The sequence below is a fragment of the Coffea eugenioides genome, chromosome 10, assembly GCF_003713205.1.
Source record: "Coffea eugenioides isolate CCC68of chromosome 10, Ceug_1.0, whole genome shotgun sequence".
NCBI lineage: Eukaryota > Viridiplantae > Streptophyta > Magnoliopsida > Gentianales > Rubiaceae > Coffea > Coffea eugenioides.
Genome location: NC_040044.1, coordinates 9544407 through 9615456, shown reverse-complemented (window position 1 = coordinate 9615456; position 71050 = coordinate 9544407). Strand labels below are relative to the sequence as shown.

General features: G+C 34.2%; 7 protein-coding genes and 1 pseudogene across 7 annotated transcripts; 5 read left to right on the top strand and 3 right to left on the bottom strand.

The window, feature by feature from the left end:
• The window catches only part of LOC113750375, a 1580-nt pseudogene extending 523 nt beyond the window's left edge, over nt 1-1057 (bottom strand).
• Nucleotides 1058-3564: 2507 nt separating this feature from the next.
• Nucleotides 3565-5282, top strand: LOC113750374 (putative 12-oxophytodienoate reductase 11). Its single transcript, XM_027294360.1, has 5 exons — nt 3565-3665; nt 3786-3926; nt 4036-4166; nt 4326-4499; nt 4690-5282. Exons 1-5 carry the CDS (start codon nt 3565-3567, stop codon nt 5280-5282), a joined length of 1140 nt encoding a protein of 379 aa, XP_027150161.1.
• A 470-nt stretch (nt 5283-5752) lies between these two features.
• Nucleotides 5753-10583, bottom strand: LOC113750893. Its single transcript, XM_027294834.1, has 4 exons — nt 10133-10583; nt 7850-8478; nt 7050-7565; nt 5753-6020 (listed from the first exon to the last, which is right to left on the bottom strand). Exons 1-4 carry the CDS (start codon nt 10419-10421, stop codon nt 5862-5864), a joined length of 1593 nt encoding a protein of 530 aa, XP_027150635.1. The 5' UTR covers nt 10422-10583; the 3' UTR covers nt 5753-5861.
• Nucleotides 10584-28502: 17919 nt separating this feature from the next.
• Nucleotides 28503-34703, top strand: LOC113748764 (agamous-like MADS-box protein AGL12). The gene is made up of 7 exons (XM_027292311.1): nt 28503-28684; nt 29141-29225; nt 30533-30594; nt 31661-31760; nt 31869-31910; nt 34423-34464; nt 34553-34703. Exons 1-7 carry the CDS (start codon nt 28503-28505, stop codon nt 34655-34657), a joined length of 618 nt encoding a protein of 205 aa, XP_027148112.1. The 3' UTR covers nt 34658-34703.
• A 4529-nt stretch (nt 34704-39232) lies between these two features.
• On the top strand, nt 39233-53387 carry LOC113749095 (suppressor of mec-8 and unc-52 protein homolog 1). Its single transcript, XM_027292751.1, has 16 exons — nt 39233-39374; nt 41699-41909; nt 42887-43039; nt 44282-44330; nt 44938-45021; nt 45760-45863; nt 46887-46973; nt 47046-47099; nt 48358-48453; nt 49327-49454; nt 49620-49746; nt 49839-49898; nt 50076-50183; nt 50924-51024; nt 52784-52835; nt 53021-53387. Exons 1-16 carry the CDS (start codon nt 39343-39345, stop codon nt 53117-53119), a joined length of 1545 nt encoding a protein of 514 aa, XP_027148552.1. The 5' UTR covers nt 39233-39342; the 3' UTR covers nt 53120-53387.
• Nucleotides 53388-57066: 3679 nt separating this feature from the next.
• LOC113749594 (GDSL esterase/lipase At1g71691-like) lies at nt 57067-59702 on the top strand. Its single transcript, XM_027293385.1, has 5 exons — nt 57067-57472; nt 58361-58482; nt 58609-58848; nt 58936-59185; nt 59325-59702. Exons 1-5 carry the CDS (start codon nt 57187-57189, stop codon nt 59543-59545), a joined length of 1119 nt encoding a protein of 372 aa, XP_027149186.1. The 5' UTR covers nt 57067-57186; the 3' UTR covers nt 59546-59702.
• Nucleotides 59703-61491: 1789 nt separating this feature from the next.
• Nucleotides 61492-64578, bottom strand: LOC113749618 (GDSL esterase/lipase At1g33811). Its single transcript, XM_027293419.1, has 5 exons — nt 64305-64578; nt 63789-63913; nt 63272-63520; nt 62377-62635; nt 61492-61992 (listed from the first exon to the last, which is right to left on the bottom strand). Exons 1-5 carry the CDS (start codon nt 64555-64557, stop codon nt 61769-61771), a joined length of 1110 nt encoding a protein of 369 aa, XP_027149220.1. The 5' UTR covers nt 64558-64578; the 3' UTR covers nt 61492-61768.
• Nucleotides 64579-70165: 5587 nt separating this feature from the next.
• LOC113750866 (putative defensin-like protein 244) lies at nt 70166-70801 on the top strand. Its single transcript, XM_027294799.1, has 2 exons — nt 70166-70290; nt 70474-70801. Exons 1-2 carry the CDS (start codon nt 70221-70223, stop codon nt 70674-70676), a joined length of 273 nt encoding a protein of 90 aa, XP_027150600.1. The 5' UTR covers nt 70166-70220; the 3' UTR covers nt 70677-70801.
• Nucleotides 70802-71050: the final 249 nt, after the last annotated feature.

Here is a 71050-nt window from a genome sequence, read left to right as displayed (position 1 = left end):
TCAGTTGGAGCACCATTTTTACCATAACCATCAATCATGGAAGTCCACGTAAACACATTCCTTTCAGGCATATGATCAAAAATTCTTCTTGCGTCCTCTGTTCTTCCACATTTTGAATACATATCAAGAAGAGCACTGCCCATTTTTATATCCATGAACAATTCAGTCTTTTTAAGTTGCCCTTGAACCTGCTGACCAACTTCAAATGCTGATATTACAGAACAAGCTCCAATAATGCTCGCAAAGGTTGAAATTGTGGGCCTAAATTCCAACCTTTTCATGGCAATGAAAACCTAAATAGCCTTCTTGGGAGTTCCAATCGATTTACTGTAATCCTCAATCATTGCATTGAAAACCACCACATCTTTTTCCACTATCTTGTTGAAGGCATCCTTAGCATCTTTGACAAGACCCTAGTTCATGTAACCAGTGATCATAGATGTGGCACAAACTATGCTCTTCTCCAACATCAAATCAAACACTCTCCTTGCATAATCCACTCTCCCACTCTTCACACACGAGTCGACTAAAGCCGTGCAAAGCACATCATCACCTTCAATTCCAAATTTGACTATCTGGGCATGTACCTCTTTGCCTACAGCCTTTGGCAGTGAGATTACACTTTGAAAACTAGATCCCTTCAATATCATCGAAAATGTAAAATCGTCAGGCATTTCACCTGAAAAGGTCAATTTTCTAAACAAATCAAAGGATTTCTCATCGAACCCATGTTTTATGTAACCTGATAGCACATAGTTAGAGGAACTAAATGTTGGTTGAGGCAATTCATCAAACATTTCTGCGCATACGCCAAGCAAGAAGTTTGGAGGTGAACCATGAGGATGTTGATGCAGATATTAAGATTGGGCTTGAACCCAGTTTTGATAATGTGGGAATGAATCTTTTGCCCGTGAGAAGGGTGGTCTGAGTTGATGTAGTATTCGAGGGCCGAGGAGACACTAGTGGAAGTTAACGGGTTCAAAAGGTAGTTATTTTCTGTTGGTGGGTAGTTAGTCGTTGATGGGATCAGGCGTTCGACTTTTGCACATTTTGACATCTTTTTAAGAAATTGCAGGATTGAGGCCTCATTGTTTGGCCTATTAATACATTTGTCTTTTTTTTGATGACACAGGGGTATCCGGACCTTCAACCCGACTAATCCTCCTTCGGCCTGGAAGAGGGCGCCCCAACTCACTCCGAGTATGATAACCAGGGGATTCGAACATTGGTCAATGCCTTAAAGAATGACTACATGACCGGCTGACCTACCCCACGGGCTATTAAGATATTTATCAATTAGGGGTATTTGGAATTGTATTTTTAACTTTTGTATTTCAATTAAAGTCTTTGTTTTGTATCTTTTTTTGCTAATTTGTCTTCTTCCATCTTTTCACAGAATGGCGTACTTGTGTTGTATGCTAACTTTTTCTTCTATTGAACTCGCTTGAGGTATGGATGCTCTGAAAGAAATGTGCATACGTTATTTTTATGAAGAAAAAATGCAAGTTTTGTCTTGGACCATTGTAGGGTTAGGGTTACCTATACTATTGTCATTAACGTTATATGTGTTGGGGTTTTTACTAGAATATATTATATGATACTTTTGCACTTTATTATATTATATTAGCATCTACATTTATATGTGTTGGGGTTGGTCCATATATTTTGTATTAAAGCATATATTATATGGCAAATTAATATTGATAATTGTAAACTTTTTATATCCTTTTTTTGGTAAATTCAAGTGTTTAAATTACGTACATATATATATATATGTATGTATGTAATTTAAATACTTTTAATTCAAAGGTAGATTTTTAAATTTAAGTGAAATCCAAAGTAGGGAAGCTCTGAAAACTCGAAGAACTATTGTTGGATGTTAATTCTTGCACTTGTCATTGCTGGATTTGTTTACTAATTATATATGATTGGGAATTTTTTTTTTTTTGGATAAATGAGTCACAGGGACAGCCTAAATCGAACCAAAACTTTCCCACATTTCATGATGCCTTCTAGATTAGTAATGTTCAAACCCCAAAAAAAAAAAATTGATTGTTACAAAATCTTCTAAAAAATACACACTTAGATAAAGTCCTTATAAATTAGAGAAGGTAAAAAAAAAATAGTTAATCTGTCTGATTCAGAAATCCCACCATAGACTTTTAGCTTTTATGAATTTAATAATGAAGTACTTTTGGAAAACCAATGTTGCATCTTAGTCAATATTCTCCAAAAAAAAAAAAATGAAAATCAAAGTGCCATCTGTGGCACAAGCAATGTTATGTTGTAGTCCTCATTGAATAGTTCCTCTCTGACCAAGTAAAATTGAAGTTTGGAAGAAAGGGGTGGAAAAAAGTAATAATAGAATAGAAAATCAAGTCCAAGAAAGCTGATTGGAGTCAATTTACTTTTTTGTAAGCTTTCAAATGCAATTGTAGATGTTAATATAATGATTGCCTGCTGTTAATATCAAAATCTTTAACAATCAAACTCTCATAGTCACAGGAAAAGGGCAAAAAAAAAATAAAAAATAAAGGAATCAATACTTCAAAAGAATATTTTAGGTAAACAGTCTAATCTAATTGTAGATATTGACATAAGAACTGTCTGCTATTAATATCAAAGCTATTAGGAGTCACTATCTCAAGTAGTCAAAGGAAAACGCCAAAAAAAAAAAAAAAGGGATTCAATACTTGAACGAAACTAGCAATTGTCCCAATTCAGTTGTCATTCCCATGCTGCTTTTATATTTGTAGGTATCATTCCCATGCCGCTTAACATAGATATATTGATTGAATGCGGAATGAGCTTTGCTGGTTTTGTTCCAGGATTCCCTGTATAAGAAAAATAATCCAAGAAATGTGTTGCTTCTTTGCTAACAACAACAAAATTCAACTTTGAAAGAAAGCAAAATTCCAGACGTGAGAATTTTATAATTGCCATCAAAATTCCCTCATATATTACCAACTTTATTCAATCTGTCAAACACGGGCATTTGTCAATAGATGTTAGTAGTTTCGAAAAGTAAAATTCAATAAAAAAAAAAAAATAAGTGTATATATGCAAGGTTGCAGGCGTGCTTTAGCTATACTAACACTACAGTCGAGTTGCTAAATTGAACTTTACTTCATTCTGTATATGTCCTCAAGTAGACACTTAAATGCATTTAGACCATTAGAGTAATTATAATTAGGATTAATATTTTATATACTGACAGTTCAAGAATTCTTTATAGGAGTAGTTTTATAAGAGAAGAATATTCTGGGCATGAGAACAGAGAATGTGTCATGAATCACTATAGACTTTTGTAGACAATTTTGTTAGAAGATTAATAATAATCAAGCTTCAAGCACAAATAATGCCACGTTTAGCGTGTAAAAAACTATCTTTTATTTATTCCCAAGTCAATTGGATCGACGAGATGGTTCTTGCCGCCAAGATAAAAATAAATTTGTTTGAAAGCTATAAATCCTTGCATTGCTGATACTTATTCCCATAGTTCTTCGAGTAATTGAGACTAAGAACAGTAGTAGAGACAGCAGAGATAGTGATTGATCATCAGGGATGGAGAAGAAGGTTGTTAATGGACAAAAGGAGCAACATCCTCAGCAACCAATCCCTTTACTGACTCCATACAAATTGGGACCTTTCCAGCTCTCCCATAGGTATTATCTGTCCACTCATTTTACTAGATTCTTGTTTTTCCTTTAGTCTCAAGTGAAATTAGTGATCATTCTTTGCTTGATTTTTGAAGATTTTTCTTATCGATGCCCATATTTTTACAGAATTGTCATGGCACCTATGACAAGGCAAAGATCTTACAACGATATTCCACAGCCACATGCTCTTTTGTACTATTCTCAGAGAGCCACCAAAGGGGGTCTGATAATATCAGAAGCCACTGGCAGTTCTGAGACATGGAGAGGGTAACTGTAGTAGCATATCTTATTTGATCTAGTCTTAATGGTGCATTTCTACCAGGAGGAATGCATAAGATTTGATCTGTATTTGTAACATGTTTGCTCATACTTGAAGCTATGTACACACGCCTGGTATATGGACAAAGGAACAAGTTGAGGCCTGGAAGCCTATAGTAGATGCAGTTCATGCCAAAGGTGGTATATTTTTCTGCCAGATTTGTCATACTGGGAGGGTGTCAAATTATGGTAATTTCTTCTCTCATTACCATTTTAAGTTGGATGGAAATAAATGGCCCCTTCTCTATTGTGGAATTCTACACTTATCTTTACCTATGAACTCTGTTTTGAGTTTGACTGTTTTTATGAACTCTGTTTTGAGTTTGAATGTTTTTACTGCTTTGTCAGGTTTTCAGCCAAATGGGCAGGCTCCAATTTCATCTACTGACAAGAAATTAGCTGCTCAAGTTCGAAATGGCGTTGTTGTTGCAGAATTTTCACCTCCAAGACGCTTAAGGACAGAAGAAATTCCTGATATTGTCAATGAGTTTAAGCTTGCTGCCCTTAATGCTATTGAAGCTGGTAAGGCTTGGTTGGAAAACTAAATCTACGGAAATTCCATTTTTTTGTGTAAAGTTATCTTGTTAAAAGGAAGCTAGAGAAGTCAAAACAAAAATAGAAACCTTGTTCATAGGGAATAATAATCTAGGATTCACCATACATAAGAGCATAGATTTGAGATGTTGCTGATGTTGTCAATTTTGTTTTGCAGGTTTTGATGGGGTTGAAATCCATGGAGCTCATGGTTACTTGATAGACCAGTTCTTGAAAGATTCAGTCAATGACAGAACAGACGAATATGGAGGTTCTCTGGAGAACCGTTGCAGATTTGCTCTGGAAATAATTGAAGCTGTGTCCAATGCAATTGGACCACAAAGACTTGGAATAAGGCTTTCCCCCTTTGCTAATTATCTAGGATCAGCAGATTCAAATCCAGAAGCTCTAGGCCTTTATATGGCTGAAGCCTTGAACAAGTATGGAATTCTGTACTGCCATGTGGTTGAGCCAAGGATGAAACTTATTGGAGAGAAATTTGAATGTTCCGATAGTCTTCTGCCAATGAGAAAGGCCTTCAAAGGTAATTTTATTTCTGCTGGTGGTTATGACAGGGAAGACGGCAACAATGCTGTGGCTGAAAATCGTACTGATCTTGTTGTATATGGGCGTCTGTTCCTGGCTAATCCTGATTTGCCTAAGAGATTTGAGTTGAATGCTCCTCTCAATCAGTATAAAAGAGAGACTTTCTACACATCTGATCCTGTGGTTGGCTACACTGATTATCCATTTCTTGAAAGCAATGCCTGATTCTGCCGGGGCGCATGCTATGGAAACTGCAGTGCAATCCAGGGCCACTACTGAAAAGCCCAAGACTCTTTGATTTTCATTTGAATTGCAGAAGTTTCATTCACGCACTGAAATAAATTGGTTGAATTTTGAGTTTGTAATCTGTGCTATGAGATGTTTCTGTTTGTCATCTCTCTCTCTCATCTACATTGTTTCTGTTTGAAAGCAATGCCTGATTCTGCCGGGGCGCATGCTATGGAAACTGCAGTGCAATCCAGGGCCACTACTGAAAAGCCCAAGACTCTTTGATTTTCATTTGAATTGCAGAAGTTTCATTCACGCACTGAAATAAATTGGTTGAATTTTGAGTTTGTAATCTGTGCTATGAGATGTTTCTGTTTGTCATCTCTCTCTCTCATCTACATTATTATCAATATTCAATACTAGAATACTCCATGGAATGGTTCATCTGATACTAAAATCAAATGAAATGGGAAGCAAAAATCAACATAGAGAATGTATTTCTAAGCAAAAGAGAAGAAAGCAGACTTGATGAATTTGTTTGTCAAGTGGAAAGTTAAGACTCATTCTTTGCTGCCATTACATTAATTGTCTGCCTCGAAATTCAGAATCATTAGGAATCCACACATCAAAATCACTAACAGTCCATTCAGCTGTCATTGCTTTGTTGCTAACATAAATTTCTGTGCCAACATTGAGAGAAGTCCAGACACGCTTTGCTGGTTTTGTTCCTGGATCCTGTGTAAGACAGATGATATAAGGCTATTATTTTCATTGGTAAAGAAATGATAATCCTAAGTCTTTATGCAAGAGCATCCCGTGGAACCGAAGGAAGTGACAGAGCTTCTTCTTGTGGATGTTAACTTTTAGACAAGCTGTTCTTACACGAGGGGCTCCAGCATAGAAGTAGCAAGGTCAAAACATTTTTCTAATCAAATACATGAGATGAATTTCACCGTAGGACTGAATGTAATCTTCATAGGATTGTCCTAATCAGGAAATTCTTTAAAGAGATTGTCAGCACAGGTTATTCTGTTATGAAAACGAAGTGTTTGAAGGAACTTCAGTTAGTAGAAGTGTTTGACAAGTTTTTGCATCTGCAAATTCCAACAGCCTCTTTTTATACTGCAGATTTCCCATAGAATTTGAAGCCACCATCTTCTTAATCTGCTTTTGAAGACTAGTACCATAATAGGTATATAATTTCCTAACAAAGAAATACTTGCCCTCTTGGTTCTCTTAGTCATGTTGAAGAGCTGGAAGAATTCACAGCAACAAGGGTTGAAGCACATGGAGCCGCAAAAACCCCCAAGCTTTCTTTGTAGTAAAAGGAGAATTGTTCTTTGCAGAAAGGCCTAATCAATATGGAGCCACAAAAACCCAAGTTTTCTTTGCAGTAAAAGGAGAATTGTTCTTTGCAGAAAAGCCTAATCACTGAAATCACTGAGTATACACTGTTTTTAGTAAGGGAAGCGTAAGTGAGGGGAAGAAGGAGCAAAGAGAAGGAAAAAATCTTTGGAGAGTGAAGTCATCTTCTGTACATTTGGAAGTCAACGAAATCAACAATATTTTTCACATTTCCAAAGAACAGCAATATCTTGATATAAAACTTTACCATTGATTTTCATACGGCACCTATGGATTTTCTGTTTTAACCAGATGATATTTTGGAGGCAGAAATTAGAGGTCAAATTGCTCTCTGTGGCCTTCTATGATTTTTTCTATTGAAATTGACCAGAAGAAGCTGATGAAGAAAATGAAGTTTACCTGATAGAAGTATAGCCGACTAGACAAGGAGCCGACATCGAGCTCCCAGGTCCTTGGATCCCCAATCCATCCCTCTCCTTGCTTTGCAGGATATCCATGCACAGCCCACTCAGGATGTGGTAGAATTTGAACTAATTCTTGTGCTTGTGGATTGCTATATGGGTCACAGATATCATATGGTTCCTCCAGATGCTCAGCATTTCCTGGAGCACAATATAGATGATAAGCTGAATATGGAAACCGAGAGGTATCATTTCTATAAACTTTTTCCCCTGTTGGACTAATGTGGTAAGGCGGGCAGGAAACAAGATTATTTGGACGGCACCAACTTGTAGTGGCTGGATTTATGATCATCTCACTGTATCTAGTCACATCAGTTATGACATCTCCATTGCAAGGAGCTCCACTATTCTTCCAACAGCTTCCAATATCCAGGAGGTAAAACTGGCTGTTAGGTCCGCCTCCTTGTTTAACTTCAAGTGTCAATTTCACCTTAAAATGGGGTGATTCTGGCAGCTGCAGCGAAAGTGCAAAAAAAAAAAAAAATTCAATTTTTAATCAGTGCCTTTCTCAAAATTGCAGTCAGGCAATTGTGTATGACATGATGTTCAATCAAATAACTTCTCCACAGGATGGTTCATCAAACTATTTGTGTCCAATATGATTGAAATAGTCGTATCAACAAGACTTTGAGATTCAGATTGAGTGAAGTGTAAGAAACCTCAGGCCATTCTGTCTCCTACTAGTGATAAGTAGCCAAGAGATATAAGCAAAAATAAACCACTAAAGAACTGACAGACCTTTCTCATTATGCCACGGCCATTGTAGTGATATCCTCCGTTAAACCCTTCTGTGGCATCAGCTCTAAGATACAACATAAGCCAAGGATACTTGGTAGATGTCGTCAACTTGTTTGACACAATCCAACTCCCACTGATTAAATTCTTCTGCCATGAAACTGCGAAAAAAGATTTTGATCCTACTTCTGAACTCAAGTGGGTATCAAGGTCGTAAGTTCCATAAAAACCACCTATTAAAGATGCTTGGTCCCCTGAAAAATCTACTCTCGAACTATTATGGTAAACAAGTGGTTGATTCATACATCCTTTACCAAAACAAGGAAAAGTTCTTCCAGTCACTATTTTACTAACTTTTCTTCCATTTTCAGGACAAAGTGTTGTATTCTTATCAAAATTGCCATTCTTCAGCATAATCATCCAAAAGTACCATGGCTCAGCAGTATCATGCACCTCACAGAGAGAACCGAGATACAATTCCTTTTCCACTGCATAAAGATCAGGATCGCTGTATGCCTTGAACTCAGTATCAGGAAATTGATCGCCAGTCCCTAATTTGTTGTCTGATTCATTCACCTTTTGTATCACTTGACACTTGCTCATCTTATCAAGAAGTAGACTACTGGGCATATCTTAGCCATTTTACCACCAAAAAAAAAATGATCAGGACAATATATGACTTTTTGCATCCAAGAGAGAGCGGATTCTTTTGAGATTGTACTTTTAACAAAATGTTTTATGACATAATGCATCTTCCCAAATATCAATTCTAGTTAAATTATGTTTCAAAAGCAGAAGATTGATACAATGGAGACTTGAGGCAAAGTACAATACTGAAAAGCTGACTAGTCTGGCTAAGCATATATATCCCAAAGTGTTTTTGAACTTGCTCCTTCACTATCTGCCAGAAGCAAAAGGAGAAGAACAAACAAATAGTTCAAGAACTGCAACTCTACATAATGGCCAGATTTCGGACTAAATATTCCCTTTGGAGGAGAAACCATAACTGTCTTCATGCCAATGGCAAAAGAAAAGGAACAACTCCTCAAGCATGTGAACAACATTGGACCAAGACAACACCAAAGTATTTTTCCAGTCTCCAGTAGCAAGATCATATAACAGATTACATATGACTATAAAAACTTAAAATATCATTACTAATGCCGGTTAAGTACCATAACCATAAACATTTTTGGCATATTGACGAGGTAAATAACACTTTTGATCTGCAAAGTTGGGACATTTTAGATCTACTCAATCAACATAATCTAACAAATTAAAGCCTAGATGTCAAACACTGAACTTATTAGACCAACCTTAGCTGGCCCAAAAAATAAAAAAAGCTCCCAGTGCAAAAATACATACATACATACATACAGACATATATATATATATATATATATATATAAAGCTGAGCAGTTAATTGGCATTTTATCTTGCTTAGGTGTGATAAAGCTGGACAATGGACCAGATTCAGGGATCTGCTCTAGGTGTCAATCAGTAGCTCCCTAGCTAGTTAACATAATAATGAAGATGATAAATTCGATTTGAAAAAGTGCAAAAAGAAGGTACTATTTAATCATAAACAACTAAAGCAACGGCTTTTCCTAATTGTTCAACTATGCAATCTTGATGTGGTCGATTCTCGAACAACTAATAATATTCTGTAAGTTGATGATAACTTATAATAATCAAGAAAACTTTGCAATCTCTTTGATTCCAAATTTGATAATGCTAATAAGTAACACCCATGATTCTATTGAGATTAGCCTCATACATGAGTATGGTATCTTTTAACAAGGAATCCAAAACAATTTGGGCCCCACTATGTAAGTCTGAAACAATCTGACACATACAATTGGAGGTGTTCTTGTACAAGAATAGTTTTAAAAAAAGGCGTTGATCAATTGTACACTTGCTCCCCTAAATCTAGTCTTTACATTTACACTACCTTAGGTTTGATCTTATTTACACCTAAATATTAGTTCCACTTCACACACTAATTCTTGCAAATAACAAGTTGAGATGACAGTAACGAGAGTCGAACTCTAATGGTTGCAAATGACATTAACTAGAGTCATTAACTGAAACATTACCACTTGAGGCAACTTTTGGTCAGACTAAACAGGGTAAGACTAACTTTAGCATAAATATCATAAATAATGTGGGGCATGATGAAAAGAAAGCATAGCAATATTTAGTACTAGTATGAGTGTGACTAATTCTAAGAGAGTAAAGTTTAAGGTCGTACATAGTTCAAGATAGGAAAAGAAAGTACAGTGAAACCTGCAGGGACAGGAAATTGGGTGCACTGAAGGTCAGCACAGTCGGCCAACCTGGGGCTGCCCATATTCGGTGCTTCACTACCTACTTCGTTACAGAAATTCCAAGCTTCAAACGCAAATCTGGCATTTGGGTTCTTCATTCCTGGGTCCCCCAGTGCTGAAATATAGGATGAAACAAAGTCTTGCTCTGTGGCCGCAGCCATTGAAACTCTGCAGCCCACATCGCAAAAACTAGCAAGAACAAGCTCTATGGAAATTATTATGCAGGCAGAGGAGACGATGAAACCCATTATTACTTCTCAGCAGCAGAATACCGAGAGCAGAAGTGTTACTTGGTCAGGAATTTGTCTGGTTTTTGTCTTTTTTAGGTCCTATTGAGCCCGTGAATACGGGGGAGTCGCTGTTGAAGTGGTTGAATTGTTGAAGAAAAGGAAGTGAGAGATTAACTTGCAAGGAAGGATTTTGTTTTCTTGTTTTGCATTCTTTTTTACTTTTTTCTTACTCATAAGACTCCGGCAAATGATAATTGTGTAAGAGAAATTTCGGGAAAGTGCGACAATCTTTTTCGTCATCTGGTTAGCCACAAACAATTCAAAATCCTTTTTTTGTTTTTTTCCACTTCAAGGCAAAGTCCAGAGGGTATTTCGTAAATGGGTGCAAGGGAACGGAAGGGATATCAAATTTAGTAATACCGAAACCTAATGGAATGAAACCTATTTGAACCCCAAACTAATGTCAATGACCGAATCCCAATTTGGTAGAATTTATTATTTCAATATTAATTTTGGTTTTAGAATTTGAGCCAAATACCTCCTTTCTTCCGTCACACGACACGCAAGAAGAAAAAAATCCGTTTCTTCGTGCAAAGACAAATAGGAGAAATGCAATTTTGGTCTCTAATATTTGGCTATATGTTAAAATGATCTCTAATATTTTGACTAAAGCAAATGTGGTCCTTAAAGTTTTTTATTTTGGGCAGCTTCAAAACAACAAAAAGGAGAATTACAAAATCTAACAATCAAAATTAAATTAGAGTTAGTCAAACATTTTGACTTTACATTTTTTCCCTAATGTTTGAAATGTTGATTAATATGGTCACTTATATTTCAAATAATTATGTTTATAATTTTGAAATGAAATTAAATTAAATACATCACAAAAATGTTCTCAAATCGAAATAAAAATACTTCATCAAATAACAACACCGCCCTTAAGCCTAAAGATCATCTTTTTATTAAATTATTACAATAGAATAACAAGACATGGATAATACATTAAAAAAATTAGTGGGAAGAGGAGAATCCTAAATAAATAACTTTATTCTAAATACTATTATGCAAATTGTGTAGGAGAAATTTTGGGAAAGTGTAGCAATCTTTTTCGTCGTCCGGTTTAGCCACAAACAAATCCAAATCCAAATCCAAATCTTTTTCTTTTCTCTTTTTTCTTTTCCTCAAGGGAAACTATAGAGTGTATTTGGCGAATTTCTTGAAATATTGTTAAAATTAGAAATTATCACAAAAGTGGTGTGATTTGATAATGAGAATAGAGGCTTTGTTAAAAAATCGTTTTAATTTATTTTTTTCCGACAGGAGCTGGCTTAAGTTATTTTTTTTTTGTAAAGCGTTCGCTGCTCATCAAATGAGCGGTGAAACATATTAATTTTTTTAAAAACTGACTTTGCGAAGTCAGTTTTTTAAAATTTTTTTTAAGGCGACCGTTGATGATGTCATGATCAACGGTCGTAGTTCCACAAGAGGTTTTTTTTTTTGAAACTGAAACCGCAAAGCTCATTTGTGGCGATTGTTTTAAAAAAAAAAACTGATGCTGACAGAAAAATGGTCAGGGCCCTTTTTTTTAAAACTAACGCCACAAATGAGATTTGCAGCGTTAATTTTCAGTTGGTAGGGTTTTTTATTTGCCGCAAATTCAATTTACGGCGAGAGAATAATAAATTTTTTTAAAAAAATACAGGAGTTCTATACCGTTGATAAAAGAGATCAATGGTACCTATTTAGTCAAAAAAAATTTCAATCAAAGTAGCAATCTACTCAATTATTTATGTTGCCTACAATTTTTCTTTTGTTCATAACACTCACACTTGAGAGAACCCAACTTCAAGTACTAACTTTTCTATTTCTCTCTCGCACAACCCCAGAATCCCCCTCATCTTCTTCTTTATCTTTGGCCATTGTTTCCCAGAAAGATTATCTATCATTATCCTCTGGATTGGAAATAGGTGGTGGATTGAGATGGCTTGGATTGAAAAAGAGGGCATTGTCGTTGGATTGATGAAAAAAGTGGTGGATCGAAAAAACATTTTTTAAAGAAGTATTTCTTGTCCGCCATATAAGGTTAGTTTCCTTAATAGTTTTATTAGTAATTATTTTATAATATTTGCAATTATTTTAAGTTATAGATATTATACTGCTTTTTATTTATTCAATTTAATAGTCAGTAGTACTTCATAGATGATTATTGATGGTTTGTTTTTAAGATTAAATGTGTAATTTGTAATTTGAAAGATTATTTAATTTGTTTGATTTTTAGAAAATGTGGTAAGTGTTCGTTTCCTGATAATTTACATTTTGGAAGATTATTTATTGTTTGGATTTTAGATTCAATTTTGTAGATCAATTTGATAGGCAATAGTTGTAAGTTAGTAGTCAGTAGATGATTAATTTTTTAAAACTAGTGAATATTAATAGTAAATAACGAATAAGAAAATATAAATAGTAAATAGTAAATGGTAAATGGTAAATGGTAAACTGTAAATGGTGAATGGTAAAGAGTAAATACAAGATGAACGGTGAACGGTGAATAGTGAATAGTAAATAGTAAATATTAAATAGTAAAAGTAAAAGTAAAAAGTAAGTGGTTAAAATTAAATAGTAATAATAACAATAATATAATGTAAATTGAGATAATAACTGTTAATTAATAGTATTTGTACAATTAATTGGTAAATAATATTAATATGAATAATAAATAGTAAATAATACTAATATTTTAAAAAAATAAGTTGCACTAATTTACATTATATAATCATAGTTTAATAGTAATTATGATTAGTGAGTAATAAATAATAGTTAATTATAAGAAAGAGTTGGTGGTTACAAGTAAATCGTAAATAATATTTAAAAGTAGATAATAATAATTTATGATTAATAATAAAGAAGAACCATTACTCTAATAGTTTGAATAATACTATTTGTTTGATAATTTTATCTTTACTTATTCATTTGAAATTAATGATTGTTTTATTAGTGGTGTTATTACTAATGAAAAACATTTGTTGCGTTAATATTAACAATTACGAGAAATTGTCAAAAAATATGAGATGACATAAAAATATTCGTAAGATTAGGAAAAAAATGTTGATAGACCTTCTTGCATTGGTGATTCAATTTTATTGGGGATGCAAAATAAATGAAACCGAAGGATCATTTGCATATGACCCTCCAAGGTGTAAAAAAGTCATATTAGTGAAATATCGAATAAATTATAATGAGTTGATGAATAGAGCGTATACTTGCATGCAACTAGATCGGAATATTTTCAAGTTGAATCCATGGTTTAGGGATTGTGTTGATCAAAATATATTTGCTGGAATGCAATTGGGGTGCGAAGATGACATTGATACACTATATCATATGAAATTGATATCACCACACACAGCATGTAAGATATATGTGGAAGTGGAGCCACAAGCCCTTCATATCCATAGTGATCACGATGTCGGACAAACATCATTAGTTCAATTTGATTTTGAAACGGAATCAAGCAACATGTTTCGTACTCCCATAGGTGAAAGTAAAAAAATGGCAGCACAATCGGAGTATGAATGAATGTGGAATAATAAGCCAAGTCATAGAGAAGGGCATATAAATCGAAGCGGCGAGAATGGTAAAAGTAAATATATATTCCGTAATAATAGTTTCCTTGGTGATTATCTTGAATGAAAATTTTCGCTTCGGCATTTCTATCGAACATACCTAAAAGTGAGGGCGTTCATGTTGATCAAAGTATGAAACCGAAACCTGACGGTGATGATTCGGACGATGGTTATCACGATGAGCAGGATCAAACCGATAAAAAGCCAACAATCCGTGGATGCAATGAGGTGCCGATCCATCGATTTCGTATCATATACCAGTTTATCTACACGACCTTGAAGAAGTGGAAGCCTCACTAAATTTTTATCCTTTTAACAAGGTAGGTTTGGAGAAGTATAATATGTGGGATGGGCGGGCAAAGGAGTTTAGATTGGGAATGGTCTTTGAAACAAAGAATAACGTTCAGCGAGTCGCCAAACTCTAGTCGATCAAACACAATAGAGAGTACAAAGTGCGGAAAAGTAAACCAATCACCTGCTATGTTCGCTGCAAGTCCCACAGTGCCTCCCCACCATGTAATTGGCAGCTAAGAGCCACTCTGAGAAATACACATAACATGTGAAAGATTGTACCATTTGTGAAAGAGCACACGTGTGTGAGTTTCGAATTTCAATGACCATCGACAGTTGAGTTCGAAACTCATAATGGAGTACATAATACACCATGTCGAGAACGGTCCACTTTATGCCATCAAAAAAAATACAGACGACCATTAAACGTGTTTTTGATACGGATGTTTCGTACAAAAAATTATAGTATGTTAGGTGGTGTGCGATTGATACTATGTATGGAGATTGGCCAACTTTTATAGCAACCTGTCTATATACATGCAGGAATTGGTGAAAACTAATCCGAAAATAGTTGCCAAGTGGGAGCACCATCGGCAAAATAATGTTGGATACACAATCTTTCATTACGTGTTTTGGACATTTGATCCGGTGATCGAGTCATTTCGACACCTTAAACCAGTTATTGGTATTGATGCCATATTTATGAAGGACACATACAATACAAAATTATTAGTTGTTATTGGTTTTGATACCTCCAATCAAATCAATCGAAGTGCAATAATTTTGGGCACATACAATCGACATTGTAAACGAGGAGATAAATCGGAGTTGGGTATGGTTCATGTCATATTTGCGACGTCATCTGTGTCATAAGGTGAAATATATGCATTATTTCGGATAGGCACAAAGGCATAATACATGCCATGAATACTTTGTCGGAGTAGAAGGAATCGATGGCTGTGCATCAATACTGTTTAGTACACGTACAGAACAATTTTATGTAAAAATTTTGAAATCAAAGGTACGTTTTATATTTTTGAATATACACTAATACGTAGCATTAATGCACTAAATATGAGTTTAAACGGCATCCATTTATCTTTGTTTAGATTGAAAAATCTTATATGAGCTGTTGGAGCAGCAAATCAGACCAAGAAATATGAGACATTTATAGAACAGACATGACTGTTAAATGAAGACGCATATAAATAGTTGAATGATGATTCTATCAAACCAGAGCAATGGGCGTTATGCAAGGATGAAGGATACCGGTGGAACTACATGTCGACAAACATAGGCGAGTGTTTCAATAATGTATTACTCAATGCTCGATTATTATCAATAACCGCATGCATACAGTTCACTTTTAACCAAACAGTTGAATTTTTTACTTCGAAACAAAAATTGGCCTTCAACACGACATACTCTTTTTCCAAAGAAATATGAAAGTTATTCTTGAAAAATGAACTGAAGGCAAGGACGCACTCAATATAAGTGTATGATCACAGAGACGGAATTTACTATATTATCACTGATCAACGCGATAATGGAAAGTGTGGTAATGCACAGATTGTCAAATTTAAAAATGGCACATGTACATGTGGCAAGTAGGCTGAATTCAGATTTTCATACTCGCATATATTTGCAGCTTGTTATCGGTCGGGCACAAATCCTTATTATCTGGTTGGTCACGTGCACACATTTTCAGTCTGACAATTTTCGTTTCAAGAACAGTTTCAACCACTGTCGGACTCGACTTATTGAGTCCCTTCGGAGTTGCGACTTAACTACGATGTAAGAAAAATTAAACAAAAGAGACCTGATTCTAAGGCCATCGCTAGAATACATAATCAAATGGATCGTCGATATCTCGATGCATCTCATCGCTGTAACCATTGTTCACAGATAGGACACAATGCTTTGAATTATCCTTATTCTAGTCATTTTCACATGTAAAAAAATGAAAGCAAAAAAAGTTAGTTAGAAGTTCTGTGGTCATCGACTATATTTTATGTTAGTTGTTAGCCATTTTTTGACTACATGGTTGTTGTTAACATGCAATTTAATAAAATTTTGACTATATATCAACTATTAATAAATTTTTATTTGTGCAGATTATCCTAAACATGTCACATTGGTCTAGACAGACCCTTGATCCTATATAGGGTCCACACAAAAAAAGCATATTATATTTGTAGGATATACATAGATCAAAGGCAGTGTTCTTAGAGCAGAAGAGTCAGCTCGATATAAAACGAGCCGATAAATTTTTCTAGAACTTGGTTAGGAATCAGCTGAATTTTCGAGTAGCAAACTATTTTCGTGTCATAAGCTTTTGGGGGATCGTACAGGTAGGCTATTTTGAACTTGATCATAGATTGATTACAACGCTTATTGAGTGCTAGATGCTGATGGATGAAGCGACTGTTACTTTACAGGACGTGAAGGTATTATGGGATCTGCGTATTGATGGATTACAAGTGACGCTGATCGATCGAAATAGGAATCCTGTACATAAAAAATAATTGATCGAGGAGCTTTTAGACTTTAGGTCTGAGACTCATCACTTCAAGGATGGGAGGTTGAAACTTGTACTAATATTTGATTTTTTTGTACGAGTCTCTTCCTGATGATGCACCAGAGAAATTAGTTCGATAACATGTTAGATGCTACATTTTGATCTTATTTGTTGGACAGCTGTTTGCTGACACTTGTGAAAATATTGTAAGTTGCCACTGGTTAGATTAATTACGAGATATAGAGGTTTTAAGTAATATTAGCTGAGAAAACGGCACAATTGCTTTTTTGTATTCTCGACTTTGTAAAGCGTCTTGTGAGACCAGAAACTGCACGGCTGGCCCATACATGCTTTTACAGGTACTGGCTGCATGTCTATATTTTATTTGAATGCATTATTGATTTGATGTGAACAATTCGTATTTTTAATAGTTATGTACTTGGGAGAGGATGCTTAAGATTCGTTCGACCATGTTATTTCCTATTATACAGGGAAATATTTTTCTAAAGGTGGTCACTGGATAGGAGAACATACGACTAAATATATACCATTGCATGTCGTGTCATTATTTCATGATGCACTTATCAAGATGGACCCCGACGAGGTTCTAAACTGATATACAGTTTTGCTATCGTACTATCAATATGTATATACTATCACACTTAAATCCACATTATCATTGTCATAATTTATTTCGGAGCCTTATTCTGTTGACCTTATTGCACTACTTTTCGTCTATTGCTCAGCTAGACAACACATATGGCGGTCAATAATTCTGTTGATATATTGAAAAATTGTGAAATTTCACCTTCTACAACAGTACTATGACAGTTTGGGATATTTTAACTGATACCTGTCTTTATTGACATAGACACAGATAAGAAATTACATTTTTTAGGTCGATCATATCGTTTCGGGAAGAATTAAACCCAATACCATAGTCATTGGGTGCAACACTGGGAACGTCGTGCTCAATTGGTTGTTAGTGGATATCGCAGCAATCCAATGATGCTTCTGGATGAGTACATTATATGGTTCTGAAATATTACTGTTCGCTATATAACAATCCTGTTTCACAGTAAGCCCAAGATGATGCTCATCAGACAGATGGGGGACACTTCGAGTACTTGATAGATTATTAAATACTTACCTTTTTATCTAATTATATGCTACTATATGTTTGTTTATTAACATACAAAATTACTACAATGCATAAAATTCTTTTTTTTTTAGGTTGATTCTATGTCTTGGATCGTCTTGATCTGTGGAATGTATCTTGATCTTGCAAATTCAGCACAATGTGCTTATCCGGAACTAACAACGATTTGTGAGGAGGCATTTGAGACATTACAGTACTTGAATCTAGGATATAAAAATAGTAGTTGGTCTATTCGACCGTCAAGATGTTGGCCCATCTGTCTCTCTTGTTATCCCATTTTAGATGCTTGTCGAGCATCTATCTAGGAAGGTCCGTGGTAGAAAACAAGCATTTAAATGTTGCAGATGGAGCACCTCCGCACATGTTGTTGATATGCTGGACAAAAATATAACACAGACTTCACCATTGTCCAGGCACGATCTATCTATTGGCACACACTTTTTTCATACTGAAACTTTCTTCACATCTCCCATTGTGCTAGTTTTAGAAGGTAATTTCAGTGACACACCTAGTTCCATACCCGTATTTGGCTACACATCAGCTGCTGTACCGTTTTCTATTATGTCTGATACATTAGTTCATCCAAAAATTAAGTTTTAGGATGATCTTGACCATATGTACTACTTCCTAGGGACCTCGACTGACTTCTCACCTATTTTCCATATTGACAACAACAATGTTCCCATTAGTCCTTCTCAGACGTCTATACATAGTTCTTGTCCCAGATGCGGTCAAACTCCTATGTTGGACCCCACCGTTGATGGTGACGAGGACCAAACGTTTGAACAAATGCATGCATTACATCGGAGGTCCGAACGGCTTTAATTAGGATGAAATCTACCATACAGAAGGATCCATTGGAAATGTGGCTGCTCTATTATTCCGCGCGATAAAAACAAGAGGCACGTTGATTAGTGATATTCAGATTTTTAGAATTTTTCTTCTCAAACCTCCCGTTTTATTATCATTCAAGTTCATATGCTAATTATTATATCCATTTATCGTTGAATGTTGTATTATTTATCATTATTTAAATTAACATTAACATCAAAAAAAATTTTTAAAAAAAAGATGACCTGGGCAAATTTTAGTAGTATTTAATAACATGCTTAATCATCATTTATAAAACTAACACAATTCTAATATCGTATATTTGGCCAGCCTAGAGAATAGTTAAGAGCCGAATTAGGTATCCTAGTTCATTTAGGATTTTGAGTTTGTAAAGGCTATTAATTAGCCTTAAGTCCCAATGTTATTTCTTAGTGAGATTATGAATAATTTTATAGCACTTAGTTCTTGAGAGTTGCTCGCTTGGCTCAACGAGCCTTTTTTTGAATATCTAGAATCATCTAGTGTTCGTTCGGCTTATCAATAAAGTTGATTATGGTGCCTTCTAACAATTTCTTACTGATGGAGTATCCAAGGCTGTCCAAGTCGATCCGAGTACTTAGGTTGAGTCAGTGGTTGTTCCGGTGGGTCCGATGATGCAAGCTGGAGTCAAGCGCCTCAATGAGTCACTTCAAACCCTGGTTTGAGTTGTCCAAGAATCAGTTGGAGCATCAAATATGGAGTCAAGTCTCATTACTTTGCTCCAAGCCACGGTTGAAGATGATTTTTGATGGGCCGAATGTTAGTTGTTAGTTAGTTGTTATTTCGGCTTACTTAATAGATAAATAAAACGGTCTAGTCTTAAACTTGGATCCGTTTTTAGTTACTAGGGTTTTGGACCACATGTTAAGGTCTGCTTAGTTTTTAAGCCTAAGTTGTTAGGTCCAAGTTTAGTTAAGCCTGTGTTCGGGTACATTGTGTCAAGACATCAAAAACATCGTTTCTCTCTTGAATAATCAGAATACGATTTTTGTGAACATCGTTCTTGAGAGAATTCCTCTCTTTGGCTCTACGAGCTTTCATTGAACATCTACAGTCGTCTAGTGTTCAAATTTCGGCTTATCAATCAAGAATAACATCTTTGATTGTGGTGTGTTCTAACAAATTCCTAGGATTGCTAGTTCGTTTGATTGTGGGTCAATTAAGTTCGCAATCACGGGAATTAGAAGGGTCCGGAGTAGGAACATCTGCCAACTTCAAGCTTGTTATGATCACCATCGGTTCAGGGTTCGTCATTACGATTCTCGTCATCAACGAGATTCGTATTAGTTATTGTTTGTCATGTTAATTTTTCTAAATATCTTTGATTTGTGAGTGTTATCTTCATTACTAAATGTTGGTGCTGAATAGTTTCCTTGAGTCAAAATCTGGTGGTCTTGTTGCATTTTCTTCTTTAGAAGTATTGCTTAGACATTCTTCTTTTGTCAGGTAGATACTTATTATAGATTTTTGGTTGAATTGCACTTTGGACTCTTAAAAACATGGACACATTCCCATTTTAGTTTTGGATACTTTATCCGCCCGTCCCCCAAAGTAGGAAATTCATCCACTTTAGTCCTTGAATTTCTACTTTAAAAACTTTATCTCCCAAATTATGAAATTAATCTCATGTAATTGTCAAAACTCACACAAGAATAGGCAGTGATGCTCAAAGTTTAAAACTAAAATGGGATGAATTTCATACTTTAAGGGGTAAAGTATCCAACATTAAAGTTTAATGACTAAAATGGGAATGCTTTCATACTTTAGCGGGTAAAGTATTCAAAAATGAAGTTTAAGCACTAAAGTGTAAGTGCATCTATAGTTTAAGAGTCCAAAGTGAAATTTAGGCACAATTTTATTTTTTAACGCATAAGGTTTTAGATTTTCATGTAATTGAACAGACCCTGACATCTCTCGATGCAAATCCTCCAAAGAAAGGATGTCAAGACGCTTTTCCTCTAAAGCTATACTTTTCTTCTGATTTCTCTACGTAAAAACCAAGCCTCAAGGTTCGAATATGAGAGTTTCTTTATGGTCTTTCGTAAATGAAACTTAGATGTCGATATCATTCAATTAGGGATAAAACACTCAAAAGAATACTGAAATTTTACAAACAAAAACAAGAAATAGTAAAATTTTCCATGTTCTGCAACCATAAGAAATTGGGAGGAGGGTTAGATTAGCTGGTAAGGTGGAAGAGATCGTAAGTAAAAAGTCTAGGTTCAAGACTTCTCACCTACTAAAAAAAAAAGAAATTCATGTAAGACATTAGAAACATACGTGACCCACATTGTTGGTTCTAAGTTGATTGATAAACTAATTAATTTATTGACATTTTGTCAATGATTATTTGGTATCTTTCATTAATTGATGATTTATTAGTATTTCTGTTAATTGATATTTTCATCAATCAAATCAATTAATTAAGTCAGAAAATATTATTCTTATTGTGATTTATGGTAAGATTTCTTTGATGGAAGAAAATACTAAGAATTTGATATTAACAAAAGTCTCTAACCTAATTTATAAATAGTCTGTAATAGTCTATCTATTCTATGATCTCTTGCTGATTAGGCACATGTTTGAAGCTCTCTTAGTTAAAAGTAACATTTTCTAGTATTATTCTGTGTATGGGATTCAGTTGCAACTTTGCAACAATGGTTGGATGTAACCTTACTTTAATTTTCCGCTGTCTAGTGCATGTTATGCACATATTGGTGTTAACAATTCCAACTAGTTTAACTAGTATACACAAATTGGAATTTCAATAAAAAAAAAATGCAATTCAATAGATATCAACAAACGACATTTGAGAAGGAAATTTTTTTGGGCACGACTCTCAAGTAAGTCATGCTATGTAACATTGAATTGCCACTTTCAAGCGAGTCTTGTTATTGATTGTCTCCTCTATATTTGATTTCTTTTGAAAGGTCAAAATGGACAGCATCTGTTTTTTGATAAAAAGAATAATTTTATTGTAATATCTGCACTAATAGTAGCAAGTACATCAAATATGACACAAATACATAGATATGAAAATCGATTGATACAAGAGATCTAAAAGATAATAAGTCTGGTGATAATATTGAATCTGTAAAAGTAAATCTGATTTCTAGATTTGGTGTCTGGGATTTACCAAATATCTAATCAGTGAAAATGGACAGCTAAATTGTGAAATTGCGAAAGAGAGTTTGTAGGAACGATAAGACAAAAACTTTGGCAATTTGAATATACCATAGGCCACGAGAAAAAAGAGAGTCCCACTTAAAAAAAACATATCCTAGTCATCCTGCGATTCCATGTAGGCAAAGATAAGCACGAAAAAGCCCCTATTAAGTGATTAACGAGTTTCTTATATTAATGAGCAAACAGAAAGATTATGAACAACTGCTATCATAAAAGGAATTTCAGCATTCTTTTTTTTTTTTTTTGTTGTTGAAACATTAGTTTTATATATCACCGTGAACTTTACAGTATTTAGACAAAGGTCCAATTAAAAGGACAACTGTCCTACAAAAATCATTGGTGCCTAGCACCTAAGATTGGGATTCACCCATTCTTCATCTAGAATGATGTTTAGAGCATGTAAGCTCAATTTAATACTGCCTACTTTCCCTGAATTAACAAAAGATTTTATGAAACAAATTACTTATGAACTGCATGTCTTCTATTAGAGTAGCCATCACTTGATTGCTGTGCCTTGTATCCGTTATGCTCTCCACCAGCTCCCTGCTATCTACTTCCACTTTGATATTCCTCCAGCCTTGGTTGACCACTTGGACCGCATTCAGCATTCATTCATCAAGATTTACAAAAGTGAATCAACAAAGATATGATGGGAATATAGGAATTGGAAAATCCATTCTCTTTCATATATTGTTGCGTTAAAAGAGAGCAGATTGGATGTTGGACATGACAAATTGATTGGATGTTCGACATGACAAATTGACGATTGGTTTTTTCTCTTGGATGAGACCCTGAGTATGGCTTGCTTCTTGGAAGCAGAGGACAGAGAAATACAGTGCTTGAAAACTTGAAAATCAGTAATGAAAATTGCATTTGCTGTATGTAAAAATAGAGATTGGAGGTGGAACTAAAAAATAAAACGTCCTATTATGCAGATCAAATCACTTGGTGAACCTCTAATTTTGGTTTGCTACCTTCATAGATAATTTAGATTTAGATATTAATGATAGGGATGATAATAGGGACGGGTGCCCATATACTTAGATGGTCAAGAGCGAGGGAAAATGCAGAGTGGGAGGTGGGGATGCAGGGACCATCCTATCCCCATCCCCGCCCATGATTTGATATGTATATATATATATATATATTAAATATAAAATAGATAATCTAATATAATTATAAATATGTGATATGAAATGATTAGTATCATATTTTCTTGTAATAAACTAATATAGTCTTTCTTGTTAATTAATTGTGGTAAAATGATAATTTTGTTATATTGTTTTACTTCTTTTTCTTTTTCCATATGGCATGTTGGTTACAAAAAATGATAATCAATTTAGATTGTGTAAAATCAAATATAGAGAAATGAATTCACAAGATCAAAATAATTTTTAAACTTTATTTAACAATGAATTTTTGGTTTAATATTTGAAAGAGCGATTGATAAATTCATTACTAGTGTTGTGCGTACATAAAAATAAAGTCAAGTAAAAAATAAAAATAGTGGCCTAGAGGGAGGGGTCACCCACCGGGGAGTGGGGTGGGGTTAGTGGGGGATGGGACAAGGGTTAGGGGTTGGAAACTATTGGAAGAACATGTGATGTGAAATGATCAGTATCATATTTTCTTGTAATAAACTAATATAGTCTTTCTTGTTAATTAATTGTGGTAAAATGATAATTTTGTTATGTTATTTTACTTCTTTTTCTTTTTCTATATGGCATGTTGGTTATAAAAAAAAATCGATCTAGATTGTGTAAAATCAAATATAGAGAAATGAATTCACAAGATCAAAATAATTTTAAACTTATTTAACCATGAAATTTTGGTTTAAAATTTGAAAGAATGGTTGATAAATTCATTATTAATATTGTGCGTACATAAAAATAAAATCAAATAAAAAATTAAAAATGGTGGCCCAGAGGACTGGGGCACCCATGGGAGCAGCAGAGTGGAGTGGGGTGGACTTAACAGGGTATGGGATAGAGGATAGGGGAAACTTTTTAAAGACGAGAGAAGGTTTCCTCTCCAAACCTGCATTGTTGCCATCCTTCTTAACAACGGTTAATGGCTGCTACACACTTTCTATCTACTGAATAACTATATATATATAAATGTTAAAACAGAAAAGGGGTCAAACTCTAGTTAATAATTTTAATAAAGAAGTTATATAGATAGATAAAAGGTATCCAAAGTTTGAGACGTATAGATTATGGAGCAAAATGCAATTAGAAGTTAGAACACATATACTCTATTCTCATTATGAGAAAAACATCGTGGAATGGGATGAGCCGAGTGTAGCTAATTGACTAGGCTATATGCGAGCATAAAACCAAATTGCAAATTGAGCCACTCCATCAATAATACGAGAAACTGCAGTCCTAATGACTTGAAGAGAAACTAAAAAGTTCATACGTGTTCAAGAAGTGATATGGTGTAAAATATAGTGCATTTATATGCATAAGTTGCTAATTAACTATGTTGTCTGAGCTTTATTATGAATGAAAACTGCTTGATTTTGTTCTTATATTATTTTAATAGGTGAAAAGTTCAATTAGAGAGAAAATGAACTAAAAGCATGACGCGAAGAAGCAATGGAAAAGGAAAAAGTTAAGAGAAAGGGATTTGGTAGAATTGACATATTTTCATATTTTGGCGATAACTTGAGCTATCAAAATCAAATTAAGATGATTCTTGATTCAGTTTGAACCTAAGATAATGCTCTACAATTCTTATGAAACATTAAAGTTTGTTTCTCGCGTTTTCAAAGTCAAAAGTCCAAATTATTGAAATATAGTTGCATTGCAATATTCTTACGACTAATTCTCAGTATTTTAGGTGTATATCAGTGTCCATACCTCCATATGATATGATTCTTGTGGCATTGGAAAGCTAATTCAAATGTCTACAACTTTCATGTTTCGAGCAAGAGTTGATTAGGCCTCCTTCATTGTGTAATTTGGCTTCAAAAATGATTCATGCGCGGATCCATGACCGGCACCTATCATCAAATTGGACTTCACATCAGACATCTTTAGATTCTTTTGTGTTTTGAGTTTGGACATTGGCCGGACATTATTGGAAAATTGTGCAAAAACGTGATTTTTCAACTCCAATAAAGTCTATTCCTACTTTATTTGGGATATATCTTCAAGAAATTATAAATAGCGGTTCTCTAGATTGTTTTTAGAGGAGAAAACACATGGTTAAACTTTCGTTCATTCTTCCTACATATTTTCTTAAGAGATCAAGAAGAAGAGGTGGAAGAACCAAGAAGCAACCAACATGGGGATTGAAGCGGGACAACTGAGAAGTTTTCTTTACTTTATTCTCCAATATTATTGTTGTTGTTTCTTGAATTCTTGCTTTTAATTATGAATATATTGAACTAAATTGTTTTCAGGGTTAGGGTTTTGTGAAGGAGATTTGATTATTTATCTTAGTTAAATTCTTAACTTTTGCCTTGATTTAATTACATGTTTTTGGCCACTATAGACGTGCTCTTAGGGTTTGAATTGAACTGAGAAGGAATATATAATCCTGCATTAGACAAATAAACATATTTAGTCTAATCATGAGACTAAATTAGGGTTTGTATGACATAATTATATCACCTAAGATTTTAAGGGGTTTAATTAAATACTTATGATCTTAAAAGAGACGTGAGATTTAATTAAACACAACTTAGATATATCGAGAGATAATCTAAGATACTTACGTGTGATCCGTTCTTGGCATGTTAGGAAATTAACTAGGTAATCAATTCAAATTCTAGATCAAAATCTGAAATCCTAGTTTTTGCCAATTGTTTTCTTACCTTTATTTATTAGATTTGATTATCTATTTTCTTCTTTAATTAGTTAAAAATAAATCCTTTGAATTTTATTATTTTTCTATAATAATTAAAGTAATGGAAATTAATTCGTTCTTATGGGTTCGACCCCTAAACTACTTTAGATAATTTTATTACTACGATCGATCCTGCGCACTTGCAGGAATTCGTTAATCAAGAAGGGATGTGAATTAGTTTGAATTACCTGTAAACGTGGGAAAATGAACAGCGTAAAATAATTTGCCTTCACCATCTGTGACAACTAAGCTGAGAAATAACATGGAAAAAGAAAACTTAAAACACATAGCCTGCAAGAATTGCCTCCATCATTTGTAGCAAATTCGTGCTGCGAAAAAGTGCATTTATGAAATAAACATGCTAGCTAGTCCCTTTTGAAACAGTGTTATATTAAATTCTTTAACCGCGTGTTCAAAATCTACTTGCATGCCGGTTTAATAGTCAAACAACTTGCATGTTGATTCTTTAAACAATCATATGGCCTTCTGCTATTTGTCCATTGCCACCATATTGGTGAGATCTTCTGATGATCAACATGAACCCTCCCATTAGCCACTCAAAAGCATAAAAATTAGTTGGAGTTGTTCTTTGTGTCTAGTAATCATGTTACTTTAAACCCCCAGTATCCCACTTGTGTTTTAGCAATATTTAGCAATATATTTGGAATCTAAGCTTTCTACATAACAAAACCAAGGTAAGCCTCCACGTGTCATCATCTCTAGGGAATATCCACGTGGCTACATGGAAACCTCTGTCCATTCAGTAAATGATCTCTAGATGTCAACAGGAGAGCTCGTTAAGGTTTTCTAGTTGATTGGAGTTTGATTTGACAAGATTCTTGCTTCAAATATAAGATGGGGAGTGGAGGAAGCTGAGCTGACCGTCCACTGATTTGTTTATAACCAAAAAGGGCACTGTTTTGGAACATGAAAACTTTACAGCAAAAGCAGAATACAAAAGCAAACTAAGGTGGGCAGCTAATTGGTTCATCAGGAGACGAGTGGGGATGCACATGAAAAAGCAATTGCTTGCTGAGTAGACTATGGACATGCCCTACATGAAGCCATTTGCTCAGCTGTGGACTGGATGGTCACACATGATACCACAGATCTATGCACATTTTAAGTCTCCAGGCTTTGAGGATTGAGCAATGAACAATAATTTAGTCTTCTGCTGGATCATATGTGAAGCCCGTATGGTATAGGTTTTTTAAGGTCCGTCATCGAGATTTGGTTAATCACTATATCACTATATGAAAATATAGAATTTCGAGTTCGAATTGAAGAGAATTAGCCAATCATAGATACATAATATGCTAATCATGTACTTAAACAATTAATATAATTACAATATTACATCACATCCCGCTATAAGAAGTCTCAAATGCCGAACCCAAAACGTTACTTATGGTTCAATTGTAATCTTATCCCTTGAGGGCAGTGATGAGAAAGTTTCAAATGTAGTACTGCTAAATAATTTATAGAAGTTTGTGCTATACATATCAGTGTAACCCTATAAGTTTGTGCTATGATTATTGAATCTTTACTCTTATCCGTTTTGGTTTATTTGTTGAACCGTGATAGAATTCTAAATGCTATTTTTTTTTTCTATAGTATAAGTGGTAGGTTTCGAATATAAAATCTCTCAGTTATATTCTTTCTCTCCGAAATTTAAAGGTTCTTGATATCACATATCGTTAAAATTTAGTTAAATATATATACCTTTTTTGAAATGTACATATGATATTTCAGACGCGTAAACCAGTATGAAGAAGTTGATCAAATATGCGTGCAACCATTTAATATTTAAAAGTCTTAACAATTAAGTCAGTTTAACCTTAATGAGTTGATAAACTATATATACACACACGAAAAGTTTATACTTAGCAGTCATATGGCTTAACGATAGAAATAAATTAAAAGATAATCCAACTCTTTCATTTTAAAGATTTTATAGTTATGTTTATCGATTAAAGATATCATGATTTTCAATTGCTTTTAATAGGTGGACTCGTGTATTTGTATGCTTTTGCAACACTAACCCTCGCCTCAAATGCCCAATCACATAGTTGCATAACATCGTACAGGAGTAGAATACTCAATAAGAGTGCTTTGTGATATGTCTTTTCAAGTCTAAAGACACGATCAAATCACCTTTAGTATCCAATGGATGCACCAAGTGGCAAGAGCTAATTTGCCATAACATATGTATTCAGATGTCCGCAAGTAAATAGTATACTGAGTACTGACTAGAGCATATAAAATAAGAGGTTCTAAAGCATAAAACTAGCTTTGCTAATAAAAAATAAAGTTGCCTGCCAGTGACATTTCCTTGCCTTTTTGATTCTATTATTATGGAGAGAGAAACAAGAATCCAGAGAGGATGTTTATAAAGTTGGAAGCCATCTAGAGGAAGATTTGAGAGTTGTTTTAGTCGCAGCTGAGGACGAGAGGGAGAGAGCGCGGCAACCTCGAAGCTAGTTCAAACTAGTGGGAGGTTGTTTGCAGAAACTGCAACCAAAAACAGCAGACAAGAACAAAAATTTCACAAGGAAAACGGTAGAAAGAGGGGTTGAAAATCAGTTGATACATAAAAAAATATGGCTCGTGGAAAGATTCAGATGAAGAAAATCGAGAACCCTGTTCACAGGCAAGTCACCTTCTGCAAGCGTCGTGCAGGGCTTCTTAAGAAGGCTAAGGAGCTCTCTGTGCTGTGCGATGCTGAAATTGGCGTCGTCATTTTCTCCGCTCATGGAAAGCTTTATGAACTAGCCACCAAAGGGTCTCTCTCTCTTCCCCTTATCTCTCTCGTGCAAATTTTCTATCCTCTGAATCGATCCTAGATTAGGTTGATTGCACAAAATATAGCTTAGACGTATTGCCTTGATTCTTAAATAGTAGACATTTTCTTGACTTTGGAGTTTTATTCTGTACCAATTTCTATTCCACTCTTTATTTTCTCATCATTTTTCACTTTTATATGAAATACTATCATGAATAGACAATATAGCATATTCACACGTATCAATAAATCAGAAAATATAGACATTGAATTGACACCAAAAGTAGGATACAAGACTAGAGGCTGTTGATTTGTGCAAACAACTTAGGCTAGAAATGCAGATGCTTGCATGCATGCATGTGTATATTGACCTGTTTTTGGGTAGAATATTCCTTAATAGTTAATTGTTTTCTTTTTCTTTTTTTCCCTCCTTTCTTCTTTGTTTTGTTGCTAAAGGACCATGCAAGGCTTGATTGACAAGTACGGCAAGACTTGCCGGGGAAGAGCTCCGGCTGAGCAAGCCAAAGAAAAGGAACCTCTGGTATGTATATTCCTTCCACGTGTTGGCTGAGTTATTTTTTCTCTTTGCGTGCATATATCCCCTCTGCCTATTCCATAACGTTTTGGTGGTCGCAAGAATATGCAACTTTCTGTGAGTTGTAACTGAATGCTCATCATCTCGATTCTGTCTAAAATTATTTTATTTTGGTTTGAATTTGTGTGTTAAGAATCTGATGCTGCTTCTAGCTTTCGTTTTCATGGTAACAGTAAATTTTATTTACATCAATACAGCCAAGACAGGTAGCAGAATTGTCACCCTCTTTAGGCAACTTTTTAGAGACAGAACTTTATGGTCTGCTTTATGTCTCCCTTAATTACGTGAAAAAATGTAAACCAGATAAACGTGCATATGAATATTCTTAGCTTATGTGCTGTTTATCAATGCTAACATCCAATGTTGATCCAATTAATCATCCTGCTTCCTGTCTTTTTGACTGGAAAACCAGTTATTCGAATTATTTAATGCATAGAGAGATAAAGATCATAATTAGGAAGCTTCATATAACTGTGGAAGAAATTATTGACAACTTGGCTTGCTAGTCGGTGAGAGCTACGTGTATGAAAACATATTTAAATTAAAAAAAAAAATTAATCACGATTCTCAAAATAAAAGAGCTTAAGATAGTAAAAAAAAAAAAAAAATGCCACCACATTACTCCTATATGCTTTCTTCTTGCTCCTATATATTCAAATTAAATAGGAGTCAATATCTTGCTGAGGTTGTGGTGGTATATATTTTTTTATCTAACCAACCAAGTAAGAGTGAGAAGAATATAGTGACAACTACATATATATATCCTGGTTTCTTCCCTCAACGTACTACAAATGATGGTACCTAAAAAAATAAAGATGTTGGAATATACTGTTGAATTACTTACTGTAGGGCATTAGGGCTATGAGGTATGTGGAGAATGACAATTTCACTAGGCAAATTCATTGCCCTAGTTGTCAATATTACTTTCATTTTTGGTAATTCACTAGCCAAATTAACTGCCTAACTTCTTGATATATATTAGTTTCGTTTTCTTGTCAATAATTAGTTTCATTTTTGATGTTGAAATTATAATTAAGAAACTCGCAAGAATTCAATTTTATGTTCTATAAATAAGTAACAGATTATTGGCTGTTCATCACTTCTGTTTATCTGAGCCAAAGCATATCCTAGATAGGGCATTTATAACATATTTTTGTAAAAATATGCTTCCCTTTGGAAGATATATATATTGAAGTTGGAAAAAGTTGAAGTATCTCTTAGATTTTTGGAATAAGCATAAATATATGCTGTAGGACCCAAAAGACGAGATAAGCAAGCTAAAGCAAGAGATTGAAGTCCTCCAGAAAAGTCTAAGGTAAAGTAAATTCTTCTCTCTTCATATATAGTTGAATTTACAATTTATAAGTAGCTGTCTTTTGGTCAATAAACCTATGTAATGGTTTCTTTTTATTTTATGCTCAACTTAAGCTCTACTGATGCCGTATTTATAACATGAATAACCAACCAGAAACTTATTATTAGCTGCTGGTTAAAACATCTGACAGTTAGACTTAATTTACTATTTAAATGCACATACATATTCACGTATATTTATTTCCTCTTATTATGTTTATACGCTTTCCATATTTAACTTTATCTTTTTAAAAAAATGTAACATATATGACCCCTTTGAGCTAGTTAGTACCTAGTATGCACCCATTAGTTGAACACAAAAGTTTGCTTTAAAGGGAAAAGAAACCCCTCTAAATTCACTTGTTCACACGCAAAAGTCAGCTTGACATTGTTAGATCATGGTAGACTGCTAAACAATCAATGGAAATCCTCCGGAAAGCCAAGCTGAAACCCTTCAAAGGTTCAAGAACCAAATTAAATTCATTTTAAAGACAACGTATAGAAATCAAATTTCATGCAATGCTTAGGGGCTAGTTTTGAAACTTCACCTGAAATGGATACGATGGATGATCCGGTGTTCTTCGTAGACACAGGTAAAAAGGAAAATGTTATTTGCACTCTGTTTTTTTTTTTTTTTATTTGCACTCATACTGTTTGTTTTATCAAATTGTCTAATATATGAAAATTATATGATTAAAATGATAGTGAGAGTGTGATTAATAAAAATGGGAGTACAAATAACATTAAGACACAGGTAGAGAAACAGACTCAATTAACTGTGTACTAATCCTTTCCTTTCTAATACGAGTCTACTAAAATGTATTATTCTTCTGTAGAAAGGTTCTATCTAGGTGTCTCATCAATTTTTCTTATGCAGACTTCATGATTTTGACTTGTATGCTTGATAGGATAATGGACATATATTAATCTAGGTTAAGATAAGTGAACAATGTGCTTTTAAATATGCACAGGCATGCATAACTTATCTACATTGGGTTCGATGAACAATTGTGGAACCATTTCTCTAGGTACATGTCTGGAGGAGGAGCTGGGACAATGACCTTAGATGAACTGGATGTACTCGAGAAACACCTCGAAACTTGGATATATCATATACGTTCGGCAAAGGTAAATGTCATACATTTCCATAGGCAAATAGAATTTGAACAGCATGCATCATGAATAGCAGAAGTGAACTTAATAATTGATTACTTTTTTTTTTTATGTCATGTTCAGATGGATATCATGTTTCAAGAGATCCAGTTGCTGAAGAATAAGGTACCTAGAATTTATCTCTCATTCCAAATTTTGATCGATAATTAATTGTGATTCTTATGAAGAATTTGTGTATTATGAAATCTTTACATAACCATTTCTTGGTTACAAAAGAAAATAAAACCGTTTGATTTACTATAAGAAGTAATATTAAACAACTAACACCAAAAATGCCTAAAACATATTTTGATTGCTTTAAATGTGGGGTTACAAAAAACGATTTTCTCTTTTATCTTTTCAAATTCAAAATATGTTCTCGTGTTGTCTGAAATTGAATGCCAGGAAAAACATTAATATAACCAACTTTATTAATTTACTTTTTCTAGGGTTAATTACACTTTGCCTTTCTGAGTTTTGGGAGTAGCCACACTTTATCACCTTCAACCTTGAAAATATACACTTTACCTAGATGAAAACTGGTCAAACGTTAGGAAAAAAAGCCTTCCAAAAACTGATTATAATTAATGACATTTTTTACCTTCTATTATTGCACAAACTGCAAACTTAGGTAGCATACGTTTGTTACCTTACAACAGAAATTAATTACCTAGAACTCTAATGTGCTTTTAATGGTATTCAAATTTGAACATAGAAAAGAAATACTCTTTTTATAGTCAAATTTGGCGGGATTAAAGTATGACTACCCCAAATGTTCAGGGGGCTAAAGTGTGATTAACCCTTTATTTATTTGTGGTTTTTGCTTCTCTTGCTTTAATTGAGGGGGATCAGTGGTTTGGACATCATTCAATTGAACCAAGTAGTAAACATTTAAAGAAAAGATTTGCAAAATAATATGTTTCCTAGAATTTGTCTTGTGAACTTGTATGATTTGCAGAAATTTTTGGGGCCAAGTACCAAATTCTAGTAAGTGATCTATTTGTAGCACTTCTTCAAAACATCAAGCATCCATTTACATACATATATACATATACATATACATGCATATATATATATATATAGGATTAATTTTTCCTACACTATTAGTGTATACATTGACAAGGTTGGATAAATGTCACATCATCTGAATTTGAATTAAAATATCAAATTTTGTATATAAAAGAATGTTAGTATATAAAAGATTATCCACATATATATATATATATACACAAGGAATCTCAACATTGTCCGCAAAGTTTAATATTCTGCCTTTCGGCCTTCAATCCACTGTGTATGCACGCACCACTTTACGCCTACAGAACCACTAGATTCAGCTCTAGATTATGGGTAATCATCCGAATTCCTTCCTTTTATCTTTATCTTTCCTTCTCATTCTTCTTTATTTGATTTTCTTTGCCTTTATACTCCTTCTAAACCCTGAGAGAGAGTTTGTCATGGGCCACAACAGTAATTGCAAGGGTAAGTGAAATGGTAAAATTGTGCTGGTTTCCAACTTTCGGTATGATTTAGAGCCCGAGAGGTTAAAATTATGAATGCATGATATGTGGTTTTGGGGCTTAAGCTTAATTACAGGTTTTATGTGTATTTTTTTTTTAGTATAGATGGAAGTTTTCGAATTCGAAATCTCTCATTTACACTGCCATCTACACTAAAAAAAAATGCTAATAGCACATAAAATCCCATAATTAAGCTTAAGCCTTGCAATTACTGGAAACTGAATGAAAAACGTTAAAGAAGAAACGAGATTGGAAGGAATAACAGTAGACAAAAATTACTGAACTAAATTCCATCTTTGCCCAATTAGACCTGAAGTAGCTAGGATGAAAGGTTGATCTTTAAGACGAGGGAGAGAAACATAAAGAAAACTTTGAGGGCTAACTCTATATCTTTTTCGTCTATATTATGGTCCTCGGTTTCATTCTTTTTTTTTTTTTTTCTTCCCATATTCCACAAGCATCCTAAGTTTTTGTTTTTGGGTCTCATTTCCCACTAGTATCCATTTTTCTTTGTATATGTACTTATCATGAGTTTTAGTCATACAATCTGAATTATTGTACTAATTAGTTATTGACATGAAAATGATGGGATTCAAGAGATTTTAGTCCTTGCTTGTAAAAATATCGTAAAAGTGGAACCAAGACAGAGACGAATTTTTTCTGAATAGTTAGTTCCTTGAAGGATTAGCATACCACGATCAAAACTCAGGTAGAAGTAATGGAAGTGAAGGGTCATACTACTTCAGGAGGACAATATCAATTCACAAACAACTAATAGTAATACCAACTTTTATTGGACTTGGTCAATATATATCACATACATTACATTTTTTTATGGTTTAAGGCTTTTCCTCGTCTAATTATTTTAGCTAATTATACATTTTAATTTTAGATAATCAGTTTTTGCGACGTTCTCATTTGTTTTTACGTGTTCAAATTATGAACTTTTTAATATCCAAAAAATTAAATCCATAATCAACCAAAAAAATAGCTTTTGTTGATTCTGATTGTTCTCTATAGTCACTTTCTACAATCAGATTTTACAAAATCTAAAGCAATCGAGAACGAGGCCTTATTATTTTCCTAAGAAACTGAAAAAGGTTCTGCTTTCTCAATTGCAGGAGGGAATACTGAAGGCAGCTAACAAGTACTTACAAGAAAAGGTAATGAAATGGATACCTAGACAAATATGCAGCAGTGGTGCTCTTTAACTATATCTGCCTGATAAAATTTTCTTTCGTGATTTTGCAGATGGATGAACAGCATAGTGTTGTTACTGACATGGTGCCGCTGATGACTACTGCTACTAACATTCAATATCCACTAACTATACACAGTGAGATATATCAGTTCTAATTTTGAGTGCTTTTTGTGTAATGAGTATTGAACTGCAGACTAGTGTTTCGTCTCTTGAGACTTGGTGATTTCAGAGAATAAGTTTGGGTCTTTTATTGAACCTTCTTGTTGCATGTATAAATCCAACTTTATATACTTCTTTTACATCAAACTTTAAAGAGTTGATGTTGGTTTGTGGTAGTACAATAAAAATGAGCATGTGTGGTGTGCCCTTTTTAGTGTTTTGATAGTTCAGGTTCTAATTTTCAGTACCACTTGATTAGATGATAATTTTTTTTTCTTTTACAGAAATCCTATACTACATGATTCATTCTCTATATAAGACAACGAACGCTATAATAAAGAGTTCAAATTGCAACATCAAAATGCAAAAATTAAAAAAGAACTCATAATTTCTGGTTATTTTTATAAGACAATCATTTGACAAAAAGAAAATAATATATAAAACAATAGTACTATGAGCAAGGAACAAGACAATTCCATTCAACAAGGAAAACTGCTATATAGAAGGCATAATATCATGAGCAGTATATATATATATCACCACCAAATGTATCATCAAAACATCACTTCCTATATGGAGTGCCATCTCAAAATGTTTCTTTAAAAAAAGGGCTTACTATATCCTAGTGAATTTTTCATTTCCCTGCCTTTTTTTTGTTTCTTCTGCCTCCAGCACCATCACCCATGCCAGCCACCAAATCCACCCCAACTCTTTGCAGCACTTTTTTCACATCCCCTCCTCCACAACTCAACCCTTCTAGCTCCAAGATAAGAATCCAGGTGCATTTCTTCCTCTAAATCTCTTCTCCCACAAACAACACCAAATCTACAAAACAGTTTTGAAGGCCAATCGTTAATGTTTTTATTTTATCATATGTGTGTGTGTGTGTCCAACTTCAATTCTCACGAACGGCCAAACTTTAAGATCAGCAATATTTATCAATTTGGCTACCAATCAATGAGCATATACTATCTTGACTTAAACATGCGAGGATGGTTCTCTTTAAATGTTTTGTCTTTGTTCGTTCGAAAATTTTTGGGGAGCAAGGAACAGGAAAGAGATAAAGAAAATGTTGGAGATTGAGAGTTTTATGTGGATTCTTGACACTGTAATACTCAAATTGTGGACTGGAGGCAGAAAAGGAAGAGATTCAAAACAGCAGATTATTAAAGTGATAAAAATGGAAGTAGGACACATCATTAGTCCACAAATGCATTACATGTAGGAGATGATATGTTGGTGAACCAAAATAGTGGTGACACATATCATTTCTCTAATATCATATACTTCTTGTCTAAGGTTTCTCTCAATGGACCTCTAAAATTCTCACTAATCTTTCCTAATTTTTATTTCTGTAACATGCCCTATGGGAAAAAGAAAGATTAGAAAATTCATTTGAGTTGAGAGAATATATTTTGATTCCACATTTGCCCTTTTTGTTTTCTCACTTGTTACACAATTTTGTTATCGACAAAACTGATCCCAAATAATATTTCGCATGCATCATAAACACATTTTCCAACCCACATTTTTATATTCCCAACCACCTTTTTATCTCACATACATCACATCACAAAAAGTGCTACAGTAATTATTCCAAATAATATTTCAAATAATACCCTATCCAAACACTGTATCAGGATGAATAAAAGGTTTAAAAGCCAAGAAAAAATTTTGTAGGGATTGTTAGTTTAATGCAACATAATATAGCAGGTTCAACTATTTAGCACATTATTGTTGCAATAGAAATAGTTATTTAGATTATTGGAACTGCATATTATGGAACTAGTAGTGAAATAGAAACATTGATAAGAAGGTCTTGAAAGTACAAAATTGAGAATTGGATACCATGTCCAAGTTTAATAGGAAAGTCATACAATTCACCAACATCTTCCAATATTATAGAACGAATTATTGTGGATTCAATTGCATGACCGCAATAATATATATATATATATATATATATATTAGAGCCAAATTAAAAATTTTAAGAGGAAAAGAAAATCCAAAGCAAGCTGTAATTCTGCTATAGAAAATGCAGACTTCTTCTAGTAATTTGAAGGTAAAAATAATTGGGTGAACAATTTGAGCCAATGTGGTAGATAGATTAGGGTCAAATACACAAACTCTTAAATTGGTACTAAAATTATTGGAGCATTTTCATTAATGACATGTATAACTTATTCACTTTAAAAAAACATAAAGGGATAATTTCAGAAACCTCCCCTGAGGTTTCTAACAATTTCACTGAGCTCCCCTAAGGTTTGAAAAATTATACATGCCTCCCTTGTCATTTAAAATAACAAATTTACCCTTAAATATTTTAATAAAATTCTCTTATTTGGTATGCTTATACTTAGAATGAGTTTTGAATTATTTTTTCATTCTTTTTCCTTCTTATTCCTTTTTTAAATTTTTTGTCAATAAAACTGTAGAACTACCACTATTGCCTCTAGGTGACTATTATAACCAAATGTTAAACTAGTGATTTTTTTTTATGAGTTAATTTTATATTAATCCAATGTTTTTGCTGATCTTTGTTTTCTATTTTTTGGTATTAAAATTAATAATAAATAAAAAAGAAATGGTCCAAAAACACTACTAAATTATGATAATCCCACTACTTCAAAAATTTATAAATTCTAAATGAATTATTTCAACATTTTCTTTTCTATCTTATAAATCTAAATCCATAATAAAATACCATAAAAATATCATATCATAGTAATAAAATTATTATTGTAGTTGTTTATCAAATAGTAGATATGGACATGAAAACTTTGGCACATTTTTCTTATTATTATACTAAATAATCTCATAATTGTATAGAAAAATAAATTAAAAATCATTTCACAAGGGCATTTTTGGGTATTCATTTAAAAAATTGTCCAAGTCAATATTATTTTAAGGTTTTGCTACTAAAACTATCAAATCAAGGGAGGTAAGTGTAATTTTTCAAACTTTAGAGGAGCTTAATAAAATTATTAGAAACCTCAGGGGAGGTTTTTGAAATTATCCCAAACATAACAGAAGACAAATTTTTCATGGGAGAACATTTCCCCAATTAAGCTCAAGGCAATAAGGGCAAAAGCTTACAGGTCATCGATCTGGAAAGGGGAGCGTTGCGCAGCTGCAAACCACATGGTTGAACCAATGGGTAAATAATATAATAAGATAATTACTGAACTGGTGGTTGAATTGGGCAGGTATTTGGTTTTTTCACCAATCGAACGGTTAGGTGGTTGTCTTCTGAACAGATTTCTTTCTTATTTAATCCAACCATATAAACTAGTTCGATTAAGTGGTCGGTTCATTGGGCTGATCTATTAAATCACTAGATTGGGTCGAGTTAATAATTACGAGTAGTCAACTAGTCATGGATTGGAAATATTTGTCCTCATTTGACCGAGCGAGTAATTGCATATCAAATACCCTCTTATTCTAATTTTTTTTTTTTTTTTGTCGACGGAGTGGGTGTCCGGGTCAATTCCGTAAAGGCGGCCCGACTAATCCCACTTCGGCCCTCTTATTCTAATTGAATCAAGATAAATGTTGCGGGTTTCCGGATCACCGGTTCTTTTATTTTGATAATAATGTTTTTCTTTTTGTCATCTCTAATGATACATGCAATCAATGAGCCATTGTACCTTATACTTTAAAACAAATTGGCAACCGACTCTCGACTCTCTTTAAGCGAGTTGGCCATCAAGTGAAGCATAAAGTATAGATTTGATTACAGGTTAAGGATTCAAATCTCTGTATCCGCTCAACACGAGATTGCATTAAAAGTTAGAATTTTAATACATTTTCAAAGCATTCTTTACCTGGCTTGAGTTCTTCTCATTCAATTGTTTGGACAAGTAATTTTTTCAGAAATATTTTTTACTTGCATAAAAAATAAGCTTTTTATTATATTTTTTTCTTCTAACTATTTTTTTTTATCTCACATACATCATATTATAAATAGAACTACAGTGTTATTCCAAATTTTTTTTTCAAATAATTCTTTCTTCCGCATAAGAACCAAACTTGAAGGCAAGGGAAATACAGCAATGATGAGGGTGTCCTATTTGAACAAATAGAGCACTAAAGATTTGCCAATAGCTACCATGCTAACCTTATTTTTTTTTTCCTTTTTTGTTTTTAGAAAATAATTCCTCAAAACATTTCAAGCACTCCTTAAAACTTCATCTACTCGCTCTAAAAGAAGAGAAGGACTGCCTGATGTTTTTTTTTGAAGAGTGCTAATACCATTTCCTTTTTTTACTCAACCGTACAAGGTTAAATAATATCCGATGGTTGTTTATGTCTAATGTCTCCACTAGTTAAGCTAGAATTCAAGAAACCTCAAGCCCTTTTTTTTTTTTTTTTGGAAGCATGAGAAGCCTCAACTTTAGTATCCCTTTCATACATGAAATTGCTTTCATGTGAAGTCCAACCAGGCAGCTCACCACTAGTGGGCCTATTGGGCTGAATACCTTGTTAACACAGAACACATCGAGTTCGCTTAGGTGCTTTACTTTATAGTTTGAGCCCGTCGCCTTATCAGCCTGTTAACGATCACCGCAACATCTTCCAAAATTTTCCTTTTCTTTTCCCTTTCAATTACCCAATAATTAAAAAAAAAAAGCATCATATAAAACACCGAGATTTAGGCAGGGTTTAATTGGATACGTCACCAATGGCTTCCACCCTTGAAATCGAAGCTCGGGAGTAAGCTTCTCTCTCTGTCTTTCCTCTATCTGTTTCAATGAATAATTTCTTTTTTACAAAGCTGTTTATTTATTTAGGTTAAGATGTGTAATTGATTGTATGAATGGCTTATGGAAATTGGTATATATTTTTGTTATTATTACTGAGTAATTGAATTCAAAACCCTTCCTGAGTGATTCTGTAATGTGACCTACACAATTGGGAATTTTAGCCTTTTTCATGTATAAGGTTTTTTTTTTTTCCTTCTAAGTTAAAGCTTAGGTTTTTAGCTTGAGTTTTGAGTTTCTGAGTCCGCGGATTTAGGTAGGGGAATCTTTTTTTAAGACTCATTTGTACAATTTTTAGTCAAAGAAGCACAAAAGTTTAATTTGGCATGGGCATGTTGGATAGCTGCAGGGTAGCATTTTGGGGGTTCTTTCCCTCTTTGGTCCTGGAAAAATGAGATTAGTTACTAGCTGTCTGCATTCTGGAGCATTTGAACACTCTTGCATTTTCATAATTACCTAAAAAGTCGAGTAATATTCGGGCTTCAGTTAGGGGAAAAAAAGGAATTAGTTGTAGCTCTTTACTATTGCTGTTGATAATGAAGCAGCATAATGGTGTTGTTCAGGTTGTCAAAATTTGTGGACTTTTACTCTGATAGCTATTGAGATTTATTAGGTTAGACAATTAGACATTCAGGATTAAAAGCTTTTTTGTTACTAATACTTTATGTTGTGGTAATATGTTTAAGAAATTTTTAAGGTATGTAAAGATTGACAGGAAATTTGATGAAGTCCTGGAAATGCATGTATCATGGATTTGCTTGTTTATTTATTTGCTTATAGTTTCTTAAGTATAATGATGCTAAGAAAGAGTTCCTTAACATGTTGATGATAATTACATAAATAAATCTTGGTGAAGATTGTTTGCTTTGGAGTGATCCCAATAGTCTTTGTGTGATGAGGTTTACCTGTTAGGGGTCCTAAGAGGAAATATCTGGCTTGATTTGAGCTTTGTTTATAATTTGTAGACAACAAAACATGCTGCAAATGAAAGTGGAATTGCTTAGTTTTTTGTTAGATGGGCTGTATGTTGAGGATAATTTTCTAGCCTGTAGTCCACTTGCAAGTTTTTTTCTCCCTCCGCGCCCCATCCTGGCCCAGAAAAGAAAAATAAGAAGAAGAATTGAAGGTACATATTTTTGCCTTCTTAAAAAATGTTGAGCATGGCAGAAAGATAGGTTAGTTTCTTAACTTTTTTGATGATCATTTTTTAACTTCATCAGTAAAAAACATGAGCATTTGTTTGATCATTTTTGTCAATCATTTGGTTCTTATTTTTTCCCCTTCCATATATCTTAATGAACAGATTGTGGTAATCATTGCTGTTATTGGAATGAATATTCTTAAGTAGTTCTCAAATAATCTTGGGAAGAAAACAATGCAAAAATGCAATATTGGAGGATCCAAAAGCTTATCATTTGTTGTTTAGTGGGTACTTCAAGAATAAGGTTCCACGCAGAAACAGTAGTTTTTTTGTAGTTTTCTAGTGAACAGCAGAATATGAGGAGGCTGATAAAAAATAGGGTAAAAAACAAAAAAACCCCCTGTGGTAAACCTAATATATAGAAAAGCCCCCCATGGTTTCAAAATATACAATACTTTTGAACTAAATTGTAAAGGTGACGGAATCTGTTAAACTTAACGGAAATGGAGGAAATGACCAAAATGCCCTGATATAATTAAGCAAAAGACAGTTCAAAAAAATCATTTATTTTATTCTTTAGATAGAGAGAATTGAGGGTTAAGGGGTAAAACAGGTATATTTGTTAAAAATTAGGTATAAAAATTTTTTTTTAGGTTCCAATAAGTCATTTCCATTAAGTTTAACAGATTCCGTCACCTTTACAATTTTGTTCAAAGTACGGGGTGTCGTGTTGTATATTTTGAAACCATGGGGGGCTTTTCTGTATATTAGGTTACCACAGGGGTTTTTTTTTGTTTTTTACCCTAAAAAATAAAATAAAATATGGGCCGCAAACAAGAAACTTAGGAGGATGCTGGAATTGACGCATACCAAAAAACTCAGTTTAGCACTACTATGGCTATCATGTCATATTCTGATAATGTGCATTCTAATGATCTTCTATTTATGAAGGTACCTTGCTATTGGAACAATTTATAAATTTTGCAGCTAATATTCTCTCTGTCTACACTCTTCTAATCTTGACTATTAGTATTTCTTTCGACAAAAGCATGCAGGACGAATTGTTTGCACATCAGATGACTTATGCAGTAAAAGAAGTTAAGAATCTAATGGTGTCTTTTCTCTTCATTGTGCAGTGTAATCAAGATAGTTCTTCAATTTTGCAAAGAAAATTCCTTGCATCAAACTTTTCAAACCCTACAGAATGAGTGCCAGGTTTCTCTTAATACCGTTGACAGCCTTGAAACTTTTGTTGCCGATATTAATGGCGGAAGGTGGGATGCAGTCTTACCTCAAGTCTCACAACTTAAGCTTCCTAGAAAAATACTGGAAGACTTGTATGAGCAGGTTTGTTACTTCTAAATTATAAGAATTTCTGTGTTGCCCATTTTTTACATCAGTTCTGCATATATTTTGGACTTTTATTATAGCCTCTACATCAGTTCTCTGTTTTCTGGATTGATTTAAATTCTTTAGCAATGGACTTGCACCCAGGAATGGAATAAAATGATTGAGACTTGAGAAATTTGCTAGAAATTAATGTAATGACTTATTCTAGATTTACTGATAATGAAACTTTTTAGGCATTGTTGCTGCTTTTCTCTTGGTACACCTTTCTTCTTTTTTTGCAGAAACGGTAAATTCCTTGACTGATGCTAGGAAGTACCGGTCAAGGAGTTTTAGGGTGGATCTGATTCCTAAGTACGGTGGATCTGGTAGGAATTCAAAGGAAAATTACAACTGAAAATGTAATTTAACTGGGTACTACAGAGAAGTGGGAACACTTTTGAGGCTGGAGATTTTAGTTGGAACTTAAAATTAAAATGGGAATTGGTGGGAAAACTATCAGTTTTTATGCCAAGGAGAACCTTTTTTACAGGCTGGAAATATTTGGTAATAGCTAGTAATACGTGGTAAAATGGGATTTATTAATTTGGCAGATTTGTCAGATTTTGTAACATGCTGTATCTAATTCTTTTGAAATGTGCTGTGAGATCCACACTTTCGTAGAGTGAAGCTCTGTTCACCTATATTTATATCTTCTATATTGGCAGCATAAGCTAACATTGTGGAAGAAAACCTTAAATGAATTTATAGCCATTTAACCCACTGTTTGAGGTAGTCAACAAAAGCCAGGGCTCCATGCCTGTTTTGCCAACATTTAAATTTGTGTGCTATAAATTGGGAGGAGACTAAAAGAAGCTCTAAGTTGCGGAATTTGTGGTCAATCATACCTTGTTCTCTTAGATGCATGTTGTAATTTTTTTTCTGCCGTTGCTATGATAGTGATATTTAGGTGCTTATGGATTCTTCTTGACGCGTAGATTGTTTTAGAAATGATTGAACTTCGGGAGATGGATACCGCACGTGCTATTCTAAGGCAAACCCAGGTCATGGGTGTCATGAAACAAGAGCAGCCAGAAAGATACTTAAGACTTGAGCATCTATTGGTTCGGACTTATTTTGACCCTCATGAGGTAAGTTTTGTACTTTTGTGAAATTTTACCACGACCACTCTCTCAATCTAATTTTTGAACAAGCGAGTGTCTTCCTATTATCCGGATGTAATCTGCAGTGTCGATTTCTCTATATTTTCCTTTTCTCTATTCTGACATTTTGATTTTTCCCATAAAGTCATTATATTACTAGCTCTACCCCATGATGCTTCTGCTTAGGTTATTAACTTGCATTCACCACTACTCTTGAAGTTCTTTTCTGGTTATGCATTTCCTGTAGCTAATTTGTTACCCAATACGTGTTTGAAATATGGATCATGCTGCTTTTATGGGAAAGAGTACTTTTTGCAAACTTGCATGTGACTTTGTAACTGTAGACTGTAGGTTAAATTAATTTAGGAGGTCAATTGTTTAAAAGAGAACCAAAGTGGTGGGCTAGTATTGATTTTTGTGTCCAATAATTCATTCTAAATGAAATTTTACCTCAAATTCAAACATATCATGGCAATATGGATGATTTTTTTTGGAATTGGGATATATCTAAGCTTCTGCCTTTGCACTGCTTCATTCAACAAATTCGTGGTTAAGTAAGAGAAACCTGTCACTGCAGCCTGATAAGAAAGGACGAAATGCAAGAAAATGAGAAGGTGAAGAAATTTGATGTGGATGAGAACAAGAAAAAAAATTAGGATATTGGCATCACATAATGAATTTGTGGCCGAATGAAGACAAAGGAGAGGAAGGTGGATGAGAGGTTGGATCTGGCTGGGGCTGAGGTTGAGGTCAATCTTAGGAATTATACTTTGATGTAACAATTGTAAATAGAGAAAAGGATTCTGGAGTAGTTTTTGGGTAGTTTGGTACAGACCAGCAGGCGCTTATCAGATGTGCTACCTCGCTTTTCTATTCCCCTTGAGATGAAAGTACTGAGCTTTCTTGTTAAATGTTAGTCATCTCAGTAGATATTGCTTTTAGGTTCAGGACTGTCCCATATTTTGGTTGCTTTATATTCCTTTATTAATGTTTTACACTTTTGTAATTGTTATGATTATTGACTCAGGACTGCCTTTCCATGTTTATACCAGTAGTCTGGATGATTATTGCCTTCTCCTGATTGCATAGTGGGTTTAGTGCAATGCTTTCTCTCTTTTACTGTTTGATTTTTTTGGTTGCACAAGGATAATGCTTTTTAATATGCATATTCATTTTTTTGTTGTGTTTTGAAACTTTATACTGAATTGGTGGTCTTTATTGAATTTTTAGGCTTATCAAGATTCAACGAAGGAGAAAAGGCGTGCCCAAATTGCCCAAGGTTTTTCTGCCATCACTGATATGTTTAAGAGTGTATAAGATTGAGGAATTGATACTGCAAATCGATCAAAGATGCTGAATATGGTTATTTTCTGTCATGTTGTTGGCATCCATTTTTAACATAGAAATAAATGTTGTTGAGGAATAGACTGCAAAAGCAAATTGGTCTGGATACCTGGAGGACTTAAGAATGTCTGCTAGTAAGCAGAATTATCACCTTACAGGCTATTAAAGTCAAAAACTATGATTATGTTAATGTTCTAAACTAAATTTGACGTATTCAAATTAGCATCATTTCTTTCCTCCTAAATCAAAGAATAAAATAACTATAAATTGAACATCAGTGTTACTGACATGCTACTGTTAATTGATAACTTGTGGCCATTGAACATTAGTTAATCATTCAAATCTGTGACATGGATAAAAACAACTAATACAAACAGAGTAAGATGTTCATAAACAAACAGTTTTCAGCCTGGTGGACCCTTGATAATTCGTGCTACTCTTTGGATGTTGAATGAATAAATCTGGTATGAAAATAAACTTTTGACTGGTAAAGATCTGAATTATCTGCTTTGGTTCTTATAAAGCTTCTTCTGTATCTTCAGCTCTTTCTGCGGAAGTATCTGTGGTTCCGCCTTCAAGATTAATGGCCCTAATTGGTCAGGCTTTGAAGTGGCAACAGCATCAAGGTTAGATGGAAAATTAATAAGATATTTGATGTGCTGCAGTTGTGCCATTGTGTTACATCAACCGTATGCTGTATTTGTTTATTGTTTTGTTAATCTTTGAAAATTTATAAGACTGTTCTTTCTGCCTTTTTTGCACAATTGAAAGTAGCATGTGTGGAGAATAATAATAATTGACTGATGGTTCTCCACTTTGTTGGAAGATTTGCTCTAGGATTGCTAGTACTAAAAATCTTTTATCTGGATGCGGTTGCTTAGATCTTACTCTCATTGTCTCTATATCTTTATTGTATCGGCTTCATTTTCTAATTTTGCTGGTTGTGAAAATACTGATGTTTTTTGAGCTTGTCATGTATTAGGCATTGCTATTATTTTTTCCTCCTTTCCCCATCCCGTACAAAGATAGATGTAATTTTAATGTCTCCTGATCAATATTTTTTGGCTTATCCCATAAAAGAAAAAGAAACAAATGGATGAAAGGCATTTTGTTTCCTGGGTGGTCATACAATATCATGCTGATGCTTATTCTTACTGTTTAGGGAAATGATTAGGATGGTAGATAAAGATTTAATACCATAATAGTCTGTGTAACTGTCTTTTATTGCTTAGGATTGGAAAGGCATTTTGTTTTTTGGGTGGCAATACAATATGATGCTGATGCTTATTTTACTCTTTTAAGGAAATGATTAGGATGGTAGATAAGTACCATAATAGTCTGTATAACTGGCCTTTATTGTTTAGGATTGCTTCCGCCTGGAACACAATTCGATTTATTCCGAGGAACAGCTGCTATGAAGCAAGATGTAGATGATATGTATCCTACAACAGTAGGACATACCATCAAGGTAATTGTGCAATTAGCTACTCATTTGCTTGTCAGATGTGAGTTTTCTGTTCTAATTTTAGTATTAGGATGGATATGCTCTTTGTATTTCAATATTAGAAGTAATGATTTGACACTTTTGAAGAAGACAAGATGTTAACTACTTACCTGTTAAGGTAAAAGTTAAGGCTAGAGGAAATGTGATTCCAAAAGTCTCAAACAATGAATAGCTAAAAAGTATCGTGCGAAATTGTAGGGCGCTTCTATGTGACATGCAATTTGTGACTATGAGCTCTTTTTCTTACAAAAAAAAAAAGTCTGGTACATTGTCACACACCCGCTCCCAATTATGTTTTTCCTTTCCTCTTTTATTGATGGACTACAATTAACTGTTATCTGGTGCTTGCTGACCATCTAAACCAGTCAACTTGTATTGGTTGATGGTAAAGTTTTGGGGACCTGGTCTCATACTTCAAAGTAAAGTGTTACAAAGTCTTTCAGATTAGTAGCAATAATACTGATAATGTACTGGAGTTGCTCCTAGAGTGTTCTACTTTTAGTCACTTACATGTTAGTTTACCTGTTCCATGGTATTAAATGCTAGATGTTTTCTTGAAGAAGACTTTTACTGCTACATGTGATACTAAGTCTACTTAGGGTGATTTCTGAGCTGGTGATACATCGTTTACTTTCTGTATACGCTTTTGGTTATCCTGAAACAAGTTTCTGCACCCTTTCTTAGTCCCTCAAAAGATGTTTTTATAGAATTGGGAAAGGACATATGCTACAGGAAGTTCAGACCACTGAAAATTGCCAAGGATCTTCTGTTTGATGTTTTGTATAGGGCATCAAAACTTTGCACTTTGTATTTTGTTTACCTGAAGTTTTTGTTGTTATTAGTGTTGCTTTGTTCTTTATCAATCTGTCTTTCGTTGTTTAGTTTCTGCCATCTTTCCTTTGTCATTGTTCTTTCTTTGAAATGAAGTCTTCTGTAGTATTGACCACTTAGATCTGATACTCATGTTTGTGGTGGTCTTATGCTCAGTTTGGGAAGAAAAGTCACCCTGAGTGTGCTCGGTTCTCACGAGATGGACAGTTCCTTGTTTCTTGCTCAGTTGATGGGTTTATTGAGGTAGTTTAGCACAAAATACATAAGAGTTTTGATTTCATGGCTTAGAATGGATGAGAATTTGGTCAATTCTAGGTGTGGGACCACATAAGCGGCAAACTGAAGAAGGATCTCCAGTACCAGGCTGATGTGAGTTGTTCTTTTTCAGTTTCAAAGTGTGGTTTGCTTTGTAAATTCTGTTATTATTTGAACTATATCTCTTTGCACTTTTCATGATTGGGCCTACAATTGGACAGGATAACACCTTTTGTCGCTACTTTCTTTTCATAGCATATAATATAAAATATAAAGTATACTCAGTTATATAACATAATCATTAAAGCTTTGTCTATTCAGTTACAATTGCATAGCCAAATTGTTGAGAGCAAATTTTTCCTCTGATCATAATTCATGTGAAATATATGACAGCTGCATGCAATCTTGTTTCTTGATTTGGTTGACCATAGATGCTTGTCATTGAATTCATTTCTTAAATGTTATTTGTGGCTGTGTATTCTTCTAGAGGGTAAAGTTTTATTACAGGCACCAAAGTGGTGCAATCTGAATTTTACTCAGCATCCATATCAGACATTATTTGATAATGGTAATGGTTTGTGTTGGCACTTCATCTGTAAGTCTTGGATGTGTCAACGATAATGAACTCAAGGGGAGAAAAAGGAGGGGAAAGAAATGGAGAGTAGTCTCTGTTGTGGTCGAAATACTGTGTTTGAAAGAGTTCAATATTAATCTGGTTGTGGTGACACCACTGCATCTCTTTACTTTCCTTTCCTTTCCTTATCCTTTATACTGTTTTGTTCTGTATACTGCTAATAGATTATTTTTAGCCACACTCACACATTTAGACATTTAATTTGAGCTATATGGGTAAGTTAGTTTTATGTCATCAAATTTGCTATATATTGTACTCTGGAATGGGCACATAAGACACCCTGCACCAGTGTCAGAGTAGTTGAGGATGTAAAAATATCCTAATTTGAGAATTTAATGGCATGATAGTGTACCCATACTGACATCCCTACCCTAGTAATTGTAGCATAGATATGTATTAAATGGGCATTGTCATTTCAAAAGCCATCAGTTATTGTTGGTCATTTTATAAGCTGACGCTGCTGGAATGCATTATCTTGTGCTTATGGTAGTTTCTGTAACATGAAATAACTGCTGGTCATTGTGCCTTCTTGACTCGGGCAAACTCTATGCATTGCAGTAATCTTCCTTTCTTGAATACTTAAGCAAAACATGGTTATATTTAGGTTCATCTACCCTACAGTTGTCACATTCGTGATTGCTATATGTTTATATTTAAACCAATCAAGCCTGCAGTTGTCACATGCATGCGAGCAAAATCTGTCTTTGGTCTTGCTAACCAATTTTTTGAACTTTCCAGGAAACTTTTATGATGCACGATGATGCGGTGTTATGCCTTGATTTTAGTAGAGACTCTGAGATGCTTGCATCTGGGTCACAGGATGGGAAAATTAAGGTAAAGTTTTGCCTTCTATTTTAGCTCCCAGCATCATTGATTACTGTTTGATTCCTCATTGCGCCCAAATAAAAGGGATAAAAATTTTGAGAGGATACTTTCTATGATCAGGTAGAATATGTTTCCTTCATTTCTTTCTGATGTTCGCTAGTAAACCAAAGTAGAACCTTGTCATTCTATTCTGGTGCACATACATTGCCTTGTTAGCCATCTTGTACCTTGTAAAATCTGGAGGTGTTCTTAACTACCAGTATACGGCATTTTCGTGCAGGTTTTGAACTACACCTTTTGTTAATTTGTAATTCTTGTATCATGCATAAAAGTACTTTGTCTTGTCCAAATCCAATGTCTTTCTCACTTGTTGGGTGCATGAGGGAATCACGTGCATTTTCTTAAAATAGAATACTTCTGCTTCAGCAATGGTGTTGATATTCCAACTAATCCTTTTTATGAACTTTAAATTTGAAAGAACACTTTTTCCACCACATGCTTTCTGGTAGAAGCAATGAGTTGGCACCAAGACTGTTATGATTGTTGTTCCCGCTTTTGCTTATAAGCTGCTAAAGATAAGTGGTTAACATAGTTGCAAGGTTATGACCAGCTGGTAGTAAAGGGAAAGTTTCCTAACAAAAATTGTTGCCTTTTATTTTTTTATTTTCCTTTCTTTCTTTAAGACAGCTTTGCTGTAGCTGTAGCTGAAACATATGGTTTGTTTTTTACTGTTACATTTTGTGACTGTGCAAGGCATTAATTCTTTTCTTCCTGCAGTAAAGATCTCATAATTTGTTCAATTGGTTCCATGGTTGTAGCTGCTCTCTTGGGGTAGGTTTAACATATCCATTGCTGTAATTCTTTTTTGTATATGTGGTCCAGGTTTGGCGTATAAGAACTGGTCAATGCTTGCGCCGTCTTGAACGTGCACATTCTCAGGGTGTCACAAGCATTGTCTTCTCCCGAGATGGAACTCAGCTATTAAGCACATCATTTGACAGCACAGCAAGGTTTGGCTTAATGCAACTCAAAATTTTTTAACCAAAAAAAAAAAAGGCAAGAGGGATGACAGTTACGTCCAATTGCGCAACATCTTGTGAGAAACTGCTTATCATGGGGTAAAATCTCAAATCTTCTGTTTCTGATATTTGGACCATGTGTCATGATTGGGACAGAATTCACGGCTTAAAATCAGGGAAAATGTTAAAGGAATTCCGTGGTCATACATCCTATGTGAATGACGCCATCTTTACTAATGATGGATCTCGCATCATTACTGCATCTAGTGACTGCACAGTCAAGGTAAATTTGTAATCTTCAGAAATAAGCACGCACTTCTACAGGCCTGCATATTTTTTTCCCCCTGTTGTAATATTTGTAAATGGTTTACACAGGTGTGGGATGTTAAGACTGCAGACTGTCTACAGACGTTTAAGCCACCACCTCCTTTAAGGGTATGTTTTTCTTGTCATAGAGTTGGATCTCCTAAAATGCATCATTGCTTTTTTGTGCCCTACATTCATTTGCTTCCCTAATATCCTTTAGTGGAGCCTTGTGCACTTGTTTTTGATCAATATGATTTACTGTTTAACTTAACTATGGCCTGAACTTGACATTTCTCTTTGGTACAGGGCGGTGATGCATCCATTAACTCTGTTCATCTTTTCCCAAAGAATGCAGATCATATTGTTGTTTGTAATAAAACCTCATCGATATATATCATGACACTGCAAGGGCAGGTATGTGATTTTGTTTGTTAATTTTTTCAATAATTTGCAATAAATCAGGAATTGGGAATAGGGTAATCACTTAATGCTCTAATTTCCTCTTAGGTCACAGATAAGATCTTGAGTCTCACTGACAGAACTGCAACTAGTTTTTCAGGATTTTGTGCTCCATGAATACTCTCCACAGAGAGAAAAGAATAACAATAGCCTACAATAGGTTCTTGGTGGATTTAAAAGCTATGCTTAATCCTCACCAAATAACCCACCATGTTTATGTTTTATATTTAGTATACAGCAAATTTTGGGAAAAGAAAATGCCTATATGTGGACCGGAAGTCCTATTTGAAATTGTATGTAAGATTTGATGAGTTTAAGGCCTTGGTTTCTTTATTTGGGGATTCTCTCTGCTGCCATTCCGCCCCTAATCCCTAATAAAATGAAAATTACCTGTACAACATCTTGCAAACACAAATAGGGACTCAAAGATTTGCACACTAAAACCGTGGCCACAAGGTACAGTAATCATTGCCTCAGACTCAATGCTTTTATATAATGCTGCATCCTGTTATTGGAGCATGCTTGAAAATAGTTATAAACTTGTTATCAATTGAAAATAGTCAATTCCTTAGTGTTTTCAGATAGTAGATAATGGGCATATTTAACTCTCCTGTGTGCAAAAGGAGGGTTAGAGATTGCTCTTGGGTCAAGCAGACCCAAATTAACTTCTTTGACATTGATTTGTCTTCATACAGGTTGTAAAAAGCTTCTCCTCTGGTAAAAGAGAAGGTGGAGACTTCGTGGCAGCTTGTGTATCCCCAAAAGGGGAATGGATTTACTGTGTCGGTGAAGACAAGTAAGTCTCAAAGCAATGCTGCTTGCTTTCTTTCATCATGAGGAGAATCTCTTTCATGTTTAAGTTATTGAAAATTAACTACTGCTGGATTCTACATCCTCTGGTGCCATTTAAAAGTTGAGCTTATGTACTCAATCTACTCTTGGTTTAGTTCAAATGTGTTTCTTGCTTTCTACTGTTATTTTCAAATTGAGATGTTATATTTTGTAGTCTTTGGCTGATGGCTAGGTAATTTGTTCTTTGATTTATATATTCATTAACAATCTAAAAAAACAGTAAGTTCTCTCTGAGATGACAATGTGCGGGATTTTCGGATGTATTATTTTTATAATTAAAATACAGTATGAGCAACTAAAAATTATGAAAGGGAAGATAGATGTTATGTTAATCTGCTACTAACATGGTTTCACCTCCGATATTTGTAAAGTCACTGCTGTTATGTGTGGTTTTGAGCTGCTTACTATTTGTTGTATGGTTCATTCTTTTTGAGGGTTTTTGAATGACTATAAGTTTCCATCTCGTAAGAGACTTTTTCGTCCTTGTTTTCTGAGTACTATTTGTCTGAAATACTGCTACTTTAAATGTTTGAATCACTTGTCTGAAATACTTGTTTTAGTTCTTAACTTGGATCTGTTAAGTTAAGGCTCCAAATGAGTGGTTTGCGAGCTGCTTGGAGGGATTGGTTCAAAACTTAGACTAAACTTGTACATTTTCTACCTTGTGTCTAGTTTTGGCCAATCAAGATGAGTTTAATCCAATTATATAGTTCTACCTTGGGTCTAGTTTGAGAGTTGAATCCAATTACATAATTACTCAGATGGAAGCCTAGGCGAGCCTTATTTATTCCTCCATAGATACATGAGCTTTGTTTGTTTGCCTCTTAGCTAGTGTGAGACTACCTATTCTACTACTTTGAGAAAACCTTATTCCACCTCGTCACCTCCTAGCTGCCACTGCCTTTATCCCATCAAACTCTGATGGTTTCAATCCTTGCTTTCCAGCCACCATATACAAACCCACACGCAGAAACAAATCGAGTCATCTCATGGGTTGAGCTTGCCACTCAACTCCCAAGAGAATCACCAGACAAATGTGCTCTTATCTTTTCTTCTCTTCCTTATGAGCAGATTACACAATTTGAAGACTGAGTATTCAAATACGGGAGATGTGAAAAGACAATAAAGACAAGAATATATGCCCCAGTATAGTAGGGTGCAGATCAGATAATATGTCTTACTTTTTGTTTCTCTTTTTCCACATTTAATCTGATGGCTCTTTAATCTTATGCAATGGTAATATAAAATATTTTCATGTTTGAAGCTTTGCCAGAATTGATGCAGCTTTGATTATTTGACTGAAGATGACAAGTCAGATTATGCATATGGCTTAGCAGATGAAATAAATGAATAGGAACAATGCTTTTCTTTTTTATCTTCTTGAACTTGTTGCCATAAATATGACCGAGACTGATAAAGCTTGATTGAAACTCAAATAGGACAACGGTAGTTCGAGTGCTAAAATATATGCTCTTGTGAACTAACCTCTGTTTCAATATATTAATCATTCAAGCAACAGAGAAAGGTCTTTCTCATTGAATACATTAGAATTTTGAAGCACTTTTGATTTGGAGTTATAAAATATCGACCATCTGAATAGTGTTCAAACTGATTTTGCCGCGGTTACACAAGCATGATTTTGCCGCAAACTTCACTAGTATTGATGTACGTCTTATTAATGCCATAACCTGTATTATGTGCAGAAATTTGTATTGCTTCAGCTATCAATCTGGCAATCTAGAGCACTTGATGAAGGTGAGCTTTTACTTTTTGAGGTTTTTACAATAAACATTTGAATTAAAGAACATTAATTTCTTTGGGCTAACTTTCATAACGCAAATGGCAGTGGTGTTTTTCTTCTGAATCACGTGTTTCTTTCTGTAAAATCGCTGAGGAATACACTATTGAATTTGAGTGTATTTTTTCATCCTTACTTGTAGGTTCATGAGAAGGATGTGATTGGTATAACACACCACCCGCACAGGAATCTCGTTGCCACATATAGTGAAGATTGCACCATGAAATTGTGGAAACCCTGAGAGGTCTTTGTCATGTTGATGATGATCCAACATGAAATTATTTCAAGCATCCAATGCTTTTTGTTCTTAGAATATTTACTGTGTTGTACTTGTATTCCTTTTCTAAGTTTGTGTCTGTATCTCTGCACCTATATATATTCAGTTAGGTATAGTTCCATCATTAGCTAGCTTTGTTAACAGCTTATTATTGATTGATTACACTTGTTTCTGTAGATTGACCTCTAAGAGGAATTGGACTATTAGATATCAGTCGAATTTTAATCCTTTATCATAGTTTTGTATATGATTTGTTCGAAGCAGTCGAATTTTAATCCGTTATAGTATTGTATATAATTTTAATCCATTTGGGGGTCTCTTATTGAATATACTAAGTTAAATAACATTTCAGCAGGCTATCACAGATGCCCCCTTTGGTTTTGTGTGGTTTTTGGGTTTAACTGTTCAAACTTTGAAAATGCAATTATTTAGTTGCTTCAATCATTTAGAATATTTGGAAGCTCATGTATAGATCTCCTCGTGATTAATCATGACCTAGTTAACACATTTCTGTTAGCAAACTGTAATTATAATTCTAGAATGTAAATCTAATTCAAAAACTGGTTTCTTTACGTGACTCCATGCAGTAAATTTAGTGGCAAAACCGCGTACGGTTGAGAGTGGACAATAGTCATAAACAAAATGGTAAAACAGGCTTGGTAAATTTGAAGATTCTTTCACAGGAATCATATTTTTCTTCCTAAAGTTGCTGAAATTTCCCTTCTTTCCCCCCTAAGCAATTAAGAATTTTATAATGATTACCTTTCACAAGAGTATTGAAACTATTTCTAGTTACATAAGAATGCTTTAAGAAGAAACTATTCAACATTCCCAAACTTAGGTAAGTAGAATAATTTTAATAATTCAATTTGATTTGTGATTTAAAGATACAAGTAGCATAAATGTCTATTAGTTTCGTGTTATTACATTCTACATAATAGCCAAAAATTGTAACCCGTAAACTAGGTCATGAGTTTATCATTACTCGTAAGTCGTAATGTTAGAAGTAGAGTTACACGAGACACTGTTACATATTGTCAAGTATATTATTTAACTTCTATTTATAATGGAGCTAATAATATTGGAAGAAGGAATTAACACAATTTTCTTCATTTGCTATGTACACAACGGCATAAATACACGAGATCTAACAAGAAGATTTGCAGGTAACCCTTTTGAAAAGACAATTAATAGCTAAACAACAATTTGTGCCTTTTGTAGTTTAAAGCACAAGAGGATCCTAAATCATGTGTACTTTGAATTGAGTAACTATGTTCATGTAGCTTTGTCAGGCTAATTGATACCGTCAAACCATGCCAATTGAAAGGAACATTGGTGGGCAAATTGTTATTCTTCACACCAGTCTAACATTATTAGAGGCCAAATTGTTCCTCCTTAGGATGGACTAGAGCTACAAGATAAAAGTTTAAAAGTTGAAACGGATAAGGGTACCTAGGTTGCCAGTGCTGGCAAACCTTCCCTTGGTAGTTATTTGTGTGACTAGTCAGCCAGACAACCATATCAGAAATAAATGCACCATACCCGAATTTCCTTTAGTCTTGAATAACTTAGTAGTAAACCCTCAAAAAAGCCAGGCCATATGACGGTGGTAGTAATAGTAATTAAATGCTAGCAGAGCAGGCCTCTCAACTGTCCCACCCGTTCACAAAAAGAATATCAATTGTTTTAGTTCTTCATGCTAAGCCATATACGAGTGATGCAGTTAATAGATGAATTGCAACCAATATATATTTTTTTTTTTATTCTTTTGTAATACAAGTTGATTCAATTGCTAAGAATGAATCATTTCGAATTTCGAATTCTGCTGTCGATGTAAAAGTTTATATTTATGGTAATTTATAAGAATTTTTATAAAAGACCTGCTTTTAAAGGTATGTTCGGACCTATGATGACAATGATCGGAGGATTCACCCAAACTTTATTCAAAAAAAAAAAAAATCACCAACACAATACAGAGCCAAGAAATCTCGTAAGATGTGATCAATTAGGACCGCTAGTACCGTAGTCAATGAGCCGTCCAGGTGCTTATTTGGACAAAGAAAACGGTAGAGGTAGACGCATGGGGCAGGCAATAGGAACAGAACCGCCCGGGAAAGCCAATCAATTCCCATCCCTTTTTGGGAATGACAGCTCGTGGATTAATGCAGTTGTGGCGAAATGTTACCTCCTTTTTTGACTTGTGAGGGCTTTAGGATTGAGATCATGGCGGTCTGGCTTGCAACTGTTCCTTTATTATGCCGTCAGTGGAACCATCAAACATTGATGTGGAGTTGACTTTTTTATTTTATTTATAGTAGTTTTTTTTTTTTTTAATAAAATCAAGAACTGGGATTAATTGGAAGGCAATTGGATACTATATTTTTTTAATTAGATCCAGAAATTAATCGCATGCAAGAATGCATGGCTTCGTTTACCGCAAGACATGAGAAACTATTTCCTATAGAGCTTGAGATTGAATGTGATTAAAATGTATTTTGATTAGAGAATGAGGAATTTAATTAGCATAATAAATGTTATGAATAGCAATAATGTACAAGAAGAAATTGTCAACAGGAGTCAACATCATGACCATACTTTCATGATCCAAACACGAGAACTGTATGGGACTTAAATGCAAGAATAGCCTCGCCAATGGAACACAGGAGCTTGACACAAATTCTAAAGAAACTAAGTGACCTCAGTACAAGTAACTGTTATCTGCTAATCCCACGAACAAAAGACGTTCAAAAAGATCAATGATTTAGAACTGTCCTCTAAAAGAATAGAATTACTGTTGCAAGGAGAACTCATATGTAGTATTGTACCTTTGTTTGGATTGTGATTTTCTGCAGAAAATTTTTCACTTGTTTCGTGAACATATTTTTTAATTTCTTATATATCAAATCACTACAGTATATATATATATATTTTTTACAAAACTCTTAAAAATGGCAATCCAAATGAAAAGTTAGTTTTGCAGAAATGAAGAAAGTTTTGCTTGAATTTATATGTTTGTCTTGCAGAATCTTCCAGGTTCAAGTATGCTTTCAGTGTCAAGCTAAAACAAAAGTACAAAAAAGGAAGAAATATAACATGCTAAAGAAAAAGAAGATGACTAGCTCTGTTAAAGTTTTTTCCCCTGTTTGTTTATATGTTTTAAGACCATAAGATTCTCAATTAAAGTATTTTACTTATATGTATACATATAGGGTTTATACAAGGATACATACATATATATACTTAGGACTTGATTGTCATTTCCCTTTTTCTTTTAACCTCAGTAGCTACTAGAAAGGTCATTCATTAAATACATTTCGCTCTGTGATCCTCTAAATCCAACATGACTGCCAGATGAGGTTGGTTCCAGCTGCCTATGCCTAATTACCATGGTTATAGGTTGAAATTTTAAGAGCAACGAGAAGAATACCTAATCAGGAAAATATTCGAACAATCATGTTCGTATGGCACATATTTAGAATTATCCAAACAGGTTGTAGCTTCCAAATTAAAGCAATGAACGAAAAAGAAAAAATCTGTTGAACTGAGAACTGAAGCTGCCTAAATACTCAATATTTCAATCCTGGATTTTTGGATATTAGAGAGAAGTACTCCTCGAGGCTTAGGAGCTCATCAAAGGCTAAAAGGCATACGAAAATTACCCAAAAGGACATAGAATACGTACAAAATTGTTTGTACAAAATTGTTTGTAGGATAAAAACAATTTGTCTAAGATCTAAATTTGCTAAAGAAAAGTTTTCACAACACTGACATCAATAATTACTATATTTACTCCAACAGACAACATACAGGTGAATCCATTTACTACCCCTAAACTACCACACTTCTTCCCTCTATTAAATCCTTCCGCCACCTTCATGAACCCCTTCAATTCTCATAGAGATGGGAAACTACTCAGTCCACTACTAGTTCATTATCATCATCATTTCATCCATCACTTCCTCGCCTCTGTTCACCTCAGCTCTTAAAGAATCTTTGTCACTTTTCACACACAGACACACACTCAAAATACTATGGCTGAGCTGATGTTTTCCTGGATTTTTGTTTCTTGGTTGGTGTTGAGCAATATTGCAATTCCAGGACATGGACAAAATGATGATGGCTCAATTCCAGGAGTTAGTGAAGCCAGGAGAGCACTTGTGCCTGCCATGTTCATTTTTGGAGATTCTCTGATTGATAATGGGAATAACAACAACCTCCCTTCTTTTGCAAAAGCCAACTATTTTCCTTATGGCATTGATTTCAATGGTGGTCCAACTGGACGCTTCTCTAATGGTTACACCATGGTTGATGAAATAGGTACGGATTTTTAAATTTTTTTTTTTTGGGATTCTCATATTTAATTAAATCTAAGTTTTGTCTTGCTTTCTTAATCTTCAATCTGCATTTTTTTATTGTTTATTTGCATAGCATACATAAATGTTTATTCACCAGCAGATTCACCTAAAAAGTGAAAAAAAATGACAAAAGCTATTGCTGATAATTTGAGAGTTAACTTCTATGAACTAGTACGTAGGACTTGATGCCTAAACCTACTAGCATAATAGTGCATGTACGTGCATGTATGACAGACTAGTAATGGTAAATGAATGACCATAGTGTCTTTTGTGCTGTAAGGAAAAAAGCAGTTGACGGGTTAGGTAAACCTATAAATGTTGCACCACTCTTTTACTCAGGTTTTGTATATCTAGCCGCTTGAAGGCGTGGAATACTTGATATAACTCAAATTAAGTACGGTTGAGAGCGTGGAACATGAAGTTATCTAACAAGAAATTACGTATATGCCTTATATTACCAACCACCCCAGTTTTTTTTTTTCAAACCACCCCAGTTTAAAAGCTTTATTTTGTAAACCTACATGCCAAACACCCTTTTAAGGCCTCTTTGATTTATTACTTGGCTTCTGACTGGCCCATCCCCTGCCTTCTGCCCCTAAAGGCGTGTGCTTCAACGCCAGATCAAAATCCCGCCTTCCTTAAACTCCATTGCCAATAGGCGATAAAGGTGCTAGTTCTACTTAGGTCCTTGCTCATGACAGAAAATTAAACAGGTCATTGATAGATGTGGGCGTCCATTTGAAATTAAACCCTCTGAATTTCACGGCAAATTTCATCCTAAAATTGCATGGTACTAGGAGAAGAGTCCGGGTATAATTGTTTTGAGTTTTGAACATGTACTTTTTTGCAGCTGAATTGCTAGGACTACCTCTTATTCCGCCCTTCTCAGAGGCTTCCGGTGATCAAGTGCGTTATGGGGTCAACTACGCCTCCGCAGCAGCTGGCATCCTTGATGAAACAGGCCGAAACTTTGTAAGTGCATGCTGAATTTTCTCTCCAAGGATAATACTATATTGGTTGAGTGATTATAGATGGGAAAATGGGATTGTAAAACAACATTTCCTATAAATTGGAAAATTAACCACGTCCAATTTTCAGGTTGGCCGCATTCCATTCAACCAACAAATCCGAAACTTTGAGAATACGCTTGATCAAATCACAAACAGCCTTGGTGCCCCAGATGTAGCACAGGCACTTTCTCGATGCATATTCTTTGTGGGAATGGGAAGCAATGACTATCTCAACAATTATCTCATGCCAAATTACAACACCAAAAACCAGTATAATGCTCAACAATTTGCTGATCTTTTGACATCCCAGTACACTCAACAACTCACTGTAAGATGGTACTAGATTTGATTTTTTTTTTTTTTATTAATCTTGATTAGAAAATTAACTTTTTTTGTGCACTGTTTCTTACTGCAGAGGCTGTATAATCTGGGAGCCAGGAAATTTGTAATTGCTGGGCTTGGACTAATGGGATGTATACCAAGCATCCTAGCTCAAAGTGGAGCTGGTCTATGCTCAGAGCCGGTGAACCAGTTGGTAGTTCCCTTCAGTACCAACAGCAAGGCTATGATCAACAAACTCAGCACCAATCTCCCAGGATCCAGATTTGCTTACATCGATATTCGCAACATGTTCCAAGATCTCCTTACCAACCATGACTCTTATGGTACTACTAGACACCACGCAGAATTATAGAATTGAAGCAATTCAAACAATCAAGAAATGTTATATATTTGTAGAATTTACCGTTTACTTATCCATTTTATGTGTTTCTTGATTTATTTTTTTTTTTTTTGGTTTTACAGGATTTGACATAGTAAATCGAGGGTGCTGTGGAATTGGACGTAATAGAGGGCAGATAACTTGTCTTCCATTCCAGGTGCCATGTCCAGAGAGGGATCGCTACATATTTTGGGATGCATTTCACCCAACAGCAGCAGTAAACATTTTGTTTGGAAAGAGTGCTTTCAGTGGAGGTCCTCAACTTGTTTACCCCATAAACATAGAGCAGCTTGCTCGTCTTTGACGTCTTTGATTGACGACCTCTGCAATTCTAATATATACTTTGTGATTTACTGCTGCTGTTTGCTACACTTTTTTCATGGTTTTAAGGGTATTTGATCTTTTTGAGATTAGAAATTGTAAGGAATTTTGGCAATGCATGATGATGTAAACACTTTTCTTTCTAGTTAGTGTGCTCTAATGCCTAGTCTTCAATTCTGTCAACAGAAGTTAAATTGCATTAAAAATGAAATAAAATAAAACAGGTCAGATGGTATACATTCTCCAGCCAAAGATAATTCTACCACTGATCAGTGTAACAAGATAAGGTGAAAGGTAGCTATTTTAGAATTTTGCGGTCATGTGTCGGAATGCAAGTGAACTATATATGCTACTAATTCTTCTGCCAGCAGCAGCAGTCAATCCCATCATGTTCATGAGAAAGCAATAAGGAAAAAGATTAAAGCGAAATAGCAATAAGGAAGTCATTAAGGAGCGTTGAGAAACTCTTTGTAATAAGATCTTCTAAGATCAGAAGTGATTGATGTGCTAATCAAAATGGATTTGAGAAATGAAAGATCGATCGTAAGAGTCGGTTGAGAACAAATATACTACACATTATTCCTCGCTACTGGAACTTTATTGCAAGTCACGGAGCCTATGAAACAATCAATACTAGAGTGTAACACCACCAAAACTGAATATTCGCATTTCCCATCACTTCTATGGATACCTTGAAGTTGTGTTCACGAGTAATTGACTAAATGTAGATTTCATTAAAAAAAAAATCCGTTGTTTAGTTTTTTTCTTCTTCGTGAAGTAGTGTTTTAGTAGTGCCTAATGGAATTGGGCTATTACAGTCTTATTAATTTTACTACTATTTATTAAAATATACACACTGATATACATCGTTTCTTTTTGCATTTAGACAATTTATTTTCTTTTTAACGTTCATTTAGACTTTCTTTTGAAGGTTTATCTAGTTAATTATTTATTGTTTAAACTTCAACTTTTTCTAACTAATACTAATTAGGAATTCTCTTATACTGGTGTCTAATGCACACCTATTAGACAAACCCAAAACTTAATTATAATCTAATAGATTCCATAGAATATCAATAAAAAAAAAAAAAACCCGTCGAAGACCATAACAAAGTATCCGTTGGTATTTCCACCAAAAGAAAAAAAAAACTAAAGATTAATAAAGATTGTAACAGATAACAATTTCGTACATTAAACAGGTACATAAAGGGCAAAATTCTTTTAAGAAAGAAACAAATTTTGAAAAGTAGTCCACCTAGATCATTTGGAATATCCATTAAATCACAGTATGATATGAAAAAGTCTACCAGCCGCCGGTTCACACAGAACATTACTCGCCAAGATTCATTCAATTTCTTTTAATCAAGGATAGCGTTCACACTTGAAGGAGAAATATATATACTAGTGATTTGGTTCATTGAACACATTATTGATTTGAGAAGAATATCAATTTGGAAGAAAAATGTCAGTTCATTGTCTGTGCAATCCTTATCCAAGAGCTCTCTCCATATACGAAGTCATACAAGTATTTTACTCATGGTCTATAGTGAATTGAGTCTACCTAAGTACGTTTACTCTTAATTTGTTTAGCTTTCTTCGTTTGTCTTTGTATTCTTACTGTACATACTTAGGAACATATGCGTGTGTGTGTGTGAAAATATAATGAACTTAGTTCCATTGTTTTTTTTTTCTTTTTTTTTTTTCTCTTAATGCAGAATACAAGACTGTGTGGCCCAAGGTGCTTGGGATGAAAGGAGAAGAGGCAAAGGCCATCATCGAGAAAGACAATCCGCTATCGTACCTTGAGGGGTAATGGGTGAAATTGGTGGAAACCTCAAGGGAGTTTTCTGAAATTATCCCTTATCTTTATTTCATTTCTTTGTGCCAGTCTAGGTATGCAACGTGTCGATGGAAAAGAAGCACCCTAAATAAACAAATGTTGCTGTTATTTATTAAATAAAAAAAACCCGTCACTAGTCAACTTATTTTCTTGGGAGTCTTTATTCCTCATATGAGAATGAGGCTTTATATCCAGTATTTCATTATCCTCTCCTATTGGCTTCTGCACTCCCACCCCTCCACTTCAGAGATTGAGACGGGAAAAAAAAAAAAAAAAAGACTCAAAGGATTGCAATTTAACATAGCCAAGCAGTTTATGAAGAATACATCTTGTTTTCCAATTAAATACAGCAAATTCTGCAAAGTCCTAAAGCATTGTTAATTGTTGTATATTGATTGGGTAAGCATATGATTTAGACTTGGAACTGTATGCTTTCTTAGCAAGCAATATGTTTGCAACTTCAGTTGGATGGAAGGCATCCCAGAACAAGTACTTTCTTCGGTCATCACATGGCAGCTGAAGAGGGAGACATGTTATTTGGCCATTGTTCTTTCCAACTCCACAGCACCCTTTGTCAACAACTTCAAACCCTGTTCACCATCATCATGCAAGGAATACATGATTTGGTCAATTATTGCAAAGAGACAGGACGATAAAATTTTCTCCAAGAAAATGAAATTCTAATCCAAGTGCATTCAACATTTGTCCCTTCATAAATTATGTCAAGGTTTGCCTTTATTTCTGTTCTAATTTTAGTTTGTAGTTGTAATTTGCATAAATTGTAATTAGCACATGGCAAGCAACGTATTTTTCTAATCAAAAAGCCGTGAACTTCATGGTCATAAATAAGCTTATTTGAGTTTCAAAAGTGCGCATTTTGGGATTTATCCAACTTTTGAACTCAAATTGGCTTCACAAATTGTCCATTCACTAAACTTTCAAAGTTAGCCTGTCGAATTAGAGGGCATTATTACCGTATGTTTTGGCATTGAGTACCAGATCTTGGCTGCTCTGAAATGAATCCAAGTAAACAAATTTTGCTCCCTGAAGTTCACCGTTGTTGAAACGATCAACCAATTTTCGCAGTCCAGTGTTAAAGAGGATGATGGCATTGTTGATCTCTTCATTACATCTGCTACCATTGCCATCGTACCGTGCTAGCTCATACGGTATGCAGCCTATTTGTCCGACTGCTGATACAATCAGCTTACGAGCTCCCAAATTGTACAATCCCTTTGAAATTGATGATGTGCAAAACACATAAACACGAATATTTGACAAGGAATTATTTTAATGTCTGAGATTAATTTTGGCTCAAACTGCCTAATTTCAATCAAGAACGCTAAAATGTACTGCCTACACTTTTGTTTCTGTCTAGCATGACCTGAGATACATCGTACATTTCCAATTAGAATACTGATAGACAGTCTCAATTTATTCCGGATATGAATGAACGTAAAGACGAATCCTATCTAACAAAATTGGATGGTATCTAGAGTTCAAACATGTCTAATTTTTAGTCATTTATGGGTTATTAGTATAATTTCCACAATTCAAGTTTCAGAGTTTCTAGATTATATGTCACTACACTCCCTACTAAGCAACAATGGAAATTTTACATATTTAAAGGAGAATGTCTAAAATTTTGTAACACATGTTGACAAGTATTTTTAGACTATAACATGTAACATAAATTTAGACTGCCTGTGTCATTAAGATTTTACCATAGAAACAGAACTTTTATTTCTATCATTCATTAAATCTTGATATATTTCTGAAATCATGAAAAAATTTGTAACTTGGGTTTGTCTTTTACTACCATAATCTTTTTTCCAAGCTAATTGTATACTATCCGTGGAAGTTACTCACAGTTAATTGCCTGGTATAATCCTGAAGAAGTGAAGCGGCATAAGTTATTGGGGTGTAAGCTGTTCTGGTTGAATAAAAATCTGTCATAAAATAATTGTTAAGGTAGTCATTGCTTCCCAATCCTGAGTAGAATAGGCACTTGCTCAGGTAATTTCCCAGTGCCATGCTATCTCCCCTGAAGTACCTCCTCAACTGTTCTACAGTTGTAGCAAATTTGGCTACTTGTTGATTCATTGATGTGTGATCCCCCTGCAGTCAAGAAGGTAATTCACCAGGCTAGTTACTCTATCCATCAACCACATCGAAAACCAAACATTTAACTTTCACGTATTGTACGTAAAACTAGTCTATCTATCTAAGTACATTTTGAAAGAATTTAAGTACGCTACAAAATCTCAATAATGCAGTATCATTTTTTTTTTTTTTGCAGCGTTTTAGGAACAATTCAATATTGCGATTTTTATCCAGTTGATGTACACTTCATCTTGTTACAATGCGAAAACAACAGCTGGATTACCAAATTATTTCCTGTCTCGTCTCGGATGCCTGATGCTCCTGATGCATAGTTTGCTCCCTGCAGTAATGCCCTGCCACGGACCCTGGCATAGGCTGGGATATAGTTGGGAAAGCCAAGAAGTTGAGCTGCAAAATGAAACAATTTCATTAATTTTCATTGTCAAAGTATTTAACTTCACTTTAATCTAACTACATTTTCAAAAAATCAAACACATTATGGGACTTTGTTTCTCGTCTCAGAAGACAGGCTTGTTTTTCGCGATCCTCCTTTTCCTTTAGTATTTATTCCTTGCCAAATTACTATCCCTACTAAACAAATGAATGTAATCTAGTAATATCAACAGAGGGACTAAATCCACACCATTCCAAATTCAAATCAGCACCTATGTCTGATTCATTAACGAACTATACCAATAGTATTGATAAACATACAAATTGCAGATTTATAGTATCAAACAATAGTATTATGTCTTGAAGCTTCTTTTGCAAACATGCAAAAGTATAAAAACGTACGCACCCAAAATATCAACAAATGTACGACCATTAGTGAAGCGACCAGAGGCACCCTGAGGAAAATCAAGTCCATAAGGCATATAATTAGCCCTGGCCAGCGTGAGGAGGCCATTATTGTTCCCATTATCAACTAATGAATCTCCAAATATGAAGAAACAAGGCACTTGTGGCTGCTGTTCCTGTGGTTGTGAGCAAGCTTTTGCCGTAAGTAACAAGAAAGAAGTTAGAACCCACAAAAGAAAACCAACAAAATCCATCGATCTTGTGATGATGGGTTTGGGAAGCAGCTTGGGATGAATATATGATGGGTTTGGGAAGCTATACTTTATAGTGAAATCTGTTGCCTTTCATCATGTAATCTTTTTTCCTTCATCATGAGATGAAATTGGCACTTCCCCGTGAGAGAAATGGTCTCCAAGTACCTTTCTAGCTGTATTTCGCGAGCATGTCTCAAGACATTCAGCCAAATTAATGCCAATATAACGCAGCGGTGATCAGGGCTGATTGCTCGTGATATATACTCTCCCTAGTTGGCTAGCCTTAGCCCTTACCTAAACAAAGTTTCAAACATTTATGAAGTTTTTTTTTTCCCTTCTCTTATTAGAGTGTAAGTTTGTGGTAGTTTTCTCTTTAAAAAGTTGATCCATTTATCTGCCTTATCATCTCGTGAAGTTCTTGAACTTGTACATACAAAGTTGTCTAGAGGCCTACAAAAATTAATTATTTCACCAAAAAATAAAAAAGAAAGAAAGTGAGCAATAATTTCGTTCTTCAACTTTCTTATAGTGAATTAATTGTTTGCTTTAATTGTTACACGGATGACAGATCCAAATTATTACTGTCTATGAAATTCTTAATTTATAGCAGTATGTGTATGTGTGTCTAGCTATAACATAGGGGTGGATATGCCTTAATTCAAGGGTAAGAGATTAAATAACGCTAAAAGTAGCTAATAAAATATAATTAATAATTAAAGAGTGTACAACAATACGAGTAATTTTGTAGATTAATTACAGGGTTTGCGATATTGCTATATATCTTAATCAAATTAGTCTCATGACGGGCCAATTGTTTTGTTCATGGGTATCCATTAAGCACTCGATGGGAGGGGATTTAAGTATTAATTTGTTAGAATATATAGAGTGGTTAATTTGAAAAAATTGTTTCAATTCAAGGGTATAATAGATGTAGAGGTGGCAAAATGGGCGGGATGCGCGAGATTTGCTTGGATTTGAGATGGAACCGAGTCATATGGGTTTAGGCCCAACCTTACCCATATGTGTTTTGGGACTAACTTGGGCGGGATCACTTTGGGATGGGTTTAGATTGATCCCGTCCAATACCCAAATCTATTTTCTACATATTTTTTTCCTTTAATTCATTTTTTATTTTTTATATAACTTTAATATTTTTTATTTATTAAATTTCTTTTAGTTTTATTAAATAAACATACAAGTGCTTTATATTCAGGATTCCCACCAAAATTTGGATTAACAAATAAAGGAAAAGATAGATATACAGCCATATTCCAACATATATTAAGATGGCCAAGGCACTTAGGGTGTTGAATATTTATTCTCATCATTGTCCAAGAATGACAGGTCTAAACTGACTGAAATATTGGAAATTCTTGTGGATAATAATTAGGAAGACTGCTAGATTATATTCGCTAGTATGACTATAAAAATTGTTAAAGATAATTTTTGAATCTAAGACTCTGTTTGGATTTGCTATTTTTTCAAAAAATAAAATTTTCAAATACAATGTTACAGTAATATACAATAACTCAAAAAACATCCCATCCACATTAGTATATCAAATATTTTAAAAAAATTATAGTAAAATTTTTTCATAGACACTGTTACAATAAAATATTTCAAAAACATCCCCAAAAACAGCTAATCCAAACGGAACCAAGCTATTTGAGCCCAATGGGTACCCAAGTATTTTCCAAAATTTCCCATCAATTAATGGATATAATTGGAATTTGTCCCATTTTAAACCCAATATCAAATTTCAATACCCAACCCGCCCAAAGTCCCCATGGGCATGGGTAACCCATTGGGACTTGGGACAAATTGCCACCTCTAAATAGATGTGAATGTTTGTATTTATCTGGCAATTCAAATGCGATTTCATTTAGGTGCCTTAACAGCAGTGAATCAGTTAGAAAATTCCATTTTCTGAAAAATTGAGATAGAAAGTCTACTTTTACTAAACCATTCTAGAATCTTATAACAGCCCAAACTTTTAAGAAGTATCGAAATATTCTTTCTAGACAATGCCAACCTGCCAATCTAAAGCCCACATGCGTGATAAAATTCCAAACTGTCTTATTTAATCCTTAAGAAAAAAAAAAAAAGAGTCTTGTTCAACAAGAAGTTTGTGTTGTCAAAGTCAAGATTTTAACGTTGTAAAATTGTCTTTTCCAACGTGTAGTAGCTATGCTTTGGCTTCTCAGGCATACATCGGAATTGCTGGAATCAAATGATAGATATTTATATGAAAAGGTTATTATGATTGTATGTTCCATCTTGAAACTATTGAGATTTTAATTTTAGAGACTTGAAATGCAGAGACATTGCTATTTACGTGCTCATTTGTAATTGAAAATCTCAATTGCCAAATTAAACTTTAAATTAAAAATCAATTGCCAAATTAAACTTTAAATTAAAAATTAACATTCTTAAGTACTTGTAAAATGTTTGAAAATATTCTCTTCTAAATGGAAACATTTTTTTGCATTTTTTTGTTGCTTTGTCAATATAAGTTATTTGGAACTGTATATAAGAGGAATCAAATAAATTTAATAGATGAAGCTACGTTGTCCAATGAATACATGGGGAGTAGATTTAGCCCCTCCATTCTTGGTTTTATACATTACCATATATGTTATGTGCCAAGTAGGGACAGTATATTTTACCTGCAAATGTCACGTGATTATTTTATATTCTTTTGTATATATCATTTTATCCCTCCCACAGTCTCTCAATTCTTACTACCAAACTCAAAATTCGAATCCTTTTCATACTTTTTCGATTCTTAATTTTTAGGACTAAAATTCATATGAAAACTTAAACTTGATAGCATGAAAAACTCCCAAAGCTCCCCTCCCTACTCGTTGGGACGAACCTGATGATTCCATTATTATGTTATTCACAAGATTGGATGCATGTTACATTATATGTAATACTTTTTCATTTGATATACAAAAACAAAATTTTTTGAGAACTACAAGAATAGTAAACAACCGCACACAACTCAGCCGCAGCCACCCATTCCCTAGTTGGACAATTGACATCATCCTGTTCTCATGTATTGCATGTGTGAAAGCAATTACTTTTCATATGATACTTTGGTAAAAGACTTCGCAGGTTATATGCTGTCACAACTAGAGTTATTATGATGCTCATTTCAATTCTGGAAGGAACATTTCTCAAAAAAAAAAATTCTGGAAGGAACAAACGCAGGATATATGTCTACAATCTAAAAATTTACTCAGGAAGCATGAGATAAATGTTCTTTTTAAGTCTACGGGTTTAGCAAAGTTGCTAGGATAGTGTATTATTTGAAATATTATTTGGAATAATTACTGTAGCACTTTTTGTGATGTGATGTATGTGAGATAAAAAGTAGTTGGGAATATAAAAAGGTAGGTTGGAAAATGTGTTTGTGATGCAAGCGAAATATTATTTGAGATAATTTTGGTATCCAAACACTCCCTTTATGTCGCAGATGACCATATGATAGGTGATGCCACTTTACATTTGTATTCAAATTGTGTCTAACACATGCATATTGGTTGTAAATGAACAATATATCGTAACATTTTCTTTGTAATTAATAATGACTGAGAAAATATGATAAAAGATGAGAAAAGAAATACATAGTTCTGAGAAATCAACTAGATTAGTTTGTGAATATTTTCAACAAAGTCTATAATACTGACATAGTATACGACGATTTGTCCCATACGTCTTAATAAAACTACATACACAATTTGTTTTGATTTAGTAAGTGGTAGGTTTACACTATATTCTTAGAAGTTTAACATAGGCAACTTGTATAGCAACATAAATTTACCATTGTTATTTGCCAAATATTTATAGGATGCATAATAAGGTAACTACCCTTGTTAAAACTATTGATAGGATGCATAATTGCTATTTAACTTGTGAATATTTTCCCTCAATATTTGCCAAATATTACATAATTAGATGAATTTTACTTATATTTGATAACTGGTACTAATTTCAGGAATATGACAAGAAAAAGAGTTAAAAAGCAAATTAACGATGATTCTTGGCTTATTCCGTGTGGCCGCGCTCTAAGTCTAGCCTCAAGTCCCAAGAGATCAGGATCCGAGCGCGTGACAGTTTTTCAATTCACATTGAAGACCTTAGAAGCATGTTCCTTTTTCCAAGATAATTGGCTTTCCGTTTTGTATTAGGAAACAAAGAGCTTACCTTTTGTTCAATTAGGGAAATATTTCTTCCGTGGGAAATTTGAATTAGTAGTAGTAGTAATAGATTAGGAAAAGGAAAAACGTGAGTAGCAGGGATTCTTGGTTGTCGTGACTGTAAAGACTTTTGTTTCGGTCCAGAGAAACTAGTGATTTTCCGCTTTTAGCGCGAAGCAAAACCGAGCGAAGAGCTTTGTCAGATGTTTACGCAACTTTTTGTCATGATGTGCACCTAAATTCTTTTCCAATCAAGGGATAATGAAGGATTTGGTTCAACTACAATTATGAGATTTAATTATTTTTATTTGTTAATATTTGTACGTTTTATGATTTAACTTCTTATGATTATTTTGTTATTTAAATATCACGGGTCCGATATTTGAATTAAACTAATAATCTACTGTCATATTAATCAATCAAATGCGTAATTGTTTGATTGGTTGGTGTTAGTGGCGACTAGCGTGATTGATTTTATGTTAAAAAAATATATGTTCTAATTTAAATAAACCCTGGTAGTGTGTTTGTTGATTAGAACATAACTTTTTCTAGTTTCTAATGCAATTAAGAAATTAAATTTTATAGACGTACCTAGAATTGTATCTTGGTTAGAGAAGTAGTTAACGAGCGTACCTTAATTATCGAGACGGTAAGGAAAATCTGGTTGTCATCACGTGTTTAACAACTATAACTTGTTTATTAACGAATAGATGAAATAATTATTGCATTGATGAGCAGTTGCATGAACCATTTTCAAAATTATTTCATAGGCTACACCTTGTTTATTATTGATTTAAATTTAATTTTCTTCAATTTAATTATTTTTATTTGCATTGATTATTTTAGCTTTATTTTTCCAAACCCCCCCCCCCCCTAATTAGTTTTTTTTTATTCGGAAAGAAACAAATTTTTTCCTAATTCCTATGGAAACGACCCTACTTGTCATTATACTCTATCATATATTTTTGTAAGTAGAAATTTATTATTACACAGACCGACACCTGTCAACTATAACATAGAAGGTTTGGTAGATAGTGCATTTTAAATATAATTTCTAGCTCAAAACTAATCTAGTTGTTCCCGTTTGCCTGACGGGCGCCCATATTAAAAGTGGCATCAAGTATAACTCTTGGAAATGTCAAGTTAAATCCAAGAAGTATCTAAAAACAATGGAGGGACAATAAATATGAGGATTTTCACTCAAATAGTACTTTCACAAGTGCTATTGGGAAAAAAAAATCTTTTTATTTCATAGGGTCTGGGCTAAGTAATTTACTTCTAATTTATATTCTAAGGAGCAGTATTGCTCCTAAATATTCTGTAATGACTGCTTTACTGTGGTCCAATTGTCTCCATACTCCAGTGCTCATGCTATAAAAAGGTGCCAAAACTTCAAGGGAGCATCAAGAGGTTCAAATAAAGTGAAAACTAATTCAGTACAAGATCCAAACCAGAAGAAGCATGAAGAACTCAATTGTGCTTCCCCTTCTCTCTGTGACTCTTTTATTGAGTCTCCTTACCCCTTCTCTGGGTGAGAACTTAATAAAAAAAAAAATGATGTTCTATTTATCAGCCACCCTATCTTTCATTCTCATTGCCCATATTATGACATTCATTACTTTTTTTTCCGGTCAAATGTTACACTATGAAAGTTCTTAGAAGCATTACGTTCATTTCAATTATCTTGATTTTGTGTTTTCTTCTTCCATTTCAGGCCAACAACCCAAGCTCTGCCCTGTTACTTTCCCTTTACCAGTTAAAGGTGCATGTGGAAGTGATGGGGATTTCAGGTGTATTGATGAAGCACTAAAACGGTTTGCAGCAAGTCAGGTGCCTCAAAAATGTTCATGCAGTGATGCTAGACCTGCAAGTAGCCAGTGCCAGTGTTCCATTATTTGTACCAATCCCGCAAACTAAGCGTTTTTTAACTTATGTAATTGCTTTTTCTGGCAGATTCTACGAGAAAATTCTTTGTTGAATAAGATTTTGTGGGATTTTGTAATTTTTCATCATAACCTCAACAGTACAAAAGAAACCTAAATCTGTGGATGTGTAATCTCAAATGCTTGAAACACTTAGTTTGAATATGATGAGATTTTCTTTTTTTTTTTTTGGGGTGCAAGCCGACTATCTTGTATATATGGCTCTAAAACATGAAAAGGCTTTCTGGAGAGGATTGGATTTGGGCTGTTTTGGAAGACCCTGGAGCATAGCCCAGTTTCAAGTTTCAACAACCACTGTTCAACAATTAGGATATATTTTTTTCCGTTTTTATCATATTCCATTCCAGC

What these genes read in the sequence shown, in the direction of transcription:
- LOC113749095 (XM_027292751.1), top strand. Translation starts at nt 39,343, where the DNA reads ATGGCTTCCACCCTTGAAATCGAAGCTCGGGA. An exon ending in CACAGGATGGGAAAATTAAG is followed by an intron (nt 48,454 to 49,326) that starts GTAAAGTTTTGC and finishes TATGTGGTCCAG; the next exon opens with GTTTGGCGTATAAGAACTGG. An exon ending in TCATTTGACAGCACAGCAAG is followed by an intron (nt 49,455 to 49,619) that starts GTTTGGCTTAAT and finishes TGATTGGGACAG; the next exon opens with AATTCACGGCTTAAAATCAG.
- LOC113749594 (XM_027293385.1), top strand. Translation starts at nt 57,187, where the DNA reads ATGGCTGAGCTGATGTTTTCCTGGATTTTTGTTTCTTGGTTGGTGTTG. An exon ending in AGTACACTCAACAACTCACT is followed by an intron (nt 58,849 to 58,935) that starts GTAAGATGGTAC and finishes TTCTTACTGCAG; the next exon opens with AGGCTGTATAATCTGGGAGC. An exon ending in TACCAACCATGACTCTTATG is followed by an intron (nt 59,186 to 59,324) that starts GTACTACTAGAC and finishes TTGGTTTTACAG; the next exon opens with GATTTGACATAGTAAATCGA.
- LOC113749618 (XM_027293419.1), bottom strand. Translation starts at nt 64,557, where the DNA reads ATGGATTTTGTTGGTTTTCTTTTGTGGGTTCTAACTTCTTTCTTGTTA. An exon ending in TACATTTGTTGATATTTTGG is followed by an intron (nt 63,914 to 64,304) that starts GTGCGTACGTTT and finishes TTCATTTTGCAG; the next exon opens with CTCAACTTCTTGGCTTTCCC. An exon ending in ACTCAATGCCAAAACATACG is followed by an intron (nt 61,993 to 62,376) that starts GTAATAATGCCC and finishes GATGGTGAACAG; the next exon opens with GGTTTGAAGTTGTTGACAAA.
- LOC113748764 (XM_027292311.1), top strand. Translation starts at nt 28,503, where the DNA reads ATGGCTCGTGGAAAGATTCAGATGAAGAAAATCGAGAACCCTGTTCAC. An exon ending in ATCATATACGTTCGGCAAAG is followed by an intron (nt 31,761 to 31,868) that starts GTAAATGTCATA and finishes TGTCATGTTCAG; the next exon opens with ATGGATATCATGTTTCAAGA. An exon ending in TCCAGTTGCTGAAGAATAAG is followed by an intron (nt 31,911 to 34,422) that starts GTACCTAGAATT and finishes TCTCAATTGCAG; the next exon opens with GAGGGAATACTGAAGGCAGC.
- LOC113750893 (XM_027294834.1), bottom strand. Translation starts at nt 10,421, where the DNA reads ATGGGTTTCATCGTCTCCTCTGCCTGCATAATAATTTCCATAGAGCTT. An exon ending in GCCGTGGCATAATGAGAAAG is followed by an intron (nt 7,566 to 7,849) that starts GTCTGTCAGTTC and finishes CTTTCGCTGCAG; the next exon opens with CTGCCAGAATCACCCCATTT. An exon ending in GTCGGCTATACTTCTATCAG is followed by an intron (nt 6,021 to 7,049) that starts GTAAACTTCATT and finishes TGTCTTACACAG; the next exon opens with GATCCAGGAACAAAACCAGC.
- LOC113750374 (XM_027294360.1), top strand. Translation starts at nt 3,565, where the DNA reads ATGGAGAAGAAGGTTGTTAATGGACAAAAGGAGCAACATCCTCAGCAA. An exon ending in TGGGAGGGTGTCAAATTATG is followed by an intron (nt 4,167 to 4,325) that starts GTAATTTCTTCT and finishes CTGCTTTGTCAG; the next exon opens with GTTTTCAGCCAAATGGGCAG. An exon ending in CCTTAATGCTATTGAAGCTG is followed by an intron (nt 4,500 to 4,689) that starts GTAAGGCTTGGT and finishes TTTGTTTTGCAG; the next exon opens with GTTTTGATGGGGTTGAAATC.
- LOC113750866 (XM_027294799.1), top strand. Translation starts at nt 70,221, where the DNA reads ATGAAGAACTCAATTGTGCTTCCCCTTCTCTCTGTGACTCTTTTATTG. An exon ending in TCTCCTTACCCCTTCTCTGG is followed by an intron (nt 70,291 to 70,473) that starts GTGAGAACTTAA and finishes CTTCCATTTCAG; the next exon opens with GCCAACAACCCAAGCTCTGC.